Source organism: Dendropsophus ebraccatus, chromosome 1 (assembly GCF_027789765.1).
Source record: "Dendropsophus ebraccatus isolate aDenEbr1 chromosome 1, aDenEbr1.pat, whole genome shotgun sequence".
In the NCBI taxonomy this organism is placed as follows: Eukaryota; Metazoa; Chordata; class Amphibia; order Anura; family Hylidae; genus Dendropsophus; species Dendropsophus ebraccatus.
In genome coordinates this window covers 59,914,831-59,969,081 of record NC_091454.1, presented here as the reverse complement: position 1 = coordinate 59,969,081, position 54,251 = coordinate 59,914,831, and the positions used below count along the sequence as shown (strand labels likewise).

At 43.3% G+C, this 54,251-nt stretch overlaps 1 protein-coding gene across 2 annotated transcripts; it reads right to left on the bottom strand.

Moving 5' to 3' along the window:
* Positions 1-8,268: 8,268 nt before the first annotated feature.
* Positions 8,269-47,285, bottom strand: HSPA4 (heat shock protein family A (Hsp70) member 4). 2 transcript variants are annotated; one of them, XM_069971679.1, is made up of 19 exons: positions 47,111-47,285; positions 29,584-29,641; positions 29,071-29,211; positions 27,523-27,645; positions 26,694-26,793; positions 21,632-21,765; positions 21,073-21,317; positions 20,317-20,393; positions 19,221-19,372; positions 14,907-15,013; positions 14,646-14,779; positions 13,852-14,033; positions 13,682-13,768; positions 12,419-12,571; positions 11,536-11,661; positions 11,276-11,383; positions 11,009-11,128; positions 10,129-10,290; positions 8,269-9,782 (listed from the first exon to the last, which is right to left on the bottom strand). In XM_069971679.1, exons 1-19 carry the CDS (start codon positions 47,167-47,169, stop codon positions 9,582-9,584), a joined length of 2,469 nt encoding a protein of 822 aa, XP_069827780.1. In that variant the 5' UTR covers positions 47,170-47,285; the 3' UTR covers positions 8,269-9,581. The 2 variants fall into 2 exon arrangements, with proteins under 2 accessions (XP_069827780.1, XP_069827771.1); XM_069971670.1 differs by lacking the exon at positions 47,111-47,285 and adding an exon at positions 46,815-47,072.
* Between the last annotated feature and the right edge of the window lie 6,966 nt (positions 47,286-54,251).

The following is a 54,251-nucleotide window of genomic DNA, read 5'->3' as shown; positions in this document are numbered from 1 at the left end:
TGCCATAGGGATCAGCACTAGAGATGAGCGAACCGAGTTTGGGTTCGAGTCCATCCAAACCCGAACGATCGGCATTTGATTAGCGGTGGCTGCTGAACTTGGATAAAGCTCTAAGGTTGTCTGAAAAACATGCATACAGCCAATGACTACAGTATATCCATGATTTCCACATAGCCTTAGGGCTTTATCCAACTTCAGCAGCCACCGCTAATCAAATACCGAAAGTTCCGGTTCGGATGGACTCGAGCATGCTCGAGGTTCACTCATCTCTAATCAGCACCAGTTTCTACAAGAAGTACCCAGCTTTTTTTCTCTCTGATTGGTAGATTGCATGAGCGAAGACAATGGCGTGCCCCAAGGTGGTAAGTGTAAATTTACACGTTATGGTATCTATTCACAGGACAAGGCATAACTTGTGGATTATTGGGGTCTGGCCAAAGGGTCCCCCACTGATCCTGAGAATGCAGTAAAATTGTAGCTCTGAATGAAATGAGCAGACTACACGTGTGTGGGCACAGTTCAATTCATTCTCTATGGCCCTTTCGAACACTGCTGATTTTAGTGCTTAGCAATGTTTGTAAAACAAAGAGAGTAAAAGAATCGGTGGCCACACAAGTGCATCCCACCTATTCCCACCTATTGTTTCTTTAAAGAGACTCTCAATTTATTTACCAACCCACCCAACCAGACCGCTAGTACCATCTGTTTGATGAGAATAAATCCTTACCGTTCGTGTCTTTAAAATGCTCCTAATGCCTTGGTTAGAGCAAAAAAATTATCTTTTAATCTGTAGCAGGTAAGTCAAACTGGTGTGGCCTAGAGAGTCTTTGCCCCAGGTCGTCGACGCCTCTCCTTTCTTCCTCCTCACTATTAAGAACACCTCTGGGCAGGATTTCTATTTTTCGGTCATCTAAACTGCATTAGTGTTGCTAGAGCCCAGGTGCAGTTTAGACAAGTGATGAATAGGAGAGCTCATGCCTGGGGTGTTTCTGATGATGGGGAGGAAGAAAGGAGAGGCACCGTAGACCCGAGGCACAGACACTCCAGGCGACGCCAGTTTGACTCGCCTGGTACAGATTTAAAAAATAATTTTTTGCTCTGATCAAGGCACTGGGCGCATTTTAAAAGATACAAACGGTAAGGATTTAGTCTCATCAAACGGATGGTACTAGCAATTTGTTAGGGTGGGCTGGATACAGAGTCACTTTAAATATATTCTATACCCTTACAGTATACTGCATAGGCAAGAATGACACATCCATATGCACACAGCATATGTACATACTTACAAATATATATGCACTCATTTACATGCACATACTGCATACATACACATTCAAAGACACTTTACACACTGCATATACACATACATATCAATATACAATACACACTTACACACAGACATACAAATCCATATGCACACTTACACACACATATACACATCCATATACAATACACACTTACACACAGACACGCACTGCATATATATATATATATATATATATATATATATATATATATATATACACACGCATACATATCGATGTGCACACTTACACACACTGTATATACATACACATACACTTACTTTCTTTGCTGAATCAGCAGTCTTCTAAAGCAGCAGTATAGCAGCTCATGACCAGTTACAGAAGTCCTGGTCTTGGGATCACAGTACAGGAGAGGACTGCAAATAGAGCCCTCCCAGGGGCCCTGAGCTCCTGGGGGGCCCTGAGCTCCTGGGGGGCCCATGACCACCCAAAAAGACTTATACGTTCAATGGTGTACTGTCTCCTGGCTACATTTCTGCCATGATTTGCAAAAAAAATCACTTTTTTTATGACAATTTTGCACAAATCAGGACATCATGACATTATTTATCCTGTACTATGAACGCCAGGCTAGTGATTCCATAGTTACAGTGGGGTGGGGGGGCCCAGGCTTGGTGAACAGCCCGGGGCCTATGGTAAAGTTAATCCGCCCCTGATGCCAAGGGGTGGGCTATACTGGCCTTGATTAATACATCTCCTAGTAAAACTTAGTAAACATAAGCAGCATTGCCCAGATCGAAAAAGAAGTGCACAGTGGCATATGGTGTAAAACCTGCAGCCCCCTAGCTGTCATTAAACTAAAATTCACATGATGCCTGGACAGCCAAAGCTTTGCCTGCATAGGCATGATGGGAATTGTAATTCTGCTACTGGAAGGCCACAGGTTTTTTGGTTACTATACTCCAGAACTCAAGTAGTAATTATAGTCAGTGTTTCACCACAGTAGATTAGAATAGCTTCACTCATACCGGATCCGCTCGGATTTCACGCTGCGAGTTTGCAGCAAAATCCGCTGCAGATCCTGGTATTGTGAAGGTCTATGGAGTAACATATCTGCAGCAGAATTTTCATTCTACTGCGGATATGTAAACCAGCCCCTTTACCCCTGCCCTGGCACGGAGCATACATTACCTGCTCAGCGTCACAGCTCTGTGTGTGTGTGGCCATCAGCCAATCAGTTAAAGGGGCCGGGTCAAATACTGGCAGTGGAATTAAAATTCCGCTGTGGGTATGTGACCCATTCAACTTCACACTACCAGGATCCGCAGCGGATTTCGCTGCAAACTCGCAGCGTGAAATCGCTCCGGATCCGGTAAGTGTGAAGCTACCTTTAAAGTACATTTGGCCCACAAAGCTTTGCCAGCACCTCTGAAATGCTCCTGGATACTCTGGAAGAGTTGGCAAGTTTGTTCACAGCTGTATTTTATAACGGCCGTTCTGAAATACAGCCGTTGTTTTTACATAGTGTGAACTTAGCCCTAGGCCATGTTCTCACACTGTATTTTGGTCAGTATTTTTCAACCAAAACCAGGAGTGAATTGGAAACACAGAAAAGCTATGTTCACACAGTGTTGCAAATTTTGTGGATGGCCGTTTAATGGCAAATAATGTCAGTTTTAAAATAACAGCAATTATTTGCCAATAAATAACAGCCATCCACTCAATTTCGACAGTGCGTGAACATAGCTTTTCTGTGTTTTCAATCCACTCCTGGTTTTGGACAAAAGATACCGATCAAAATACTGTGTGAACACCACCTAAAAGTGCATTGGGAATACTGCTGTGAAATGTAAAATGATGTTCACTCCAGATAACCTAGATACTGCACTTAACTGTTTTATTAAAAGGATATCATGCCCAAATACCTATCCCCAGGGTAGGCGATGATGGTCTGACAGCTGGTACCCCCAGTCATCTATGGAATCAGGACAAGACTCTCTTGGATGAGTGAAGCAGCAAGACATGCTCATTACGACTCTAGTGCCACGAAGATTCAAACAGTTTCCACTCCCGGAAAGATATTGATATATCATGCCGTGCAAGGAAACAGTCCAGGACAGGCATTCACCATCTGTATTGTCTGTGTTGGAGCGAAGACAGAACGTGTGAATGCAGCCTGACCCCCACAATAAGACACTTATCCCCTATCCTTTAAAGTAAAAAAAAAAATTGAGTAAGGTCCCATTCACACATTCAGTAATTTTTCAGTACCATATATTATGTCCACTGTTCCACAGTTATGACCCATACTAGGACATGTCCTATCTTTAATTTACGTGAATAGCCCAATAGAAGTTGATGGGCCCTAAACTTGTCCATAATTGCAAATCCACAATTACAAATTTACAGAATGTGTGAATAAGGCCTAAGATGTGCCACATGTATTAACACCAGGGCTGTGGAGTCAGTAAGCCGCAGCTCTGACTCAGACTCCTAAATTTTATCAGGACCGACTCCTGCTCCTTCATAAATGGCCGGTCAGATAGCAGGGGAGTTATTTATCACACTGGCTCAGCAGCTTCTCCCTAATATCCTACCCAGGGCGATTTCTGAGTTAAAGGGGTTATCCAGTGCTACAAAAATATGGCGTTTCTTTTTTTTTTTTTTTTTTTTAAATAAATTTTTATTCAATTTTCAGAATTTTGATTTACATACAGACTTACAAACACCCCATCTCTCGAAACAATTGGAGAGAAGGAAAGAAGGAAAGAACCAACAGTGAAATGTAACATATTCAAAATACAGGCAGTAATACATGGTGAGGAGACAGAGGTATCCGACATATCACAGGATAACGCAAAGCAACTTAATTTAATTCACATCCGTATCTGGATGTGATAATCCTCCAAATCTTGACCACATCACCCTTAGTTCGACAGACTCCTCCCCCCCCCCTTGCTTCCCCTGTCCCATCACCCACCCTGTTTCTGAGGCACAAGGACATCTGAGGAGACCCATTGTGACCAGGTCTTCCCTGAAGTGGCTGCTAAATACGCAGGCACCCCAGAGTTCCTGCCAGATCATGCCGACAATACCACTCAGTAAGTCTGAAGGGGTACATTATGTCATGTATCTCCTGAGCTGTGTGATGGGATTCCAGAAAGGAGCGCCAGCGATCAAAAAACCCCTTAATCCCTGAATGCTTGTGCCTTTCTGCATAGACTCTATCTATGCCGAAGAGTCGTTTTAGCTGGGATATTACCATAGGGACATCTGGAGTCGTACCTGAAAGCCACTCCTGGAACAAACACCTCAATGCTACGTGTATGACTATATGTACTATGTCAGGTATCTTTACCACAGTGTCGTCCTCCGGGGGACGTAACTGATGGAAGAGAAAGGCCTGGGGGGAGTGTGATATCTCTATCTCCCAGTGTGAGTGAACATAGGCAGCTATAGCCCTCCAGTATGTTTGGGTGTGCGTACAGCTCCACACCCCGTGCCACAGGTTAGTGAGGGGTTGGTCACATTTTGGGCAGGCTGTGATTCTATCAGGAAATTGCGGAGAGGGGAGTATGTTAAAACCGTAGAGTGCATTATGTGCCAATTTGAAATAAGTTTCTCTCCATCTTTCATTTATTATACATTTTCTGACCTTTTGCCATCCTTGCAAGATTTGTTCCTGGATTTGTTGGTCAGACGTCCATCTAACCCAGGATGGGAACAGGGCTGCCTTGTCAATTTTTAGGAAAGAATCTCTAAGGGCATTATACAATACTGAGATGGAAGTCTTTCCAGGAGCGGCTCCCATGATGCCATCCAGAGTATGGTTTTGGGCCTCTTCCCCCAAGTTCCGCAATCTGGTAGAGCAGAAGGCATATACCTGCTGAACATAGAGGAAGTGAGACCGAGGAATATCAAATTTGGACAGGATTTCTGATGGGGTAAACCATTGCCTATCCACAGGGTTAATCAAATGGCCCGCCTGGGTGACTCCCCTGGCCATCCATTGCACCGCCCATCCTGGAGAGCTTCCCCAAGGAGGTTCTGGATGTCCAAAGAGAGGCATCCTTTTGGACAAGAGAAAAGGAAGTTTAAATATCTTTCGTATCTCCCTCCATGCCATCACTGTATCTCTCAGAATGGTAAAGCTCTTAAGTTGCGCCGGCATTCGGGAGTGGGAGGTGTGGAGAAGTGCTACCGGGTTCCACGGCTGAAGGAGCGCTGACTCTAGAGGGAAATTAGAATGGTATGAGGACCCATGTAACCAGTCAATAACGTGACGGAGAAGACAAACTATATTATATCCCCTAACATTTGGGAAGTTGAGTCCCCCATCCAATTTGCCCAGGGCTAGTTTCTGGAAGGCTATTCTTGGGCGCTTACCCGCCCATATGAATTTAGTAAAAGACTGGCGAAGTTTATTTATGTCAGTGTGTTTTATAAGCAGGGGTAGAGTTTGAAGTGGGTACAACAACCGTGCAAAACTGACCATCTTCACCAGGTGGCAGCGCCCCATAAAGGTGATCGGTAGCTGTGCCCACTTACGCAGTTCCGCATAAATTTTATTCAATAATGGGGGGTAATTTAAGGAGTACAAAGAATCCGGTGTTTTCCCCACCTTGATCCCTAGATAAGTGATATGTGTCTTTGCTACTTGCATAGGGGGTGGCCTATTTACATGTACCCAAGGGGGGGGAGAAGGACCTAGAGGGAGGAGCTCGCTCTTAGTAAAATTAATTTTATATCCTGAAAGTTTACCGTAATCAGTCAGGAAAGAAAATAGTGCGGGCAGGCTAACATGGGGGTTATTAAGAAAAATTAGGAGGTCATCCGCAAAGAGGGTCGTTTTAACTGCTCTGTCCCCCACCTGTATGCCCTCAAACAAGTTCGATGTTTCTAGATATTTGGCTAGAGGCTCTATGGTCAAGTCGAACAATAAAGGGGATAGTGGGCATCCCTGTCGGGTGCCTCTTCCTAATGGAATTGGGGCTGATAAGAGCCCTGGAGTATGGACCCTCGCCACCGGAGCAGTGTACAGGCCCCCCAAAAATGTCTGAAAGCGCCCTCCAATGGAGAATTTGTCTAACACCGCCCACAGCCAATCCCAGCGAACATTGTCAAACGCTTTCTCCGCGTCTAGAGATAATAAAGCAGGGTTGTCGGTTGGCTGAGGGCGGTGTCGGATCCTGTCCAAGACTACCAGCACTTTTCTAATATTAGTGACTGCCGATCTATTTCTAATAAAACCCACCTGCGCCTCCCCCAATATATGGCGTTTCTTACAGAGATAACACAACTCTTGTCTCCAGTTCAGGTGCGGTTTGCAATTAAGCTCCATTCACTTCAATGGAATAGAGCAGATATAAAGCAGCTTCTCCTGTGTGTGCAGTGGATGCAGCCAGTCTCCAGCCTCCATGTCCTGAACAACTCAGAACTAGACTACATGGAGCAGGTGGTCTTTTCTGCTGACAATCTTGTATGTTTCTAACCAATATTGACCATACACATACAAACACTGCTAACAATGCCAGATACCTGTGATACAGAAGGGTCACACGTAGTGATATAGAGAAGTCAGCCATAGTGAGATATAGAGGGGTCACAGGGACGGGTAAATAGGACTTCTTTACTATAAACCAACCACCCCCTGAATTTATCACTGTTGCCCATAATACCCCTTTAATTTCTGCCTCTCTCTCTCACACACAGCCTGCTGCAGCAATAGCACACACAATCACAGCCTGCTGAAGCCATTGCATGCACCCCCCCACTTTCTGGATGGCCAAAGAGGAACACTTGTGGTTCAGTCTAGGAACATTTTACAGACATTTCTATTGTTTTTAATTCAATGATGCATTCGCACATACAGGATCTGCTGCAGGTTGATGCAGCAGATCCTGTATGTGTAAGTGTATCCTTAGGTCCCATTCACCCTGTCTGTAATTATCCACAACTGCAGACAAGATTAGGAATGTGTTTCAGTAACTGTCCGCATTTGCAGGGACCCGCTGATTCATATAGGTGACACAGACTGCCCAATCATGACTTAATTATTTTTTTTTAATGGCATGTCCCCAAAATGGATCTGTAACACCTACAGATGTGTATATTGGGCCATATGAACTGCATGTCTGAAATGTGTGAAAGTGGCCATAATGTCACATGATTCATAGGAATGTAACAATATTTAGGATCCAACTTGCACCACAAGATGCAATAATATGCAAGATTGGGTCTATTATACAGTAAGAAACCAGACACTTTCTAGGTTTGTTAATGCAGATCTAGTTCCTAGGTCAAAAAGAGGGACATGTAAGGAGCAAAAAGGGGCAGAGAGACTTTGCTCAAAAGTAGGGACTGTCCCTCCAAAAGAGGGACAGTTGGGAGGTTATGCACACAGCCTGCTGCAGCCATAGCATATGCACACACACAGCCTGCTGCAGCCATAGCAAACACACACAGCATGCTGCAGCCATAGAACACTGAAGAATCACACAATTTTGCCCCCAGAGAGAAAACACCACAATGAGGACAGAGGTTAATGCTGCACTTATGTCACCTCTTCTTCCTCCTCTTTATTACACAGTATATCTTCAGATTACACTGCTGATCATACACAATCATCCAGGAAGAGAACAGCACAGATCTCCCCCACACAATGGACTCTTCCAGCTCAGAAACAAACTGCCAAATAGTGACCTACAACTTTTCCCTGACCACCCTCATCTAATAGGGCCAGTGTTCTATTAGAATGTTGCTCATGAAGTGTATATTGATGAACAAAACTTATAAAATTCATAATCAAAACTCAATTCTAAAGTTTACATTTTTTTTTTTAAAGCTTAGATGGAGTTACAATCCCCCCCCCCCCTGACTCCAGCCAAAACTAGCTCTGATTTCACAGCCCTGATTAACACAATCATTTATCAAAACATTTAAAGCCTTTTTGGCTGTCCGTGCTTAGGACATGTGTAAAGAAATGAATAAACAGACACAATTGCAACCCAGCAAGTTTATTTTTCAGACAGGATTTGCTGCAGGTGTTAAGAGATTTGGTTATAACAACATCAACAACAATAATAAAAAAAAAATACAAAGTTGTGTTTTTTTCCTATGGGATATGAACTTTATTGAACATAAAAATTATGCTTAAATGTTGCACTGAAGTGTTCTGAAGGGAATCCCTATGTACAGCATCACCACACAATCCTCATGTGCCTCGTACAGGATCCAGTTTTTTTTTTTTCTGGGACCAATATGGTTACTAGAAATGTATACCACAAAACAAATACGAAATATTGTCCCATGTTTAAAATAACATGAAGGATGATTGACAAACAAGCTGCATTGCATGGGTGCAAGTAAATCCACCTGTACCCTTCAAGTGAATCTCCTTACCTATTTACTTCCATTCCTACAGCAATTCTGCTGCACACTAGGAGAGATGGGGATGTAATGCACATGGTTCTTATAAACCCAACAGTACGGCAAAGGATGTTTCTTGGCTATGGATGGGACTCTCATCCGCATAATAACTACCTTCTGCAAAGCTTTCTTTTAAGAACAATTGTTACCACACTGGATTCATCAGAGTTGAATCGTGGACAGAACAGCTTACGGTTTGCCTAACATACCAAGGCTATAAAACTTTACATGGATGTATAGAAAGTATAATACTTCATGGATCAAATCATTTCCAACTTTAAAGAGGACAATGCACAAGAATGTTACTATCAGAAGACTGCAGCTAGTGCCGGGTTTTAATACTCCTATTTCTTGTTAGCCCCAACAAGCACCCAGGCTTCCATGCAAGAGGCAAAGATTACTGCCAGTAACCAGCTGTCAATGAGGAAGATACGTAGCATACAGAAATAGATGCAAACCAAAACTTCAGCATCTTCCGAGAAACTCATAAGCAGGTGATACAGTAGTGTTGCTTTGATTGTAATAAAAAGCTTTTCTCAGCTATGAATTTATTGGCAGACCTTGAGTACTACTAAGGTAAGCTACAGACCTGGTGTAACTCCATACACAAGCCTATTGGTAAATGTGCAAGTTACAGCCTTTGCTAAAACAGTAGTAGCAAGGACTTACTCTAAAGCAACATACAACAGAAGAATAAGGACTCTGTCAAACCAATACGAATGTCAAAGGGTATAGAAAAAAAAATGCAAGAAATCGTAGGGATATACTAATAAACTACGAGAAATTTGCAGTTGTCACTTTTCTCTGATCAGTGTTCTGAGCCATATGTAGGTAACAACTTAAAGCTTTGTTATACTGTTTGATAATAGAAATCAATTCTGGAATTTATTCAATGTCCATTTCTGGAAGTTTCTTTTCTGCATCAGAAGTAGCTGAATCTGCACTTTGTTCTGCACCCTGCGGGCCCGTGCTATTAACATTACTGTCTACTGGTCCATTCTGCTCTCCGGCTGGCTGCTCCTCTTTAGGAGGTTCCACTTTAGGTTTTGGTTTGGAGACAATGGGATTGCATGTGCTTGTCATTTCCTAAAATAAATGAATGACAAAGTCCGTGAGAGAATGACATGTTAAATACATTGATAAAAAATCTCTTTATTCTTTAAAGGAAATCTGGCAACTGCAATTCAGGTTCCAAACGGCTAACTGTTGTGGCAGGTATCTGGCAATAGAAGACAGCCAGGAATCGCTAGAGATAATAATTATGCAGAATGCCGTACATGTACAGTATGTATGTATGTATGTATTAAGGGGGTCATATTACAATGATCCAGCAGTCCCTGAATCTAATGCAAAGCAGGTCCAAAAGGCAAGGAAACCTTTGTAAGGGGTAGTGTTAAGACACTAAGACATTATTCATAAAGGCAAAACTCACTTTTATTTTTGCTTGTATCTCCTTTGTCTTCACCACTGGGTCTACAGTAAGGTTCTGCTTCATCTGCAGGTTCATTTTGTTATTCATCCACTCCATGGCTTCATTTGTGCTCTTCTCAACTTTCTCCATATCAGCAGCATCTAAATGGTCGTATGCCTCTTCCTGTAGCCAGAAATCTTACATTACACCAGAGTCTCGCAGTACTGAACAAAAAGTTCCATCACACCATAAAGAGGAGCTTTGACAGTCACTGATGTAAATTCTCACCAGTAATTTTGAGGCTTTAGGAAGGTTACTCCTCATATAAGCTACACTGTGCCTAAACCATTGCACAACCCAAGCATGCATCGTCTAACAGGACTAAGAAGATCTGCACTGAATCTTCTCCAAGCTGTTGTAAGGCATTTGCCTAACTATGCTCTATGGCCTCCCTGCAGAGCACCACATTTCCAAATCTTTAAGCCTGCTTCACACATACATGTGAATACACCTATAATACAGAATTTATAGATGAAATACCATCAGTTACACACCTATTTTTATATGGAAAATACGGATGGGCTGCCTTCTAGACAGGAAGTTGATTTTCGGTGAAAAACCGATGCAAATGAAATTAAAATACTAATACAGATCAACTTTAGTAAAAGTTCCTCATGCTGCATTTTTTTTGTAAATAGCTCTACAGATAAATATTAGTTCGGTTTTAGTCTGCAAGATGCCAAATATGCTTGTGTGAAAATTGGCCTTAGGCTGCATGTGTGGCTTTCCAGCATCTTTGCTCACAATCTGGGGTTATAGCACTATGCCTTCTGACACACTCCCCTACACAATGTGTCATACAATCTATATCTAAACATTTCATAATCACCTCATTACATACCTTATTTTTAAAAGCATTAATAACTTTCATGTAAAGTTGAATTTGTTTTCCAAGCTCATCAAAAGCTTTAGGTCGATCTTCAAACTCCTGGTAACGTGTTTGTATAGGCTGACCTAGGTTCTAGAAGTAATGGACACACAGTTTAAAATCTGGGACAACAGTGTTCGCCATGCAATAAACATAGGAGAAGGTTAATTCTGGATCTTAGAATAAAATTACTGTTGGTACACAATGTATACAAGCAAGCCATAAATGTTTACCCATTACCTTTAGATCTGTTAATTTGTCTATATAAACTTGTTTTGGCTGATCTTCTCCATCTTCATACAACCAGTTTTCAGTGTCTTCCAACTTTAGCGTAAAACTGTTCCGATCCTTAAGAAACCAGAGGGGGGAAAAAAAAACAACTAAATGAATACACAATGAACTCTCTCAAGTTAAGTTGTAGGGGAAATGTGATTGAGGTAAACTTGCTGTTTCGTGCTGGGAAAGCTAGGGGTGGGGTAAGGGGGGGGGTCACCACTTACATCTTCATTTACAAATTTTTCATAAACCCCACTCAGTTTGTCCCTCATCTCATAGACATATTCCTCCACTGCATTCTTGGCATCATTTCGTTCCTTCTCCAATTTATCCTGCATAATCATCTTTCCCTATGGGAGATAAAGAAGTCAACAGTTAGCCTTTAAATGTCCTTGTCCAAACTTGAATGTATAAACTGCATTATATAAAAGGTAGATCTTTTATTATTATAGGTTCAGTATAAAAAGTTCTTTTACACAGCCAGATTATAGGAAGACAGGAATCGTTATTGACAATATTCAAACAAGCACCGATATCGGGCCATGTAAAAGAGCCCTAAATATCCATTTCAGCCAATAACATGTCAAATAAAACTCTACAAGTATTACAAAAATCTCCAAAATTTGCAGAGAATTTACAGTCTGGTATAATTTAAAAGCTAAGAATCTATGCTTAGCAAGAGCTGGATCTTATTTTAATGGGCGAAGCAAGTGTCTGAAATCCTGACATAATACAAGTGTGGTTAGCAGTGCAAGAGTGAAAGGCATACAAATGTGGAAGAATATGGTTTCTCCTCGTAATCATTCCTCAGTTTCCATTAAAAATATATGTTTTTCAGCTTTAGCTGAATGTGAGGCTTTACAATTGTTAAGCGATGCATACTGCTATTAACACTGAGGAAAGTCGGATGCGGTCCTCATTCCCCACAATTATTAGCATCAAGTACTGTTATGTGCATCCACTCAGATCCAATGCCATAAAGTAAGATGCCTCTCCTGCTCTGGAGAGGGGATAACTCTGTAAGCACAGGCCATTTATGTTATCAGATTTATATGACAAGACTACTTCATGTCTCCAGATTACTAGAGGCCTATATAAACCACAAACCTCGTTTTCAACGAATAGGTTTAGGGAGTCCCTTCCTATTTGCCATGGAGGATAGTGATCAATAGGCAAGTCAATCGTGCTGGTTTTCACTTTGGGTTTCTTGGCTTGAGGTGGCTGATCATTCTTCTTCTCCTTAGGTGAAGTTTGAGATGTCTATTAAAAAAAAAAACAAAAAAAAAAAACAGAAGACTTTTAACAAAAATAACTAGAATCAAATTGTACAATGTTTATTTACTAATCATTTAGGTCATCAATTCAGTAGTAGAAAGCATGGTACTGCAATATACTGTAGGCTGGTGAAAGAATTTTTTTTTTTTTTGACAAATGTTTTATTAAGGGTTTTATCAGGATACAAGATAAGAACATATGGCCAGTGAACAGCTAGCCAAGCAATAAACATTAATAAATAAACATAATAGTGTGTAACACAATGACATAACTTCGTCCTGGGTGAAGGATTTTTTTAAACCACTGAATATTAATATTTACTCAACCAGGCATGAGCCACATATAGCATAAGCACCATCGTAGTACAGCATAGACAAGCTCCCCTTTCAGCCACTCAATAGTGGGGTGGTAGTGCCTAGTGACAGGATGGGTTGTAACAAGTTTTTGGAAGTCTGCCATGTACTGGCGGCATAGAAGCGATTGGAAAACAACACGCATGAGCTCTGAACACATGTCGAAAGGTTTTTTGCTAAGAGGAACACTTCTAGAAAGAAAAAAGCCCTCATATGGTTACGTTAGACTTAACTGCATGGGCTATTTGGAGTTAAAATAATTCCATTGATTGGACTGGTAGATGAAAGGGGGTGCTAAGAAAAGTGCCTATGGGGATTTCAGTGGAAGAGGTAAATAGGCCCTGTAGCCAACCATAAAAAGCTGACATTTTAATCTTGTTCTATAGCTTAGGGTGCTCTGACTAGTTTAGTTGAACAGACAACTTAGCACAAGATCTGTCAACATCTTTGTTACAGACAAACAAAGTTAATAAAAATGCACACCCTGGTGTCATGCCAATATCTGTAAGTAATTAACTTCAAGTAAAACCAATGTTACAAAACTGGGGCTCTGGCTCCGAACTCAATTTCATTGATGCACAGATAGTTTTACTTTGTGGATCTCTGCACCTACAGAGTCCCATAATAGAGAATATTTAAGTCAAGTCTACTGCCAACTTTCTTATTAGGGGTACTTAAGGAGGCTTATTCAATTGCTGGAAACAAACCATTAATTTTTAGAACCAGTGAACATGTATAATACCTCCATTTCCTCAGAATTAGGCTTGTTTTCAGCTTGTGCTGGCTGGCTTTCTTCTTGTTTTAAATCCTCTTGATCAACCTGCATTTTCTATGAACAGATGTGAGGCATAAGTACCAAGCAAGCAGAACAACAGACTGAACGGACCATGTAGATAGAGTTAATAGCAGTACCTCCTCATCTTTTGCAGTTTGGTCAGTTTCCATGGGCTCCTCAGAATCATCTGTTTTGTGGACTTCAACAAGAGATGCACTTGAGACACTAAATATTCCGTGGACATTTACACGTACTTTCACCTTTACCTTGGAACTGGACCCATCAGCTTGAGGGACCACCTTTTGCACATGGAATTGACCTGTCATAAACAGTTAAAATCAGGTTCACATAAAAGCAATGTTAATAACCCAGGTTAACATAAAAGCAATGTTAGTGTGCTTAAAAAACATTAACAAAACCCTAAAATTAAAACAAGTACAGAAAATCTATGAAGCCCATCTCCTTGCAAAGCTATTGAGATCGCACAGAGCTGGGGAGAGAAGTGCTCTGCTATGCACTTCTCCTGGCTATCTATATAAAGGAGAAGTCTGGCGATTGATAAAATCCTGTAGCCTGCAATGGGGAGGGGGAAATCGATGACAAGTAGGCAGTTACTTCTCCTCAGCCCCACTGGGCTATGGGGTGTCCATGTCACGATCCAGCTGATGGACTGGCTGCTCAGCAGGACTCTGCTCCAGTCACTGACTGGCTGAGTGGGCAGTTCAGCAGCCAGGACAGGCATTCCAAGCAAGCCAGCTTTTTTTTTATATAACCGGATGAGTATAATAAATTAAACTTGCAACTAGTTCTATCACAGGTTCGAATATCAGCCAGGACATGAAGAGGAGGTAAAAGTCTTGGTGCTTCAAGCCCACAAGTAAGAGGTGACCAGGTGTGTGCATGTATATGTCTGTCTATCAGTGTTACTTACCTAAAGAGGGGTCAGGATAAGGAAGTTCTTTCGGTGCACTGTAATAAGCATCCAAAGTGAATGGTTCCTTCCTATAGAATGTTAGCACTTTGGAGAAGGGAGCAGCATGGTTCTTGGGAAAAACCTCACAGTCGCTAAAATATAAGATCAGTTACACACTGTTAACAAGAGCAGAAGAGGATTTATAAAATTTAATGTAGCCAAAAGAGCAAGTGGCAGACAGTGTTGCATGATTATAACATTATAGATTTTTGCACTCACCTTAAACCTTCCTCTGCAGGAGAATTCCACTTCAAGGATATTGGATAGGGTACCAAATCAGTGATCGAAAACTCTCTAACTTTAAATGCAGGAGACAGAATAGCGCACTGCAACCAACAGAGAAACATTTAAAGCTTTTTACTAAATACAGTTAAAGAGTGACCAAAGATTTCAGAAACGCTTAAAGGGAACCAATCACACTAAAATTGGCCATAAAGCTAAGGAAACATGCTGGTATATCACCCAGCACGCTTCCCAAACATACCCCTGTAGCCTGCGTCCCCTGTACATATAGACCACAAAGTTACTTTAACAATCTCCCGCGCTGTATGTAAATTACCAGCTAAGAAGTCACAGTGGGCGTGTGGCTGGTCTTCTAGTCACGGTCCTGGGCAGGCTCCGGTGCTGTAATCACGCCCCTTAGACGCGCAATGCCGCCCCCCTCAGGTGACGTCAGCATGCGGCGCTTTCCAACACGCCCTAAGGGGCGTGGTTACAGCGCCGGAACCTGCCCAGGACCGTGACTAGAAGACCAGCCACACGCCCACTGTGACTTCTTAGCTAATAATTTATATACAGCGCGGGAGATTGTTAAACTAACTTTGTGGTCTATATGTACAGGGGACGCAGGCTATAGGGGCATGTTTGGGAAGCGTGCTGGGTGACGTACCAGCACATTTCCTTAGCTTTATGGCCAATTTTAGCGTGATTGGTTTCCTATTCCTGATGAGATCTCACACATTTCTGTCATGTGTACACCGTCTGTATGAACCAAATAAATGGGGTTGTGCTGCAGTGCAGATGGACAACCTGTAGGGGCTGCAGCAGTACATCACACTGTGGATCCTTTCCCACCAGCAGGGATCTCAGTGGAAAGACCTCCATGAGTCAGACAGTAATGGCATATCCTAGGGCTCGCTTTCTGGGATAGGGAAGACCTTTAATCTTACCTAGCACGTTTATAATATTATTGCCCCTTCAGTTGTGAGCCTGTGTCTGCAGCTCATAACACGCAGAAGGGCTGATATTCTCTTTTTTTTTTTTTTTAAAAAAACCTTTATTTAGCAAGTTTTTATAATAACAGTACACACAAGCATACATATGACATAACCACGGTAGCGGTGCTCAATCCTCATGACAACGTACGGAAAATGCAAGCAGTATACTGGAGGTATTAACAGGATGCCTTGCACCAGCAAACCAAAAGGGGGTATGAATATGTAGAGAGCGAACTCCCAACTGAGGACAAACTCAACACCCACCCGCACACACAAAACCATTCACACAAGGCGCTCTCTCCCCCCTCCCGCAAGACCCAAAATAATAGAACCCGATATGGCGAAAAGAACTCAGCCAGGCCTTACATTAGTCTCTTCCAGAGATATCCAATGGATCCATATCTTTTTGAATTTTTGTGGGCATTTCCTGCTTTCATACAAAGCCTGGTACAGCGGGACATATGTATTGACTAATCGTATCCACCTAGTTAATGATGGAACATCAGGACTCTTCCATTCCATTATAATGACTTTGCGGGCACAAAATAAAAGGAAGCGAATGAACAACCTATAGTGTTTGCTGTGTGTCACCTCATTAATGAGACCCAGCAAACAAATCTCAGGAGAGCAGATATGAGGAAATTCAAAGTGGTCGGCCATAAAGGCCATAACTTCTCTCCAGAAGGGCATGACTCTCGGGCAGTCCCAGACCGCATGCAAAAAAAGACCCCACTGCCCCTTGACATCTGAAGCAAACGGCTGCTGTCATGATCCCCATCTTACATAGACGCTCAGGGGTATAGTATAGCCTAAGTAGGAAACGAAACTGTATGAGCACATCTCTAGAACTCACAACTGTAGGATAGAAAGTAGCTTCAACCTCCCTCCAGCGATTCACTGTCAAGGTCGGAATGTCTTGCGCCCACACCTCAAAGGCTTTGGCAAAGGGGGAAGAATCTGATTGCAACAGTTGATATGCTTGCGTCAGTGGCTTAGGTAGGTCCATAGCGCCCAGAAGAAGTTCTAGTTCAGAAAATGCCAAGGGGAGCAGGAGCGTGTTAAATCGAGATCTCACCGCATGCCGTAGTTGAAGATAGTGGAAAAAGGCTGTCTGTGGTATACCGTAGGCAGACCTCAGTTGGCCAAAGGATAAAAATTCGTGTGACTCAGAACAGGTGAGACAGGAATTTAACACCATGTTTGCCCCACAGGACAGAGCCAGGGAGCGATAGTAAATGCGGTAAGTGGGGATTAAGCCACAGGGGCATTCTAGGGGAGAATTTATCATTAGGCCTCACTCCGTGAGCCACGGACCACACCCTTGCCACGGTCAGAATTGGAGCTACATACGAGGAGGAAGGAGTATAGCGATAAAGGGCATTCGCAAGCCCTTCGTAAGAGCCCATTAGAGCACCCGCCACATTTACCGCGGGGTTCCTCAGATCCAGATCCAGCCACCAATTTGCATATACAAGCTGAGAAGCAAGGAAATAATTTCGGACATTAGGAGCAGCCAACCCGCCCTGACGCTTGGACGCCTGCAGTGAAGCTAGCTTGATTCGCGGGGGTTTCCCCTGCCAGTAAAACGATCTCAACATTCCCTCAATGCGCCCAAAAAAAGCACGACTTGGGAAAGAGGGAGACGCATGAAATAGGTAAATAAATTTAGGTAAATAAATTTAGGCAGATAAATCATTTTGAAGATATTAATTCTCCCCATCAGGGATAAGGGCAGAGAAGACCAGGCTCGAAGACGAGCCTCGGTAGTGGTTACAAGGGGTTCCAGGTTCAGAGGGATGTAACTTTCAAGGGACGCAGTGACTTCAACCCCCAAATACCTAAATCGCTGAACCACCTGCACAGGGACAGGAAGCGGGGACGCGCCGGTGTAGGCAGCCGAAAGAGGGAGCAGGGAGGATTTAGACCAGTTGACCCTGAGGCCTGATACAGCACCAAAGGAGTCAAGGACATCAAACAGGTTCCTTAATGAGGAATCTACATCAGCCAGATACACCAGCGTGTCGTCCGCGTACATGGATACCTTTTCCACCAGGGTGCCCCTTGTAATGCCACAGATCGAGGGAGAGACACGGATGGCCGCCGCTAAAGGCTCCATAGCTATTGCAAATAGAAAGGGGGAAAGCGGGCATCCTTGTCTCGTCCCTCGCTCCAGGGGAAAGGGTGCAGAAATATCTAAGTTGGTTCGAATGCGAGCCAGTGGAGCAGCATACAGCAGACGAGCCCAGGCAATGAATTCAGGACCAAAACCAAGTCCCGCCAGGAGAGCCCACAGATATGGCCATTCCACCGAATCAAATGCTTTATATATGTCAAGGCTAAGAACAAAGCCCGGAGATGCATCAGCACAGGCAGCAGCTACGTTCAGGTGGAGGCGCTGGATATTAATATCTGTGGCCCGACCCGGCATGAACCCGGTTTGATCCGGATGTACTACAGAAGTGATGACAGCAACCAGGCGGGTTGCAAGGATTTTAGCTAGAACCTTTGCGTCGAAGTTTAGTAAAGAGATGGGACGATAGGAGTCAGGTAGCCTGGCGTCCTTACCTGGTTTCAATAATAAAATAATAAGAGCCTCCCTGAGGGAATCCGAGAGTTTACCAGAGTCCAGGGCACCCTGAAATAGGGAGAGCAGCCGAGGAGCTAGAAGCTCAACATTGAGCTGATACCATTCCCCTACAAGCCCGTCCAACCCAGGGGTCTTACCCGGTGGCATTGCCTTAACGGCTTCCACTACCTCCTCAACTGTAATGGGGGAATCTAGGAGCCCTGCTTGGGAACCCGTAAGGGGCGTTAAGGGGAGGTCTGCAAGAAACTCTTCGATGTTCTGAGGTGTTAGTGTATATTTAGAGGAATATAGATCTTTATAGAAGTTGAAGAAAACTTTGTTCACGTCTATAGGGTTAGCAATCTCATCGCCACTGGAGTCCAGTACTAATGGAATAGATGTAAGAGGCCGCTCATTCCTGGCTAGATAGGCCAGTAGCCTACCATTTTTATCCCCGAATTCAAAGATAGAAGCTTCTCTGGCCAACAGTTTCCTGTCCGCCCGCTCCTTTTGAACCACAACAAGGGCTCTTGATATTCTCTTTAAGTGTATGTTCCCACATACAGGATCTGCGACAGATTTGCTATCAATGCAACTAAATAAGACAGCATTATATCTGCAGAAGATCCTGTACGTGTGAATGTACACTAAAGGTAATATGAGATTCATCATAGAGCTCCTAAGACAAGCTTAAACAGCTTTAATAAGAAGAACCTTCCCCAGGACACATACATAAAGCTATTCACTCACCTGTAATGCACAGCCTCTGGCTACTGCTTCATCAGCATTCAGCGTCGTACTAACTTCTTTACCAAAGAAACGGATGATTCGCTCCTTAACAGCTGGGATTCGGGTGGCACCACCAACTATTTCAACTGCATGAATGTCTTCTTTCTTGAGTTCTGCATAAAACAAGGAAAACCAGAAACAAAAGCTCTATGATTCTCTATTGAGAAGCACAATATGACAACATACAATTGAAATGAGATGCAAAACCACACACAAACGGAGGATAAGAGTAGTGCTGTTTCTGGAAGTAAGCAGTTTGGTTCTTCTAATTCTGAATAATCAACTTTTATTTTAAATTAGGTCCTAGCTAAGGGACCCACATCTGTAAGACATTTATGGTACACCCAAGTATTCAGATCTTGAAGAGTCACCTTCATAAAAATTCCAGGCGATTTTAAGAAACGTAATTGGGCCATTATCTGCATTTAAAAAGCCTTTCCCCAGGTCCCCCCCCCCCAAATCTCCCTTCTGTCATCCACTGCTCATTATCAGGAAATCTCAACTGTTTTACATCAGTCGATCGTGTCTGAGCTATGGAGAGGGGAGGGGGGGAGAAGGAAGGAGGGAGATTAGTCCCAGCAGAGAACAAAGGATTACACCACAGAGAACCGCTGAAAGCCCCTATTCAGGGGTCAGAGCTGATGTCAGAGGAGAGAGCCTGGTGATGTAGCTGTAAATTAACTCTTTGTTGTCCTGTCTCTCCCCTCTCTATAGAGAACAATGAAGCATTTTAAAGCATTTTCCGCTAATAAACCCAATTACAACGTTTCTTGAAATCGCCTGTACTATTGATTTATGCAAAAAAAAAAAATAAAAAAAAATTTAATGACAGTGACACTTTAGGGTGCTTGTAAGGCCTACACAAATGGATATTTTCAAGTATATTTAAAGTGTTCCTAACAGAAAGCTTTGTGTTAGGTACTAGTTTTTATTTTATATTTGCTTCACACAGACTTCAAGGACAGTAACACAATTCCAGCAGTTAGCGCCAATTACCAAGAAAAAATTAACATGCCAACAATAAGTGCCTTTAGCGTTAGTGATCTATCTTACTTACTGGCTTGTTCTAGGACGCTGCGGAGTGGAGCTTCAACTCGAGATAACAGACTATCACACATTTCCTCAAAATGACCCCTAAAACAGAAAAGAAAAGAAAAAGAATAAAGTAATTAAAAATGTAATTCCAAAATGACAAACTCACACAATAATCCATAAGAAATAGAAGGCTGAACCCATCTCGATGGTCAACTATCAAGTGTGTATGGGGGTTCAACAGACCCACCCCCCAAGTTGGGATCTAGAAAAGAAAGACTAGAGCTCAGATTTTTCATGGTTTGTGCCTTTTTGGGCAATTATACATGATCTGCGCCATTTTTTCTCATGAAGTGGCATTTATGAATAATTATTGGACTGTCAGATATGTTTTGTTTGATTTTTTTTTAATTATTATTATTATTATTTAGCTAACTGAAAGCTGAGCAGTTTAGACTGTTCAGTTGTACAAGACTAATCTACTGTTTTGGGCAGCCATTTGCCAACTCCAGACCAGATTTAAAATGTACTCCTGTTTCATTTTTTTCTCAGCAAAATTAAACTCTTTCACTTCATTACAGTCTATTAAGTGAAAGAGTTAGTGTCTGGCCAGTCGGGGAGTGGTGCATAGTCTCCCCTGGCTGTATCATGCAAGGAGTAACTTTTGAGGAAGTTTAGCTGCTAATGACCGGCCGATAAATCTCTTTTATTATGAGATTTGCGTCACAAGAGCAAATGCTTGAAAACAAAGCATAACACAATACCAATAGAACACAGTTACCTGTTCATAGATCCAGAGACATCAATATCATTCATAAAACATTCAATATTCAGTGGCAACTCTGAAGCATTTGCACTCATCAATTTTTTGAGTTTCTCGCACTCCTGGGCGAGCCGCAGTAAAGGCCGTATCTTTGACTTTATATCCAGCTTGTACTTCTTTCCAAACTCTTCACAGAAATAAGCCACCAAAACATCATCAAATTTCCTTCCACCCACATATGGATCAAAGGCAGTAGCTAGGACCTAGGGAACAACAAATGACAATGTTATAGCGATTCAGTTTCCCCCCGCTGCTGTAATATCAGCCAATATCTTATCTCTCCTTTTTATCACTCCACCCACATAGGCCATTAATATCGGAATCAATGGGGGTCTGAATCTCTGCACCCTGATCTGCTAATTGAAAGGGCCACAGCATCTGCATACACACTGAATGAAGTCATAGGTCATCAACCAGCTCCATACACTGTGTGGTGGCCATGCTCGGTTACTGCAGCACCAAAAAATAAACTCTAAGAAGTGTTACCATGTGAAGAGAGATGAAGACTGGAACTTACCTTGAGTTTTCCCTTGTTAAAAGCACAGACAGACACTTGATATGCAGAGTGGCCCATGTCCACAAACACAACAATCCTTGGTTTTTCCTCTGGAGCGGGCAGATCTTGCTTATAAATTCCATAGGCAAGGGCAACTACATCAAACAGAAAAAAACTCATAAGATGTAAAGGGATACTGGATAAAGATTAGGATATTTGCATCAATAACTTAAAGGGATTATTCCAAGGTTAACAGATCCTCTCTGCTGTGGTTAGAGATACAATCAGTTTGTTAGTGGGGGTCTGATTGCTGAGACCCCCGCTAATCATGAGAATGAAGGTTAAAGGTCACCAAGTGACTAGAGTGGCAGCACACATGCTCAGCTACCGCTCCCTTCAATCTCTTTGGAATATACAAACACTGCTCAGTGCTTGCTTTTCTTTCACGATGTATTTGAATCTAAGTGGCTATTTCTGCCACAAGGACCAAACAAGAAGACAAAGCCCCATCCACAACACTGAATGCATTAAATGGGTTGTCCAGGATTATACAATCATGGCTGCTTTCTTCCAAAAACAGCACCACACCTGTCCTCAGGTTGAATGTAGTATTACAATTTGGCTCCATTTACTTCAATGGAGCCAAGCTGCAATACCACAGGCAAACTTGGGTTAATGGTAGAGCAGTTTTTTGAAGAAATCAACTATGATTCTCTAACCTTGGATAACCCTTTTAAGATCACACCTATGTCTACTATAATACAGGGAACCTGATACATAGTCACAAGGGAAACAGCCCAAAGCAATGTTGCTCAATGCTTTTGGGCAGGGGCTGACATTGCACAAGTTGATCTAAATAAAAGTTGCCAGCTTTTGGTCTTTTTTTGATGGATTTACATAAAAACATTACATGGGTTGTCCAGCAAAATTTTTTTTTCTTTCAAACCAACTGGTGTCAGAAAGTTATATAGATTTGTAATTGACTTTTATTTAAAAATGTCAAGTCTTCCAATACTTATAAGCTGCTGTATGTCCTACAGGAAGTGTTGTTTTATTTTCGTTCAGACACAGTGCTCTCTGCTGACATATCTGGCCGAAACAGGAACTGTCCTGAGCAGGAGAGGTTTTCTATGGGGATTTGCTACTGCTCTGGACAGTTCCTGTCATGGACAGAGGTAGCAGCAGAGAGTACTGTTTCTGAATGTAAATAAAACAACATTTCCTGCTGGACATACAGCAGCTGATAAGTATGGGAAGACTTTTAAGATTTTTACAATCTTTAGAAAAAGTACTGCGACAAACAGCTTACTCCGCTGGGAGAGTTGGCACCCCTTCTCTCTGAAAAGGGGGATCCCAAAGGGGCAGTTTTTACGTCTGAGGCGCAATTGCTCCTCGCGCTCAGACTTTGAGACTGAAAGAAATGAATTACAGCGGCGCTTCCAGACTAGGGGATACCCTAATGATGTTATCACTCAAGCTAGTGAAGTAGCCTCCAGCATAGAGAGATCGGAACTTTTAATACCAAAAAGAAAAGATGGAGGTAATGAACTCATGAGAGTGATAGGCACGTATGACAGTGCACACAAAGAGGTACGAGCCATCCTTAATAGATACTGGGACATTTTGCGTATGGACCCTGTCCTTAAGGAAGTTATACCGCCATACCCAGCGATAACCTATCGCAAAGGGAGAAGTATTGGTGACAGGATAATTCATAGCCACTTTGTCCCAGTACAGAATGAAACCTGGCTCCCTAAACCCCCGAAAGGGTGTTTTCCATGTGGATCTTGTTCTGCATGTGAATTTTTACAAAAAACAAAAAAATTTTCCTCCGTAGTCACGGGTGAAGAATTTGAAATTAGAGACTTTGTGGGCTGCCGCACCCGAGGCATAGTCTACAAAGCAAGATGTACGTGTCCCCGTGAGTACGTAGGGAAAACTATAAGGGAGCTCAGAAAAAGAATACAGGACCACGTTGGCAATATTAGGAGGAAGGAGAACACCCCAATTGCGAAACATATTAACGAGGTCCATGATGGTGATGTAAAAGCCATATCCTTTGTGGGTATTGAAAAAGTACATCCACCCAGACGTGGTGGCGACTGGGACAAAGTGATCCTCCAAAAAGAATGCCGTTGGATTTATAAATTAAAAACAGTCAACCCTCTGGGTTTGAATGAACAAATCAGCTATGCTTGTTTTCTATAAATTTCGGAGTAGTATGAAATGTGTATTTTTGTCTATGTTAACTCCTTTCTAAATCATGACCTAACCAACCATGACCTTTCACATAATATTATTTCTGTTTAAATCACACACGTCCGTTTATCCCCTATCCTATTTTATCGCGCTTTAGATATGCACATACTATATCCGCTGTGAAACATATCGTATTAGACACATGTTTTATCTCTGTCTGGTTACTGTCCTCCGTGGTTGTACTAGATACTAGATATGGGCTGCCGCTATGACAGTTTTTTCCTGCTACTCACTGTCAGTGTAAATTCACACTGTAGCAGGAATTATCATAGATATTTTGATATGATACGGCAGTATTTTACCCTCTGTGATGACACCGCGATGACATTGGGAATAGCGCCACCTCTAGCTTTCATTGGATTCATATGGTTATGTTAAACATAACTGATCACGGTATGTGATGACACTGCGTTTACATTGGGATCAATGCTACACATAGTATGTACCATTCATATGTACCTGTTAAACATAGCATACTAGTGTTCGTGCTGTCGGCCGATTGGTCAGTACTGTTGTGCGTCTCAGGTGACGTGGCTGTGCGTTCCAGCTTTACACTAACCCACTGTGACGTGCACTGAATGACCAGCGGACATGTGACCAAAACGGGCGATCACATGACGCACACGTAACTACGATACGAAGGCTCACGTGACCGTGATGCTCTTCGGACCCGGAAATATTAGATAACACATGACTGTGACCAAAACGGGCGATCACATGACGCACACGTAACTACGATACGAAGGCTCACGTGACCGTGATGCTCTTCGGACCCGGAAATATTAGATAACACATGACTGTGACAGCGGGGGTTGAGCATGTCAGAGCGCGATTTTTAGGATGTCCAGGTGGAGACGGATTTGCATCAGGTGTGTAGCCGCAACCTTTTCTGGGCGGAGTTATGTACATATAAACCAGCATGTCTTGTGTATCAATAGGGGAACGCCATACGCGTAGCTGGCACCACACGTGCAGCTTCTACCCTTCTTTGTTGTTTTGTACGTGGCACTTTTTTCGTTAGATCCCCTGATGATTCCCCTAACGGGAGATGAAATGCATTGGGACACAGCCACCAGTGAGTATTAGGGTTTAACTAGGGACCCTAGGAGCGAGTGTGGCGGAGTCGCCCTTATTAGGGCGAGAGCTCTGTCTGGAGGGACAGTACTTCTAGGGTGCAATAGGACAGTGTCAGGGATCGGCTGTCCTATCTCCTACCTAGTGTGCACCCCGTTTTTTGTCCTCCATTTCTCTATACCAGAGGATCTCAGCCGCTCATTGTGGAATCCATTGGGGTTCAGGACGATCACGCATCCCGTATGGTCCACTATCGCTCCGGTACCATCTACTCAGCAGTCACCGTTGAGTGGTAAGATATATTTTACCTAGGATACCTACCTTATAAATTTGTCTGGTCTATTTTTTTTTTTTTTTTTTTTGTAACCTAAATTTTAACTTTAAATTAATAAAAGCTACCTTTTAGATTTAATTAATTGCACTCCACTATTTGTATTTAAGATTTTTAAATGGAAGTAAATTACAAATCTATATAACTTTCTAAAACCAGTTGATTTGAAAGAAAAAAAAAAATTAGCTGGACAACCCCTTTAAATTCAGAATACCAGAAACCGTTTTGAAATTGTCTTTGTATGGGATTAGTTCTTTTTCAATAAGTATGCCATCATGTAAGAATGGCAGTGACAATAAATGATAAACCATCTAGAAAAAAACTCCAGCTCATCTGGTAGTACTGGCTAAAAAATATGCTGTCCAGGATTAGAAATATTGGGATTTTTTCCAAAAACAGCACCACATTTGTCCACCGGCTGTGTGCAGTAGTATTGCAGATTGTGGAAAACTTTTTGCCAGTCCTAGACCACACTCTTTAAAGAGTATCTATTATTAAAAATAACTTTTTATCAGGCATATCAAAAGTTACTGATCACAGTGGGTCTCACTGCAGCGTGATCCACTCCCCGACTGTATCTAATTCCGACAATATAAGTCTATGGGGCTACACTGTTGGAATTTGTGGATAGTGCTGAGGCTGCACTCTCTTCCCCACTATATCTCCTGATCACAGCAGTGATACCTGCTGTGACTAATAACTTAACATGCCTGATGAGATATCAAAAGCTATTTATAAATGACAATGAGTCTAAGTTCATAAAATCTAGTGAAAGTAGTGCAGAACAACTCTGATCTGGTAAAAGGTACCTATCACTACGATAACCTTCAAACTACCATCAGGTCCGTAATCCGCTACTTTAAAAGTGACACTGTCACCCCTTATTTGCATTTTGACTGCTCTGCACAGGTGTAAAAGGGTAAATGTTACAGCTTTTATTACTTATTTTATATCACACCTCATGGTGCTGGTTCTGGTAAAAAGTCATTTTTATCACCTGTGGATTTGTAAATGTGGGCGGGGCCTCACGGCCTTTGTGCCACATTGCTCCGTCCCTAGCGCCACTTAGCCCCGCCCCATCTGTGACAACATTGCCACATAGGCACCGCCCCCTCAGCGGCCATTGGTGTGGGACAATCTAGGGTGTGGGGCCTAGAGCTTTAGGCTGGCCCTTCCAAAGGCTGCTGAGGGGGCGGGTAATGAAAGCTGTAACATTTACCCTTTACACCTGTGGAGAGCAGTGAAAATGCAAATAGGGGGTGACAGCGTCACTTTAAGTAAGTGATGTACGGAACTGTGGGAGGCTCCGACTTGCATACTATGTCTATGGGGCTTTGGGACTACAGACCTGATGGGAGTTTGAAAAGGTATCCTGCCATACAATCCAAATAAGTACCCTTTTATAACAATGTCCTTTACCTGCAGTAGTTTCATTAATAAGTCGTAGACAGTTCAATCCTGCAATCTGGGTGGCATCCATTACAGACCTCCTCTCTGCATCAGTGAAGAAGCATGGAACCTGAACCAGACAGACATATACATTAAACATTCTATATTAAGCATAGGATACAATATAAACTCTTCCTGCTCACCCACAAAGCTCTCCCCAATGCTGCACCTCCTCTACATCTCCTCCGTCATCTCTATCTACCGTCCTACCCGTGGATCCGCTAATGACCTACGCCTAACATTCTCTCACTCCTGTCTCCAGGACTGTACCAGAGCTGCACCAGTTCTATGGAATGCATTACCCAAGAAAACCTCCAATAGCCTTAAACATGCCTTAACGCTTTAAACATGCCCTCAAAACACATCTTTTCAAGCAGGCTTATCAGGTTCCCCAATTTGATTCTTCCCTTACACCCCCCTTCCCCCCCCCCCCCCCCCACACACACACACACCGAGCATTTAAGAACTTAGACCTGTGCATGCAGGCATTGGTTGGTGACAGGTTTGCCCACCTCTACCTGCACTGCCCAATTTATAAAGATGGCCGGACCATTGTAACAATGGAGCACTTTGCCCCTCTGTCTTTTTGTCTTTAACCCCCTCCTGATGTGTAAGCTCATGTATGCAAGCAGGGACCTCACTCCTCATGTATGGATAATTACATCTCTGTAATGTCTGTAACCCCAGAATTGTAAAGTGCTGCAGAATCTGTCGGCGCTATATAAATGAAATTATTACTACAATGATAATGTGTCCTATCTGTTTGATTAGTCGTGCCACGTGAAGGACCCATACTTACAGCAATAACACAGTCAACTACGGGTTTCTTTAAGGCGCTCTCTGCTGTTTCTTTAAGTTTGGTCAGCAGCATCCCAGTCACCTGCTCCATAGTGAAGTTCCTCTCTTCTTCCAAATACATGACCTAAAAAGATAAAACATTTATAAATTTGACAGCCGATAAAAAGCACAAAATCTAAGGGTACTATTACACGGAACGATAATCGGCCGATTATCGCTCCATGTAATAGATACAATGATCAGCTGATGACAACGATCATCGGCTGATTGCGGATATAGGTTTGGACCTATTTTTGTCGGGCGCCGACCGCGTACCGCTACGTGTAATAGCGACTGATGATATACATTACCTATCCACGTTCCAGGGCTGCTGCTGCGGTCTTCTTCTGCCCGGGTCCTGCGCGCTCTAGCTTCAGAGTGGCCCGTCAGCTGACAGGCCGCCTGGCCAGTCACAGCGGTCCCAGCCTGTGATTGGCTGAGCGGCCTGTCAGATGACAGGCCACTCTGAAGTTAGACTGCGCGGGACCCGTGGAGAAGAAGACCGCAGCAGCCCTGGAACGTGGATAGGTAATGTATGTAGTTTAAACAAGGGCTGCCAGGACATAGGTGACGATGTCCCTGCAGCCCTTGTTTAACGATTATCGGGCCGTGTAATAGGTCCAGTAAACAAGCAACGATCTAGCAGATCGCTGCTCGTTTACAGGTATTATTGGGCCCCCATTGGCCCGTGTAATACCACCCTAAGCTGAAGAGGTAAAGGCTATGGACACCTTTGTGCCGGTTTCTATTAATTAAAAGTAAAATGATGCAACTTTCGATATAATCCTTTAGAAATGTTCTGCCATTCAGCTGCTGCTAAGAAAAAGACAAGATAAATCTGTCAGACAGACTTTCTGCTCTTTGAGTTTTAGAAACAGCAGGGAAGGGGAGCGAGTTGCACACCAGCTCAGATTGTGGACAGAGGAGAGAAACCTTGGGAGGACAGTACAGTCTAGATTCCAGAGTTTAAAGTGTTAAACAGGGAATCTCATTTTATCAGTCTTTACTAATAGTGATATAAATAGAGCCAAGACTGATAGATGACTTTATTACTAATGCAATGCACATTTAGGGTGGATTGAGACTACGGAATTCTCGCAGATAAATTCCGCCTAATTCTGTTGCCTGAGCACGCTCACGGCCGTGCGCCTTTCCGCCGGCTCCATAGACACCATTCTATGGGCTGGCTGATTCCGCTATCCGCCGAAAGAATTCACGTGTCAAATCTTTCGGCTAAATGCGGAATCCGCCCCATGCATAGAATGGTGTCTATGGCACGGACGGAGAGGCGTGCGTCCGTGAGCGCGAACAGGCAACAGAATTCGGTGGGATTTATCCGTGAGAATTCCGTAGTCTGAACCCGCCCTTGAAGTAATAGTAATCGTATGTGTAAAGAATTAAAGGTTTCAAGACACATTGTTTCAAGCACATTGTATAAGACTTGTAGATATCTGTATTCTACATTTTCTATCTGTTTATGATAGTATATGCCACTTTAATCGTGACTTACCCTTATGCCAGCTGAGCCTGTTGGCAGCTCCACAACATCACAGGCCAGACCTGGCTTTTCAGCCTGCACAAAGGGATCAGTGTAGGCTCTGCCATGAAACCTTTTAAAGCCTTGCAGTGTATTCTTTGCATTGGAAATGACCTGGAGGAAAGCGGAAAATTACTCAGCAAGTTTTTGACAAAACTGATAGCAAAAGGAAACATTTGCAGACACACACAGATATAACATACTGCCCATTTAGAGGATTTCTTCACGTGAAGATATGCTGCTGAACTAGCAACATAGTACAATTACGAATGCTGCGTGTAACACTTTTTTTTAAATCTGCCGCCATGCCTCAATATAAGCATATGGAGCACAAGAAGGGGCACTGGATGCAAGCATCCTACTTGTTGCATTTAGCTTTACTATCTGGGGAAGAGGGATGGGAGGGGGGGCAAAAGGTCACTAGTTATTTGTGTACCCTGCCTTTGGGTACGATCACGTTCTGCAATCTACAAAAGTATGGCTTACCTGGCTTTTTGCAGCTGCTCCAATAGATCTGTTTTTAGGACCAAATGAGATACAGGACCTGCAAAAAATAGAAGCTTTCCATTAATACATGTGACAATCATCAAGTTATAGAGCTGCCAACTACACTGCATCATGCATTTCTGTATTCAGTGATCCAACTCAAATACTTGCCCACACAGTTCTGTATGAAATTAAAAAGCTTCACTGATTTCTTTAGACGGAGAGATGAAAGCCAGACAAACACCTAAATAGTACAACATTTTTAAAAAGACGACTATTTAAAAAGTAATTTAAAGATGTATTCTAGCCCCAGAATCAGAACAGGAGAGTACATTTCTTTTTCTGCCCAGGAATAAAACACAACTTTAACTTTTTTTTAGATGGTCTTCATTAAAAATTCCCTGTCATTTAGGTGCTGCTCGCAGAAATAAATCCATCAGACATATGTTCCGCCCTCTGTGTTTAAGAGAGCAGCAGGGAGAGGAGGGGTTCACACACCAGCTCAGACAGTGGACAAGGTGTGTTTGGGGGGCTTGGAGAACAGCTTGCACAGCCTATAGAAACAGGAGAGCACGCAAAAGGCAGTCTGTAAGATAGAATCACATGAGCTGTGTACAATTATAGGAAAAAAAAAAAAAAAAAAAAAAAAAAAAGCTCACAGTGCAAGATGCAGAGGCTATAAACCAGGACTGTGGAGTCAGTAAGCCGCAGCTCCGACTCCCAACTCCTGAATTTTACCGGACCGACTCAGACTCCTGCTCCTTCATAAATGGCCGGTCATATACCAGGGGAGTTATTTATCACACTGGCTCAGCAGCTTCTCTCTAATGTCCTGCATGATCCTGGGGCGACTTCTGAGGGAATAAGGAAAGATATAAAGCAGCTTCTCCAGTGTGTGCAGTGGATGCAGCCAGTCTCCAGCCTCCATGTCCTGAACTACTTACAACTAGACTAGATAGAGCAGGTGGTCTTTTCTGCTGACAATCTTCTATAATTCTAACTAAATATTCACTATACACATTAACAATACATGCTAACAATGCCAGATACAGGTAATATAGAGGGGTCACTGTGGGTGTGGGGGCACGCCATAGCGCACGCACACACACACAGCCTGCTGCAGCCATAGCACACACAGACAGCCTGCTGCAGCCATAGAACACTGAAGAAAAACACCACATTGAGGACAGAGGCTACTGCTACCCTACTTATGTCTTCTCCTCCTCCTCTATATTACACAGGATATCTTCATATTACACTGCTGATCATATACAGTCATCCAGCATCCAGGAAGAGAACAGCACACAATAGACTCTTCCAGCACAGCAACAATGTCCAGCGTCCTATTAGAATGTTGCTCATAAAATATATTGATGAGCAAAACGTATAAAATTTATATCAAAACTCCATTCTAAATTGTTCTAAGATTTTTTTTTTTTAAAGCTGGAGTTGGTACATTTTTTCCGACTTTAACTCAGAGTACGTCTCCAGCCAAAACTAGCTCTGACTCAGACTCCACAGCCCTGCTATAAACAAGGACCCAAGCAACATTTCTATCATCTATGGAGAAAGCAGCTTATCAATTGAATTTCTTTCTAGGAAGTCAGGTGGAGTTAGAGGGTATGTCCTGTCTAAATTTGGTTTGGTAGCATCCATAGGGCTTGTTAAAAACAGCTACCACACAAACAGGGCCTAGGCTTGTTATACTATATACCGGAAGATTGGTACAGCAATGCCACTGGGTACATAAACAATACTTAGAAAAGAAACCACCATGTTAGTGGCCAATTTATTAGTGGTCATAATAGTGTTTCAATTTGTGATAAAGCATTTAGATTAGAAGCATTATTCTGCAGGTAAGATTAAATTCTCATAATAAGAAGCCCCATAAATTGTAAAACCAGAACACAGAAGTGTATCTAAGGCGACTCCAGTATTTTTAGAAAGAGACCTTTTCTTGGTCAAACATAACTATATAGTGTTGCTATGCAATTGACGATTAACAGACCGACACACGACGTCTGAGGAATGTCACGGATAAAACATTGGGAATATTATGAGTCAGCTTCATATGGCTTCTCTGTAATAACCCAGATAATAGATGATTTGTGAAATCTATAATTATAAAACCAGTGTAACTCCACAATACCCATATCAACTACTGAGTGCGTCATTAAAGGAGAAGTCCAGTAAAAAATTTTTCCCCCATTCCCTCCTCACATGCAAAGTTATAAAACTTCATAATATACTTTGGTACCCAATTCCAGCACCTTACCCCGCTTTCCCTGGTCCCGCTGACCACCGGAAGTGGCTTACTTCCGGGTTCGTCAGGATGTGGTCTAAGCTGTGCTATTGGGTCCTGCTTCGCTCTGTCTCTCTACGTACAGGAACGTCACTACTATTAGAACTGCAAGTCCCAGCGCACCCAATGGTCATACACGTCAGTCCAGTAATCATCATGTGCATTGGGACTTGCAGTTCTAATAGTAGTGACATTGCTGTGCGACAGGGTAAAGCAGGTCATACACTGGACTGATGTATTTGGAAGATCTAATCGCTGTCCGTGTATACACTGTATCTTTCACTAGTGAAGATGAATTCTAGAAAAAAAACTGTCAAAAATAAACTAAATAAGCCCCAAAACTGCCATTGTTGTCCTTAGCAACCAGTCATCCAATGCATTTAATAGTTTGTGGTTTGGAAATAACACTTATTTACAAGAAGCCTTTTGTGTTTGCCATAGAATAAAGTTACAGACAAGGGCAAGACAATTTACACAGTGACCTAAACAAACACAGTGGACACTCTTCAACACATTGCATTCCACATCTCTGCACAAGAGGCAGATGGGTCCTCTTTCTTGGCAAAGGAGGTCGGAGGGAAGTTAGGTGGGCTTCTAAGACTGGTCTTATTCACAGCTCAAAAAATAAAAAAAAGTGGGTTGGTTGTAGAAAAATAAAGTAACAGTAAAGTGAAGAAAGTACAACAAAAGGACAGTACTATGCAAGGTACAGGATATTTAGTCAGGAGCACTTGTGTTGTACAGGTCTTTACCTGTTAGGGAAGGTGTGTAGCATGAATCACTTGGGACACAGGCCAGAGCCCTCTTACATCAATTTTAAATGGAGCACAGTTTTTGGAGCACTGCCCCACCCCCAGAGTGCCAATTTCCCTTTGGCCGGCCCACCACTTCTAATAATTATCAGTTAAAGGGGTTAGCCAGCTCTTCAAAAACATGGCCACTTTTCCCCCTACTGTTGTCTCCAGTTCAAGTGCAGTTTGCAATTAAGCTCCATTTACTTCAATGGAATTGAGTTTCAAACCCCACCCAAACTGGAGACAACAGAAGGGGAAAGTGGCCCTGTTTTTGCAGCACTGGATAACCCCTTTAAGCAGGGCAGATCAGCGTTCTGGGGGTGGGCCAGTCCTCCAAACATCCCCACTGGACTGAGGATTAAACTAGGAAGTGCACAGGAACAGTGCAGAGGATGAAGTCAAGAGACATGTCTTCATCTTCAGCACCTTGTGCCCAATAGCAAATTAGATCTGTCTAACCTGCTGATAGTTTCCCTTTAATATAAAAAAATAAAATTAAGCAATATTGATGAGGTGGGGGGATATAACAAATCAGTCTAGAACGGTTTTAAAAACAAAAAATAAAGACATAGCAGTGTGAACAATCTCAAGTTCAACTCAAACTAACACCTTGAGGCTGGGTTCACACTACGTATATTTCAGTCAGTATTGTGGTCCTTCTATTGCAACCAAAACCAGGAGTGGATTGAATACACAGAAAGGATCTGTTATATTGAAATAATGGCAGTTATTTACTGTTATATGGCGGCCATCCACTCAATTTCAACATTGTGTGGACAGATCCTTTGTGTTTTTAATCCACTCCTGGTTTTGGTTGCAATATGAGGACCACAATACTGACTGAAATATACGTAGTGTGAACCCAGCCTGAATCTGTGGACACACGCCGCATGCAAACTCACGCTAAACTCTGATAGTATTTTAGCAACCCCCGACTCCATCATGCACTTCTCCCCCACTCATTCTGCCGATCGGTTATGATCTCCGCACTAAGGGTGCGTTCACACCTACAGGATCTGCAGCAGATTTGATGCTGTGTTCAGTTATTTAAATGAAATCTGCTGCAGAAAATCAGCTGCAGATCCTATAGGTGTGAACGCACCATAACCGAACAAATCTTTTGATGAGCAGGAAGCTGGGAGCCCATAAAACAAGTAAGAGCAAGGATGGGTGATGTATGTGCCGGCAGCGCGTGTGTTAGAGGGGTGACAAAGATCCACTGCAGGTATACATTCACATAGGAACTGAAAGGGCCTTGGATCGTAACGGATCTCGCTGCAAAACTCACAGCCAAATTTCCAATGCCATCTGTTGGGTGTTAAGCTGCCCTCAATGTTATATTTTAATCGTTTGGAAAGTTCTGCATTCAGCAATATCAAATGTGTGGACTTTTTTGTTTGCATTTTTTATTTCAAAAACAAAATCGTTATCCAGTGCTACAAAAACATGGCCACTTTCTTTCAGGGTACAAACACACACGGCTTATACTCTGCGTATTTACTGCTGCGGTACGCAGCAGATTAGATCTAAATAACTGAACACAGTATCAAATCTGCTGCGTATCTGCTGTGTGTGTTTGTACCCTCAGAGACAACATGACGTCTCCAGTTCAGGTACGGTTTGCAATTAAGCTCCATGCACTTCAATGGAACTGAGCAGCCAAACCCCGCCCAAGCTGGAGACAAGAGTGGGGCTGTCTCTGGAAGAAAGTGGCCATGTTTATGTAGTGCTGGATAACCCCTTTAATGTGCATGATGAATGTTCAAACATAAAACAGTAAAAAGGCATCAGAAGTAAAGAGACATTTCAGTCTTGTCACAAGACCACTTCTTTCTTGTGATGACAGAAACACCTCATAGTTTTGGATGCCCTTTGACTGTGTTTGTTACCACATAAAACGGTAATCATTCACACGTTTCCGTGAAACACATAACCACGGAAGGGTAAGTGATGACATGGATTGACTCATTGCCCGGTATCAAGTATCAATATGATGTCGGGAGCCAGGATTATGTTTAAATCTTTGCAGGACTGTACTGACACAGCTGCTTCATTACAGTCCCATAAAGATTTAAAAATGTTCCACGCTCAAAACACCATAGAGATACTTAAAGTGACACTGTCATCCCCTTTGTGCATTCTGTCATCTCTACACAGGTGTAAAGGGTAAATTTAGCGGTTTCCATACCTTATTTCATATTATACATCATGGTGCTTGTTCAAGTAAAAAGTCATCCTTTATCCACTGCAGATTGTATTAATTGCCACTTAGCTCCGCCCACAATGGCACGGTTGGCCCCACCCCCTTGACGCCCATTGGTTGGCCAACGTAAAGGGGGTGGGGTCTACACCTTTCGGCCAGCCTGTTCCAATGGCCGGCGAGAAGGCGGGGGCCAACTGTGTTGTTGTGGGCGGGGCTAAGTGGTGCTAATGCCGTGAGGCCCCGCCCACTTAATCTACAGTTGATAAAAGATGACTTTTTACTTGAACAAGCACCATGACGTATGATATAAAATAAGGTATGAAAACCGAATAATTTACCCTTTACACCTGTGTAGAGATGTCAGAATGCAAAAAGGAAGTGACAGTGTCACTTTAATGGCGGGTGCTAAGCCATTCCATATACTTGCTTACCCATCCGTGGTTATGTGTTTTGCAGAAACATGTGAATAAACATTAAGTGGTGTGCTGTGACTTCCCTGTCTATTTTAACATTGATCTAGATTGGAATCCCTATTGGTGCGTTTACACAGAGATTTATCTGACAGATCTTTGAAGGCAAAGCCAGGAACAGAATATAAACAGGGAACAGGTCATAAAGGAAAGACTGAGATTTCTCCTCTTTTCGAAACTGTTCCTGGCTTTGGCTTCAAAAATCTGTCAGATAAATCTCTGTGTAAACACACCCGATCTCCCTGGTACCCTTACATCTTTGGAACCAGCAATTCTTTCCATAGGCTATGTTCAGACGTCCATAATGCTGTCCACAGACCCACAATCGTGGTCAGATCTTTGTGCATCCACAATTCACTGACCACTACATTATAGATAGTGACCCGTTCTGCAATTTCCTATTTGTAATTATTTTTTGCAGAAATTTATATAGATTTGTAATTTACTAGTCTCCCAGTACTTATTAGCGGCTGCATGTCTTGCAGGAAGTGGTGTATTTTTTCCAGTCTGACACAGTGCTCTCTGCTGATACCTCTGTCTATGTCAGAAACTTCCCAGAGCAGTAGAGGCCCTCTATGGATTTGTTACTACTCTGGACAGTTCCTATCACAGACAGAGATGTCAGCAGAGATCACAGCGTCAGACGGAAAAAAAAATCCACCAATTCCTACAGTACATACAGCAGCGGATAAATACTTAAAGAGAACCAATCACCTCCAAAATGCATCTATAGCTTTTTAAATGTGCTGTTAAGAGCACACAGCACACTTTCCATACAAGTTTCTATATACTCCCTGCCTCCCCTGTGTAATCCATAAAGTAACTTTATAAAACTGGCGCCCGGTATGCAAATTACATCAGGTAGTCACCTGGGCGGTGTTCTGCTAGATGGTAGTCACAGTCAGTCCGGGTCCCCTAGGCGTTCTTCGGCGGTAATCAAACCCCTCTGGGCGTGATTCAAATCACCCAGTAGCTCCAACGTCACTCGGGAGTGCGTCGTGCATGACGTCTGCGCACCTACGTTTTTACGCCGGAGCGCATGCGCAGTACAGACGCTTCCATTCAGGCTGTAATGCGCATGTGCAGAATAGCCTCAAACTCAGTGTGAGCCGGAGTTCAAGGCTATTCTGCACATGCGCAGTACAGCCAGAATGGGAGCAGCTGTACTGCGCATGCGCGGCGGCGTAAGAACGCAGGTGCGCCGACGTCGTGCTCCCGAGTGATGTCAGAGCTACGGGGTGTTTTGAATCACGCCCAGAGGGGCGTGATTACCGCCGAAGAATGCCCAGGGGACCCGGACTGACTGTGACTACCATCTAGCCGAACACCGCCCAGGTGACTACCTGATGTAATTTGCATACCGGGCGCCAGTTTTATAAAGTTACTTTATGGATTACACAGGGGAGGCAGGGAGTATATAGAAACATGTATGGAAAGTGTGCTGTGTGCTCTAACAGCACATTTAAAAAGCTATAGATACATTTTGGAGGTGATTGGTTCCCTTTAAGATTTTTTAAATATAAGTAAATTACAAAACTACATATCTTTCTTTCTGACACTAAATGATCTGAAAGAAAAAACAGGAGTTCCCCTTTAATTCTGGTAAGTTGATGAAAGAAATTCTTCATGGCATCCAATTCTTGTGGAATGAGAGTTGTATGACAAGCTGGGCAGTACACAAGTGATTTCTGGAAATTTCTAGGTCAAGTAAATTAGAATGTGGTGTTGGATTGTTTTTCTTTCAAGCTCCAGACCTGAAATGGAAAGTTTTCACACCCTTCATGCATTTCTGTCAGCAAACCAACTTCTGTACCATTTAGAGGGGAAGACACACCTCTCTAGGTGTTACATCGCTAAACAACTCAGGCCGTGCTCTCACTTACCAATGAATGCACGCAGCTAAAACCACACCCCCATGTGTTAGAGGGTATGGCTAGCTTCACATCACCATATTGCGATACACCTTGCTTTATCCATTTTTTTTTTTGGGGGGGGGGGGGGAATAAATTAAAAAAAAAAAAAAAAAAAAACAGATGGCCTACAACAGCATCAGTTTTTACCATCCCTTTTTTCCCATAGAATAAATTCAATAAAAGGATAGCAAAACCATGATGTGAACCGGGCCTATGTTTGAACACATCGGAGATTCAGTGTGTTGATTAAATGATTAACACAAAACAATGCAGCACTGCAAAGAAATATCAATTATTGCAATTAAATGATGCAATCACTTTGCATTTTCATTGTGCTACTGCATGTGTGAGCACAGCCTCAGTCAATAGCTGTGTGATGTTGCTGGGACTGTTGCCCATAATAAATATTGTTAAAGTGTCACTGCCGTTTACATTTTGCAGAAATCAATAGGAAAGGTGATTTTAAGAAACTTTGTAATTGGGTTTATTAGCCTCTATAGAGAGGGGAGGGGTGGAGGAAGATGAGGCACTAAAACAGCACAACAAAGAGTTAATTTACAGCTACATCACCAGGCTACCTCTCTGACCTCTCACACTGCAAGCTCGCAGAGAAATCCGCTGGGAATACTTTACCGGTCAGCGCTCCGGCTTGCTTCTGTGGCTCCAGTCTCTCTGTTGCACTGTCCTGCCGCAGTCACTGATTGGCTGAGCGGGACATCGGGGATCCGGGAGTCCCAGAAGCAGACTGGAGCGTGGTAAAGTAATCAATGGGCCGCAGCGGAATAAGGGGGAGCATCGTTTACATACTCGCAGCGGGATGACAGTTCTGCTGCGAGTATGTAAACCTATTCAAACTGACAGTGCTGGGAATAGGAGCAGATTTTGCGGCGAACTCGCTGCGTGAAATCCAGGGCAATTCCACGTTCAGTGTAATAGCACATTGCCCATTGTTTTCCTGAGATCAGAAGGAATAAACGATTGTATAACGATTATCGTATTGTGTAATATGGTGAACGATTTCAGGTTAACGATAAACAATCTCGTTTGCAATCGTTTATCGTTAGCCGTTAAAAAGCGCTCCGTGTAATAGAACCCTTATTCTAAGTGGTGTCAGATATTAGCATTAGCTATTTAGATGCCGATGGTAATACGGTCACTTATTGGCAGGGGCTTCTCAGATGCTGATAGGAATATTGTCACTTTGCTATTCAGACAACAGGATGAAGGAAAGGCCCTATTCCACGGGTCGTTTAGAGGAGCAATATCGTTCGTATTCGGCCGATAACGGCCGCTACGAACGATATTCGTCCCGTGGAATAGAGTCCAACGATCAGCCGACATCGTTCATGTCGGCTGATCGTTGCAGTCGCTTGTTTTTCAACATGTTGAAAAACAAGCGACTGATATAGCAGCGATCTGCTGCCGTCGCTCCGTTGAATAGGACCGTCGGCAGCAGATGCTGCTATATCCTATGGGCTGCCCGGACGATCAGCGATCCCCCGGGCAGCCCCCCCAGCAGCTCCCCGCCGCCCCTCCCGCACTCACCCGCTCGCTGCAGATGCGTTGAATAGCGGCGGCAGCGAGCGGGGAACGAGGAGCAAACGAGCGCTAATAGCGCTCGTTTGCTCCTACAAACGACTCGTGGAATAGGGGCAGAAGGAAAGTTGAACGGCCGCTTCTGATGCAGCTGCAATGTCTGCTGTCACTTTTACACAAATGACCGCTGCAGATGAGTAACAGGCCCTAGTACAGATAGTAACTGACACACCCAATACAACTCTATGGGGTCCATATTTTTTTACGGATGCAATACGGACTGAATTTGCGGATTGTTACTGACTGAAACTTGCGGACTGGAAAAATATACTGACGTGTGAATAAGGCATTACAGTTGACTTTAGGGTTTTTAGGAGGGTGGATTGAAGGTGACAGAGTCGCTTTAAATATTCACACTACTGTACTAACATAAATCATGACGCTGAGAGCCCAATGGCAACCTGTAGGGAAGGGAAACACAGCAGGGCTGTGCAGTTGAGGAAGACACTTTGCATCGACAACTCAAAAAAAGGGTTGCAGCCCTACAACACTAGTGTGGCCTCTTCATTGCCTCCTTTGTTGATGACCCAGTGCACCCCCCCCACACACACCACCACCACCACCTCAATGTTCATAAGATGACATGCCAGTATCTCACAAGATAAAAACATGGGATTATTATATCTAACATTGGAAATATGTTTGTGTACAATTTTTGGGGGCAATGTATTTCCGATTACTACAAAAATTATCCCAGATAACATCCAGCAGATTCCATTACTTTGGGTGGACGTCAGAATCTGTCTGTGCATAAAATGGAGCCTATGGGACGGGCGGAATCGCGGGGGGGGGGGGGGGGGGGGTGAGCGAGCGAAGGAATCCGCTGGTAGTATTTCCGTAGTGTGCATATAGCCTTAGGGTGCCTTCACACCTACCATATCCACAGCGGATCTCACTTATGCGGATTCGAAGCGAGAACCGATGCGGATCCGGTATCAATTCACCCCTATGATAGCACATATTCGCAGCAGGATTAACATCCCACTGTGAATATGTGCTTTAACTCCCTGGTGCCCGCAGCCCTGCCGTCGCATCCCCCATCCCCGGCGGCACATCCCCCCCATCAGCCCATCTCTGGCCCGCCGCCGCGACCATACATTACCTGCTCGGCGGCGCGGCTGCAGTGAGGCTCCCGGCTCCGGTCCCGCTCAGCTGATCTGAGCGGGACCAGAGCCAGACGGGATGCGGGTGGGATGGGGGATTCGGCGGGGCTGCGGGCACCAGGGAGTTAAAGCACATATTCACATCGGGATGTCAATCCCGCTGCGAATATGTGCTATCATAGGGGTGAATTGATACCGGATCCGCAGCGGTTCTCGCTTCGAATCCGCAGAAGTGAGAGCCGCTGTGGATCCGGTAGGTGTGAAGGCACCCTTAAAGGGGTTATCCAGCGCTACAAAAACATGGCCACTTTTCCTCCTCTCGTCTCCAGTTCAGGTGTGGTTTGTAATTAAGCTCCATTTACTTCAATGGAACAGAGTTTGAAACCCCACCCAATCTGGAAACAAGAGAGGGGAAAGTGGCCATGTTTTTGTAGCGCTGGATAACCCCTTTAAGCTGAACAACATGTAGGATGTCACAAAACTTTTTAAACATGATGTTAAAGACAAAAGGAAAACCAATTAACGTAAAAGACTGTATGAGCGGTAAGTTTATACAATGGTTACATTGCCTTTCTATCAATGCAGCTGTTTAGCTGTCATATATGGTAGAGGTTTCCATTTTGGTGGTCATTGCTACATCTAGGTACACGTGTACATACAATTGTTCCTGTAAAGCACTGCTCACACTACCATCATGGTTTCTGTTCATTATGGAACCATGACAGTAATGAAAGATCCATGTTTTAAGGAATGTAGTGAAGACTTTAAACGTGTCCATGTCATGTGAAAGAAAAATCACCATATCACAGAAATGTATCAAAAGTTTTGACGCCTCAGGGACACAGCAACGAGGCCTATATTGGTCTCTGTGACATGTCAAAGTTTTTTCAAATAAAAGGAACACTTTAAGGAATACCCCTGGTGCCTGCTGATCCGAGCTTTCCAGTCCCCATCTTGGCATGCAGTAAATAATGGCTGCATCTGTAACCTACCTCAGCAGGGATTGGCCATACAAAGTGCACACAACCCTGCATAGATGCAGCAAGTGCTGTTGGCCTTCTAAAAGGGATATTCCCATCACAACTAGCACAGTAACATCTGTAGTTAAATATTTGTGCAACAGCAAAAGCAGTAGTCTGGCATATATAGCTATACTATGCATACATTATACTGTATGTGTACACTATCCTGCTTTAGAACTACACTATAGCTACACATACACCAGTAAGACCACTGCTTTAGAGCAGAGTGGTGGTCAGTAACCTAGAAAACAAACTGTCAACAATAGCAGGAAAAGAGCAGCGTATCAGGAGGAGGAGACAAGTTTGCTAAATGACTATTTGCAAAAATGTTCCCACAACTTCAACTATGTTATGATGGGAATACCCCTTTAATAGATTTGTGGCTGTCCATGTGCCCCCAAAAGATCTATGTCAGCTAAGAAGTAAAGCAGATATCAGCTAGAACCTACTCCAGTTTTCCGGAGTGATTTATAGTAAATCTTTGAGGCTGCTGAAGGCTGACCGCCCCCCACCTCAACTTTAAAGAAAAAGTCCGGGGTCAAGCATCTACCTCCCCAGCTCCAGTGCAGGGGTCTGCTGTCCCCCCGCTCCAATTCTCTGTTTGAGCGGGAACCCAGGTCAAGACGTGTCGAGCCCATTGAACGGCCACGGCAGTACCTCGCTGTGGCCGCTGACTGGCTGAGCGGGCCTGACATCACAACTCGGGTCCCCGCTGAGACCATGAAGCAGCTGGGGGACCAGCGTGGACCCCAGGAGGTAGGTGCATGTTGTTATGTTCACCTACCTCCTCTAACTTTTTAAAAGAAAAAAAAAAAATAAAATATTTATATATATATATATATATATATATATATATATCCAACCCTGGGCTTCTTCTTTAACAAGGGCCAGTTTACACAGATCAAAACTGGCGAAACAACTGACATGTCAATTCTTCTGAGTGGAGAGAGGAGGAGTGCAAAACCTGGGACAAAACTTTAATTTCATACTTTCATTCCTTTCCCTCTAGCCACTCACAGAATGTATACATCAGAGATGAGCAAATCGCTCATCAACCTGCCTGCCTTTTTAGCGCTGCTGCGCCCCCTGTCGCTCCACCCTGGGTGCCGGGGAAAAGCTGGATCCAATCCTGGGAAACTTCTCCCAGTTTCCCAGGATAAGATCCAGCTTTTCACTGGCGCCCGAGGTGAAGCGGCAGGGAGCGGAGCAGCGCTGAAAGGCAGGTGGCTTGATGAGCGGAGCGCAGATCAAACAAAGTAATTTGCTCATTAATGCATGGACAATACATGTTGACCACTATACAAAAAGATAACAGGCTGCAGAGGCTACACTCTACTCTCCTGGAAGCAGCACCTATACAGAGTGAGGAAGATTATATTACACATTCACTTTGGGTTACCTTTGAACGCTGCACATCTGATCTGACTGATTATTCAAAGGGGAGGAGAGAAGAGCACTGAGGTAGTGGAGAAGAGTGCATTCTGCTATCTGTACCATGTGAGAAGCAGCCACCGCCGTATCTGGGGGTGCACTGTCATACTCATGTCAATGTGGGAGAACCTCACTTACAATAATCCTCAATACAACATATTAAAAACAATATTTACCTTAAAGGGTATTTTCCAGGAAAAATTTCGTTTTTTCAAATCAACTGGTTTCAGAAAGATATAGAGATTTGTAATTTACTTCTATTTAAAGTTTTCTCCAGTCTTCCAGTGCTTATCAGTTGCTATATGTCCTGCAGTAAATGTTTTCTTTTCAGTCTGACTGAGTGCTCTCTGCTAACATCTCTGTCCAGGACATTAGCAGAGAACACTGTGTCATACTGAAAAGAAAACACTTCCTGCAGGACATATGGCTGCTGATAAGTACTGGAAGACTTGACATTTTTAAATAGAAGTAAATTACAAATCTATTTAATTTTCTGTCACCAGTTGATTTAAAAGAAAAAGATTAAAGGGGTTATCCAGCTGTTCCTCTTCTAGGTCTCTCAAACAGCCTTCAAAATTGTGGTTTTAAGTTTACATACAAGGCCCTATTCACATAATTTTGCCATTACATGCCAGGTATACATTGGGCTAAACCATATGCCAACATATACCACGCCATACTGGCAGGGGGACCATAGAGTTTAATGGACTAAATGTGATCCACTAGTGACTACTAGAGATGAGCGTAACTCAAGTATGCTAGTGTCTAATTGTTCGGCATTTGATTACCAATGGCTGAAGTTGGATGCAGCCCTAGGTAGTCTGGGATAACATGGATACAGTCATATGCCGTATACATGTTTTCCCAGACTGACAACTTCTTAAGCCACCAATAATTATAATAAATAATAACTAATTATAATTGAATGCTGAACCATCAGACACGTGCACGCTCGGGTGTATTGTGCAGAATGACCTACAGTATTTATGAAGGAAATGGATTGAATGCAGTCACTGGTAAACTAAATTCACTCCTTTAGACTTAAAAGGAACACCATGTGAAGGGCATGATAATATTCGCATTACTAAGAAGTACAACATAACCCAGCACGACACAACTAAGTGGACTTGACTGGCATCATCACAGGAGTGGTTTCTGTTCCCACCTGACCTTTCCATACATGTTTAGATGCTATTTATTTTTCAGTTTCTTATGTAGGGTGGTTTTTAAGGGCTTGTCTCCCTGTTTTATAGCTCCTGTGCTTTTTTATACCTTGGTATGGTTAGCTTCTGATTAATAAAGTATACCTTTTTGGTGTGCTACCTCTTTATGCATATGTTTTCTTTTTTGAGTAGTGTTGTACATTATATGCATTGGTTTAGCACTCAGATATATGTTGGAGGTACCCGCTGCAGTTTTCTGGGTTTATCACAGGAGTTTTGGCAGCCATCACTGGTCATCAGGTCTACTTACTTGGGCTGGGCTAGGTTATACGTCTTTGTAATGCACTATTAAACACCTTTTGAATACAATGACATTCGGACTTGCCTCTAGTACTCTATTCAACATATGTGAATTTTCATGGTCTATACCTATTGCACGTTATGCCATTTAGTAACAGTTTGGCAACTATAAGTGGCTGCGCTGTGTTGTACTCCTTGGAATTTGTTTTTGTTTTTTTTACACAAATCATTACTACAGTGTTCATCCGAAAATAAGATAGGGTCCTATAGATATATAGTAGCCCTGCTCTATATAATAGTCAACATACTGAATGTCCCACTGCTAGACTCCTATACTGTAAATTCCCCTGTACTCAGGCCTCCATACTTTACACTTCCCTGCCCTCTCTAGTTATTTTCCCATACTGTATACATCTCCCCTCTGCAGTAAGTCCCATCCCCCTAACTGTATACACTCCTCTGTAGTTGGTCCACATATTCAATGTCCCCTACTGTGCATCTTCTGAACACTAATAAGTATGGCACTGATTGGCTGACACTCAGCACCCACTGCCAGGGTCAGCTGACTTTAAAGCGTCATTGTCACCCGTACTGATCAGGAGAACTAGCCGGAGAAGATGTGCTGCTGCGCAGTCCACTCCCCTCTGTGTCAGTTGGGCTACATAGACTTACATTACGAGTCTGACTAATCGTGTGACGCAGAGCCAGGAGAGGACACGCTAACAGCGGTCTTCTCCTGGCTCATTTTCCCAATTGGTACAAGTCTGAACATTCCAAACCGGTCAAAGCTTTTGACATGTAAGTTTTCTATAATGAAATTGACACTTTAAACAAGGGCCTAGGGCATATATTTCAAGCCTACTCCAAAAACCTGCAAAATGAAGCTAGGTCTCATTTTCAGAGAAACACGGCAAGTAGTGTTTGTTACCTATTCCGATATTGTGGCTTGCCATTGTTATCTTGGTCATCTCATGCAAGTATATAGTTTGGCTAGGAGATACCTATTGTACTTATATCTGTATATCAGGTGTCTGCTCTTATCCTATGTATGCTCCCTCTTTTATGGGATTTCATTCATCGTTCTGGCTCATCAATCTTTTATGTCTTTTATCTAATATTAGTAGAGAAAATAGAAGATACAGGTAGAGCGCCTCATTGGGTGACATGCATCTGATAGGCGCGTAGTAAAAGAAAAAAAAGCAGGGTCCACGCTCACCTGCTAGAGCTGTGCATTGCCACAACTACTGAGAAGGTATAGTACACAGATAAAGCACAGGCCGCAGAATCTCTGAATTTTTTTCTAATCTAGTATGTCGTCCTACAAAATTAACTGAAATAAAGTGAAGCCCCATTTTTTTCTTGGGGTAAGTATCTTCCAGTTGTGCATAGATTATATAGCCCTTATACTGCTTTGCTTTGTAGCATGCATTGGCTATACTATATACAAGTATTTTGTCCTCTACGGTCAGGTTCCTATATCACCATAAATGGTGTATTAAAGGAGAAGTCCAGCGAAATTTTTTTTTCAAAGTATTGTATTGCCCCCCCAAAAGTTATACAAATCACCGATATACACCTAGTACGGAAAATGCTTATAAAGTGCTTTTTTCCCTGCACTTACTACTACATCCAGGCTTCACTTCCTGGATAACATGATGACGTCACGACCCGACTCCCAGAGCTGTGCGGGCTGTGGCTGCTGGAGAGGATGATGGCAGAGGGATGATCAGTGTCCCTCCAGTGTCCTGTGTCCCTCAGTGTCCCCCGCCATCATCCTCTCCAGCAGCCACAGCCCGCACAGCTCTGGGAGTCGGGTCGTGACATCACCATGTTATCCAGTAAGTGAAGCCTTGATGCAGTAGTAAGTGCAGGGAAAAAGCACTTTATAAGCATTTCCCGTAATAAGTGTATAGTGATCATTTGTATAACTTTTGGGTGGCAATACAATACTTTAATAAAAATTTTCGCCGGACTTTTCCTTTAAGTAACACTGAAAACATCCAGGAAGAAAACAGATTTCAGATTCTAATGTTTGATCATTATAGCTGTGGGATCCCCACCGATCAGCTCTACTGATTTACAATGGAGCAAAACCACCTGCAGATCTTCTGCCTTATGCTGCGTTTAGAATTTTCGCTATAACGATCACATTTGAGCGATAAACGTTCCGTGTAAACACAGCAAACGATCAAGCGAGTGAGAAATCGTTCATTTTGATCTTGCAACATGTTCACAAATCGTTGTCCGTCGTTCGCTAAAAATTTGCAGATCGCTTTGTGTAAACAGTCTTGCAAAGATTCACCCTATGTGAAAGATGGGCTCAAGCGATCTTAAAAACGCTCGCAATAACGACTTCTAACTATTTATTCGTCTGAACGCTCATCGTTAAAAAAAAAACAAATCGTTGTTTCAAAATTGTTAACCGATCGATTGGGCGAATTATCGCTCTATGTAAACGCAGCATTATGCTGGACTATGAGTGAGGACTTCGGGAAATGATAATTGTGTGTGTACTCTTCTGGTGAGAGGGCACAGGTCTGATAGACAAGCAGAAGGGTCTAGAAGGGTCTAGACTTGGCAGCAGCCTATAGTCAGCCCCCCCAGAAACAGCAGATGGGCAGGTGATATACCAGTGTAGCTGGCCACATCTGCCCCTGCCAGGCTGCTCGCCATTGGTTCTATCACCTGCATCCCAATAGCTGCAGCTACACAGGGGGGAGGCTGCACACACTACCTGTATACCGGCACTAGAGACACAGGCTGTGATGCCGGATGAGCAGATGTGAGCTTGGTATCCCATACAGATCCCTCCACTCATCCTCTGAGCGCGGGCTGCAGTGCAGGTGTACACAGCCACAATGCAGAGGAATGCAGGCTAATGACGACACATGTGCGGCCGGTGACAGGCAGCATGGCGCCGCCGGCTATACTCACGGAGTGCTGCGGTCGCTATACTCATTGGCCACAGTCTCGATTCCTCCAGCGCGGGCAACCGCTACGTAGCAGCTCTGAAAGCCCAGATCGATTCCAACCACCGACATGACGGCAGCCCGACACACTGGCAGCACACAGCACGGGGGATGCGGAGACTGGCCGCACTACGCTCCACCACGGGGAGATGAATGGAGCTGGGGAAGATCTCGAAAGATCTCGCTGTCAAAGGAGGAGTAAAGGAAAGAAACAGCGCCGGCAAATATCGCGAGGCCTCTACGTCACAGCCTTGGCCTAACCTGACCAATGTGCTCCTCCCTGCGCCTTTGCAAAACCAATGAGCGCTACCAAGTGTCATGACGTCACTGGAAGGAGCGGGAGGCGCCTGGTGACTAAGCTCCCTCCTCGCCGCTTCGATTTTCCTTTCAAGGGGAAGGGGCGGAGCTCCGCCGCCGCCGCTGCCGCCGTCTCCCTGTGCGTCATACGCACGTTGATGCAGTTGCTACGGATACTTCATGGAGAGGGGAGGGGGGGCAGTTCCGCCTTCCCAGGCCGTGACGTAGCCAAAGCTATTAATAAGCTATAAGGCAATTGATGGGGATGATTTTATTTTCATTGGAAGTGTAAATGTGAATAATTTATGGTAGTAATTGCTGAGAAGAGCTAATAATGTCGCCTCCAGCCCATACACTGGAGAGGGGCGCCATCATCATCTGCCCTCCTCACAGATTGCAGGGAATTTAGGAAGAAATATTAAAGGGGTTCTCCATCAATAACCCTTATTCTTTAGTGACCAATTGTCTACGTACATCAGAATTGTAAATCAATTTAGTTGCACAAACAGAGTAGCCCGGTGAGCTATAAGGTCTTCATATCTCACATTAACGTCAATGGGAGTTACGCAAATCACGTAACTCACTGGCTTTGGCTTCCTGGCCACCTCCGGCAGCAGTGAACAGGCCAAACGGTCCCAGAGATGGAACTCGAATCAAGGGGACCAATCCCGATGGGTATACCCTTAGTAGTGTCCTCATCTTTAACCCTTTCTGTGCTGCAGCATGAGTAATTTTGTCTGCTTCACTTTTGTGCTTCAGCACAGAAAGGGATAAAGAGCAGGACACTACATTTATGTCTCTTCGGCCCTTGTCATCAGTGCAGGAGCCAATTAGAAATGAGTGTAGTATTCAGGGCCGTATTTACCACTAGGCACTCGTGGTCCGGTGCCTAGGGCAGCACCTTGCAGGGGGAAGGAAACAACTTTTTTTTTTTAGTCTCCCACCTCCCATTCAGACTTACCAGTAAATCTGTTGTCTTTTCGAGGAGGGGAGGTATGGTGGTATTGGTCACGTCTGGTATGGCAGTGTTATCCAGTCACTGTATGGCTGTGTTAAATGTGACGCCTGAAGGTATTACCTACGAATCCTGTGGTGAGAATCAATGAATCATTGATTCAAAGTGGAAATGTGTTTATGTTTTAAGCAATTAAAAAGCATGAAAAACATGATTTAGACAATGTTTCTACATGTAGAGAAATGCGTGTGGCCGAAACCATGCTACCTAAGATGGGGCATCTCCATCTCAATGTGCCTAGGGCAGCAGCAGCTGTTAATTCGGCCCTGGTAGTATCCTGCTGTTAAAGGAGAAGTCTGGTGAAAATTTTTAGTCATGTATTGTATTGCCCCCCAAAAGTTATACAAATCACCAATATACACTTATTACGGGAAATGCTTATAAATTGCTTTTTTCCCTGCACTGACTACTACATCAAGGCTTCACTTACTGGATAAAATGGTAATGTCACGCCCCGACTCCCAGAGCTGTGCGGGCTGTGGCTGCTGGAGAGGATGATGGCAGGGGGACACTGAGGGACACAGGGCACTGGAGGGACACTGAGCATCCCTCTGCCATCATCCTCTCCAGCAGCCACAGTCCACACAGCTCTGGGAGTCGGGTCGTGACATCACCATGTTATCCAGGAAGTGAAGCCTTGATGCAGTAGTAAGTGCAGGGGAAAAAGCACTTTATAAGCATTTATATCACATATTCAGCTGTTTCTTAATGATTATTTCATTTGTTTTACCTGTTTTTCAAAATAAAAAATCATACTTTTTGGGGCGTGAAACCAATTGTCTGCATTTCAATGATTTCTTATGGGAAAATTTGTTTTGGTTTAAGAGTGATTTGAATTACAAGCACAGTCCCGGAATGAATTATGCTCGTAATCCAAGGCACCACTGTACACAACTGTGAGAGACAGAATCTATAAAACAAATTTGATTCTAAATAATTATTTAGCATTCTATTGCATGAAATAATACAATAGAAAAACTGAACTTAATATTTGGTACAGAAACCTTTGTTTGCAGTTACAGAAGTCAAATGTTTCCTGTAGTTCTTGTTTTCACTTACTATAGCAGGGATTTTGTCCCACCACTCCATACAGATCTTCTCTAGATCTTTCAGGTTTCAGGGCTGTCCCTGGGCAATACTGATTTTTAGCTTGTTTCAAAGGTTTTCTATTGATTTCAGGTCTTGAGACTGGCTAGGCCACTTCAGGACCTTAACCCCTAGGCGACCCTGGACGTACCCATACCCGGCCGGGTCCTCTAAGGGTTAAAATGATCCGGCTGTGTGTTTTGTGTCATTGTCATGCTGGAAGCCCCAGCCACAACCCATCTTAGATGCTCTTACTGAGGGAAGGAGGTTGGAAAAAAGCTTGCGATACATGGCCCTATCCATCCTCCCTTTAAAAAGGTGCAGTCGTCCTGTCCCATTTGCAGAAAATCACCCTCAAAGTATGATTTTTTCAACCCCAATGTTTCACAGTTGGGACTGTGTTCTTAGGTCTGTAATCATCCTTCCTCTTCTTCTTCCAAAAATGGTGAGTGGAGTTGATACCAGAAAGTTCCATTTTCGTCTTATCTGACCACATGACCTTCTCCCATGCCTCCTTTGGATCCAGGGTCGGGACAAAGAGTAGGCAGGGGTAGCCGATGGCCTAGGGCGCAAAACGACAGGGGGCGCAGTCTGGATGGGTAAGTAATTAATTTACTTACCCATCTATCCTGCCCCCCCCCCCCTTGCCTGCTTGCCCTGCACTGTAGCTATGAGTGCTTGAAACGAGCGCTCATAGTTACATCCAGCAGCACTGACAGAGAGGGGCGTCACTCAAGCACTGACACGGCAAGGGGAGAGCGGCCTCTTGTGACTGCAGGCAAAAAGCTGCCTGCGGCCACAAGAGTGCAGGGAGGAAAAGATGCGCAGCCCAGGTGAGTATGTTTTTTTTTCTTTTTTTTTTAGTTAGTTTGGTTGTTTTGGAGTATTACTGCTATATGGGAATGGTTAGGGAGCACACAGGAGGTGTATATATAACTGGGGCAGCACACAGGGGGTCTATATACTTCTGGGGGAGCACACAGGGGGTCTATACAAAACTGGGGGCAGCACACAGGAGTCTATATACTTTGGGGGGCAGCACACAGGAGTCTATATACTACTGAGGGCAGCATACAGGGGGTCTAGATACTACTGGGGCAGCACACAGGGGGTCTATATACTGGGGGCAGCACACAGCAGTCTATACTATATTGGGGCTGCACAGAGGGGCCTTACTACTATACAGGGACACCTTAAAACTTTGGGGGCACAGAGAGGTGTAACTACTATATAGGGGTACAGGGGACCTAACTACTGTATGTGTTGGAGCCAAAAAACTTTGGGGGCACAGAGAGGTGTAACTACTATATAGGGGTACAGGGGACCTAACTACTGTATGTGTTGGAGCCAAAAAATGGAGAGAAGATCCGCATCCTGGGGACACTTGAAGGTGGCCAGGCTGGATGGAGAGAAAAAGAAAAAGTGGCAGACTCTACTAGGGCCCTAAATAAATTCTATGAGGGATGTAGTTTCCAAAATGAAGTACAGTGATAACTTGGTTTGAGAGTATTTTGCAAGAAGAGCTTAAAGTTTTTCAAAATTGTAACTGTTGGAGCCAAAAATGTTTCTCTGGCAGATTATGGAGAGAAGATTCACCGCCGGGGGAGACTTGAAGAAAAAGTGACAGGCCTAAAGAGAGAAGACGCCACCTGTGAGTCACTGGATGTAACTGCACTCTGTTATAGGCTTGTAGTGATAGGGGTCATGGTGTGGCGGTATTATGTAATGGTATCATTGGTGATATCTTCCTGTTTTGTTTAGAGCAGTTTTGAGGCAATATGTAATCACTGTATAGTGGTAGGAGTGTTATAAGAGAACTACTATATTTATTGGGGCTCTTAATACAGTGTGCGGGCACTTTCAGGGCATTATACTGTGTGGTGAGCACCGATTCAAGGGGGGGGGGGCGCCAAGGGTTCAAGGGGGGGGGGGGGGGGGCGCCATTTGCCTTCTCTGCCTGGGGCACCAAAACTCCTTGGTTGGAGTGTAAATGATTGAGTGTGTGGACAGGTAATTTTTTTTTTTTTTTACACAGCTAGCAAGTTTTAACAGGTGCAATTTACATAGGTAATAATTAAATGATAGTGTATTGGTTGAGTTACACAGAGAGATTTATTTGGCAGATTTTTGAAGCCAAAGCCAGGAATAGATTTGAAAAGAGGAGAAATCTCAGTCTTTCCTTTATGATCTGATCTCTGTTTACAGTCTGATCCTGGCTTTGGCTTCAAAATATGTCAGATAATTCTCTCGGTGTAAGCACACCATATGAAATACTTATTTTCGACACTGTTTAATTAGAGAAAGTAAAATTTTTATTTTTGAGGCATAATGCTAGACCTAGACGACTTCTCTGAGGGTGTAGTTTCCAAAATGGGGTTATTTCTGGGGGTCTCCACTCTATGCAGAAAGCTGAACAAAGGAGAAAGTGGACGATTCAGCACAGATGAAAGGAATGCTACTTTATTCACTATCTGCCGTGCACTGATTGGCTGATGAAGAGCAAGAGGAGCTGGGAGCCTCATTCACAGCCGCGGCGCCAAACAGGTAATGTATGCTCGGGGCTGCAGGCGGCTGGTGACGGGGATGTTAAAGGGGCCGGGTCCCATACAGGCAGCAGAGCACTGTGTGTATGGGACCCATTCAGCTTCACACTACAGCATCTGGAGCGGATTTCGCTGCAAACTCGCAGCGTGATATCTGCTGCGGATCCGGTACTGTGAAGCTACCCTAATGATATATATTTAAAATGAACGTGTCGAACCATCATGGTCCTCCCAAAAAATTCTAGATATCTCTGACATATTTCTGGTGCTGGGATTACTGATTTCATAAAGATGTTCCCTAATACAAATTTTCAATTTTTACCACTTTTTTTAAAAATTTTGTATAAACTTAACCAAACACCAAACATCACAGACACCAAAATACATAAGGTTCTCAAAATGGGAACCATCTTCCCACCCCTATAATGGATGTTATTTGGGCTCAAAATGACGATTGTTCAAAAAAAAAAAGTCTGTCAAATGGCGCAAAAAATGTGTGGTTGTGAGTGATGAGTGAAATGGTTAATAAAGCACATGAGGAATCGAAAGTTAATGTTGCAAAAATTAAGATCTTCTATTCTACAGGTGAAACTGTTTAAATTTGAACGATGAATATGCAAAAGAGGAGCCCGTGGAGCCTCATTGAAGAGTCTCAAAACACAGGACTAGCCAGATATCCCTCCGGGAAGGACCGTTAATTAACACCGTTAGATCTAACAGTGTTATATGCAGCCCATCCCTGGTGTCTAGTGGCGGGATCCCCCCCCCCGCCCGATCATGGAGGGGGGATCCCTTGGTCTTACCGAGCTGGGCCTCAGTGTCGGGATGACGCTGATCCCGGCTCGGTATTCTATTGCAATGGTCTGCAGCAGACCAAAGCAATAGAGCACTGATCTCATGGATCAGTGCTGTTTTTTACAGCTACACTGATCTCTATGAGAGATCAGTGTAGCTGTATTAGAAGTCCCCCAGGGTGACTTCTAATTAATGTATAAGTTTTAAAAAAAAGTGTCTTTATTCAAAAAAAAAACCTCCCCTAATAAAAGTCTGAATCACCCCCCTTTTCCCATTTTATAAATAAAAATAAATAAACATGTTTGGTATCGCCATGTGCGTAATCACGCGAACTATTAATTTATCATATTCCTGATCTTGCACGTTAAACGGCGTAAGCGCAAATACCCGCCAAAGTGCAAAAATTGCGCATTTTTGGTTGCATCAAATCCAGAAACATTGTAATGAAAAGCGTTTAAAGAGTCACATATATGCAATCAAGGTACCGATAGAAAGAACACATCATGGCACAAAAAATGACACCTCACACAGCCCCATAGACCAAAGGATAAAAGCGCTATAAGGCTGGGAATACAGCAATTTTAAGGAATGTTTTTTCTCTGTAGAAGGTTTTATTTTATTTAAGAGACATCAAATAATATAAAAGCCCCCCAAAGAAAAAAAATTGTGATTTATTTTATTTTTTTTTAGTTTCACTGCGCATATAATTTTATTCTGGTTTCGCAGCATATTTTATGCAAAAATTAAGTCTGCCATTGCAAAGTACAATTAGTGATGCAAAAAATAAGGGCTCATGTGGGTTTCTAGGTGGAAAAATGCAAGTGTTATGGCCTTTTAAACACAAAGAGGAAAAAACGAAAACGCAAAAACGAAAATTGGCTCCGTCCTTAAGAGGTTAATAGATTGGAAAATTATGCATGCTACAATATATAATTTGTTTATTTTATCATTTTTACATGTTATATTTATAAAATGGGAAAGAGAAGTGATTTAAACTTTTATTACATTTTTAAAACTTATCCTCGAACTTCACATAAAGCCTGTCTGTGGCAGGCTCTATGAGAAGATCGACAATCGGACTGCACAGAGGTAAGGAGAACTCTCCCGGCTTTCAGGAAAATTGATTAGGGCCTCTGCAATTTAACTGTGGGGGTCCCGATTGTTAAGTGACAGGAGCTGCATCTGTCACTTAGACTTAAATTAGGGGTTTAAGGGGTTAATGACAGGCACTATGAAGAAAGCTTAGCTCAGCAGCAGGAAAGCCAAGGCGCCAAGAGCATAAATGGGGAGCCTAGGCTATGTTTACATTGATTATGAGGTTTACAAATATGCACATGCACTTTAAATGATTATTAGTTACTCTTGTCCCAATAGTGGGGTCTCCCACCTCCTAGGTCTTGATTTAATGTTTTTTCTTTTTGTGATGGATCTAATAAAGTCTTGCTAATAATTTTGAACCTTGAGTGATTCATTATTGTTATTTGGGACACATAGGTGTTGTCTAGTATTGAGTCAGGTACTGAGTGTCAAATTTTCAAGTTTAATAATACAATATTGCCTTAGGAATATAGGTGTTTTTTTTGTGTTTACACTCCAATCGGATCCTCCATTGATTCTGATTCTGACATCTTTAAGAGGAAGAATTGCACAGAGGCATATCTTCCCA

Excerpts from the sequence above, each read along its gene's own strand:
- HSPA4 (XM_069971670.1), bottom strand. The coding sequence starts at position 46,921 with ATGTCGGTGGTTGGAATCGATCTGGGCTTTCAGAGCTGCTACGTAGCG. Across the intron at positions 13,769-13,851 it reads AAACTGCAAAAGATGAGGAG|AAAATGCAGGTTGATCAAGA; the intron begins GTACTGCTATTA and ends ATCTGTTCATAG. Across the intron at positions 12,572-13,681 it reads CTAATTCTGAGGAAATGGAG|ACATCTCAAACTTCACCTAA; the intron begins GTATTATACATG and ends TTTTTTTAATAG.